Source organism: Bufo gargarizans, chromosome 3, assembly GCF_014858855.1.
Source record: "Bufo gargarizans isolate SCDJY-AF-19 chromosome 3, ASM1485885v1, whole genome shotgun sequence".
NCBI lineage: Eukaryota > Metazoa > Chordata > Amphibia > Anura > Bufonidae > Bufo > Bufo gargarizans.
The window spans coordinates 262853602-262925690 of record NC_058082.1 but is presented as its reverse complement, the minus strand read 5'-3'; the positions used below and the strand labels follow the sequence as shown (position 1 = coordinate 262925690).

General features: G+C 42.7%; 1 protein-coding gene across 1 annotated transcript; it reads right to left on the bottom strand.

The window, feature by feature from the left end:
• Positions 1-27403: 27403 nt before the first annotated feature.
• Positions 27404-59523, bottom strand: NCF1 (neutrophil cytosolic factor 1). The gene is made up of 11 exons (XM_044287583.1): positions 59382-59523; positions 47500-47580; positions 45142-45217; positions 42149-42314; positions 40370-40428; positions 34085-34207; positions 33798-33905; positions 31510-31627; positions 30892-30993; positions 28393-28529; positions 27404-27682 (listed from the first exon to the last, which is right to left on the bottom strand). The coding sequence occupies exons 1-11, from the start codon at positions 59451-59453 to the stop codon at positions 27558-27560; spliced, it is 1167 nt and encodes a 388-aa protein (XP_044143518.1). The 5' UTR covers positions 59454-59523; the 3' UTR covers positions 27404-27557.
• Positions 59524-72089: the final 12566 nt, after the last annotated feature.

The following is a 72089-nucleotide window of genomic DNA, read 5'->3' as shown; positions in this document are numbered from 1 at the left end:
AACACCATCTGGTGGTAAATAGATGCAATAACTCTTGTACTTACCAACAATATATGCTTATAGAAGAACAGCACCATCTGGCGGAGAACAGATGCAATTGCATGTACTACATGGAAAGTATTAGCGTTTGAAAGCTGGCTAATCTAGTGGTCAACAAAGAGACTGCATCATTTATTTTATATATTTCCTTTATATTTTAAATTTGCTCTTTTGCTCCCCGGTGCACGAATGATGCAAGTGCCTGACTAATATTTTATAGTAATCCGATTAAGTTCACAGAAATTCAGACATGGCCGAAGGCCTCCGTCTTTTTTTTTAACAAAAAAGACCCCTGCTGCCATTGGAGACTTGGAAGGTCTTTATGTCCTTTGGCCAAACTCTCGGTAATATACTCTCTCATGGCCTGTCTTTCAGGTTCAGAAAGAATATACAACCTAGATTTAGGCAACTTAGCTCTGGGTATAAGATTGATAGGACAATCATATTCCCGATGCGGAGGTAAATCCAGGCATCCACTCTCAGAATACACTTGGTGACAACCCTTGTGTACGGAAAAACATGGCATCAATCCGGTTCACCCCTGCCCCACTGTCGATAAACACCTCAATCCCCACATTCTTGGACTCTAGCACCACCTCGGCATTCAGGAGAAATCGGATACTACCAGTAAAAGACAAATGCACATTTTCTGACTCTCCTCCAAGAGTTAAATGAGAATTAAATGTCTTTTTTCTTCCTTTTTGCCGCTGCATCTCTGGAAATACATTGATAAAATGTCCCCTTTTTCCACAGAAAAAACACAATCCCTTCCTATTACCAGTGGATCTAGGGGTAGCTCCCCCTAACGGGTTCGCCTCCTGACCAAATCCCAGGAGTAGCTTCACCCAAAGTGTCAGATGAAGACGATACATTATGTAACAGAACTACTTGAGAGAGTGGGCCCTTCGATCTCTCTCTCAGGTGTCTATGAATACATACAGCAAGAGACATAGCAGCTTCCAAAGACTCAGGATTCTCATGAAAGGCCAAAGCGTCCTTCAGCCTTTCAGATAATCCCTGACAGAACTGACTATGGAGAGCCGGATCATTCCACTCAGTATCCTTAGCCCACCTCCTAAACTTAGAGCAATGTCACAACCAGACATCTGAGAAGCTCTGACAGATGCCTTTCAGAACCTCCTCCTTGAGCTTTCTTTGTGTTTGTTTTCAGTTCCTCATCTTGTTAGCCTCTCTCAGCTGTCTTGTAGTTGGACTGATTGCATCCCTTTAAATTCCTCCCCATAATGCATTAGTGTGCGGCTTATACAACTTCCTGGAGTGTGTGTGCATGCTGATCCTATTTCCCAGTCTTCTACAAGATAAGTGTTACATTCATTTGTGATTTTATGTTTGCTGGATCCCAGGTGACCCTGACTCCCTCCGTGTCTAGTGTAGGGAGCCGGTGGTCGTGTCCCCTCACTATTTTAGGGTGTTTAGGTGTTATACAGTCGAGGTACGAGGATATGCGATCATCTACCATTGGGATCTTCGCATAGGCTGAGCAGTCAGGGAGAGTGCCAGGTCTTATGCAGGGGTCTCCCTTTTGTTCCTTAGTTTTAGATCCAGTGAGTCATATATTCATTTTGTATTGTCTTGTTTCCTGTACACCTTCTGTGACAAGCAATAGATCTCCGCAGAACTCTCTCCCTGACGCAGGTCATGTAACTTGGTCTCGGCTAGGGAGGTCCGATCTGGGTCATCATAGATGAGACCTAAAGCTCTGAAAAATGTATCCACCGATCAGAGGGACTGTGATCCGGTCGGCAAAGGAAAAGCCCAAGACTGGGTGTCCCCTTTTAGCAATGAAATAATCACACCCGCTCTCTGACTCTCATCCCCAGATGAGTGTGGACAATACAATTGCACGCTTCCCTGACTCTCATCCCCAGATGAGTGTGGACAAATACAATTTGCACGCTTCCCTTAACCAAATGAAATTATCACTTCCCTCCGAGAATCTATCCGGGAGGGCAACTTTAGGTTCAGGACAGGCCTGGTAACCACCACTAGGATCAGCCGCCTGTGGTCTCTGAATCCGTGAGATGGTAGTGCAAAGATCAACAACCTCCAGAGACAGCCCCTGCAGCTGTCCGGCCAGTGCAGCGATAACATCCATAGCTGAACTGATACACACAAACAAAATAACGGGTATTCGGCGGTTTATAATGTCACGGATGCGGGGTGGGTGGGAAACTCCACACCGAGCACATTGAGGAATGGGGATAGGATCTAGGCCTGGAAACTAGGGTAAAGGAGAAGGTGACCACCTAGAACAATCCTAATCCAAGTCCTAACCTCGATGGTAGGAAAGTTCATACACAGGAACCTAGAGCCCTAACACACCCTGTAAGGCCCTGGTGCAGTGACAGGACTTGAGACAACCTATTCCTCCACCAGAAGTATGAACAGGATTCTCCCTCAGGCCTAGATACAAAAAACAGGGAAATGCAACAAACAAAATACAAATAGGGAAGACGACACTTAACTTCACATGGAGCAAAGGCAGCGCCAGGAGCGCAACCGAAATCCAACAATCAGCTAGCCCAGAGTCCAGAAACTGAAGTTTAAGGGGTAAGCAGTAATAAATAGGGGAAGTTAAATTACCAAACCAACTACACCTGCAAGAGGTGTGGTCATTACCAAAACAACACAGACATAAATGATCCACAAGGAACCAGTCAGATTAACCCACGTGTTGCCATTCTCGCACCTGTCACGGGAGATCTCCGGGCACCCAGGACTGACCTTATCATGGTGAGACTTGTGAAAGGCTTTCACCAAGCGACTGGCATTCACGTCAGATGCCGGTACCCACATCCTCTCTTCTGGTCCATAACCCTTCCAGTGGACAAGATACTGAAGATATCAGAGAACGCGAGAGTCGATTATCTTAGTGATCTGAAATTCCAAACTACCGTCCACCATGACAGGAGCGGGTGGCAAGGAAGACGGCTCCAAAGGTTCAACATATCTCTTAAACAAAGATTTGTGAAACACATTATGAATTTTGAGGGCCTGAGGAAGTTTAAGACGAAAGGCTACAGGATTAATGATGGCAGTGATCTTATATGGACCAATAAATCTTGGACCCAACTTCCAAGCTAAAGGGGTAAGCAGTAATAAATAGGGGAAGTTAAATGACCAAACCAACTACACCTGCAAGAGGTGTGGTCATTACCAAAACAACACAGACACAAATTATCCACAAGGAACCAGTCAGATTTACCATCTCTTGTGCAATATTCATGCTGTCTAATCAGCACCTTGATATGCCACACCTGTGAGGTGGGATGGATCATCTTGGCAAAGGAGAAGTGCTCACTAACACAGATTTAGATAGATTTGTGAACAATATTTGAAAGTAATGGGTCTTTTGTGTATGTAGAAAATGTTTCAGATTGTTTCAGCTCGTGCAAAATGGGAGCAAAACCGAAAGTGTTGCGTTTATATTTCTGTTCAGTGTATTTGTCCACTTTTCTTGCAACACTAGGGAATAAATGTTTTCATGAGGACTCTATCAGCAGTCCATGTTCACCATCCAGGATATGGGCAAGTTTCCTATCATCTATCTAAAACTGGTCTTCTGGAGATGGAGAATACAACTCTGCATACAGAGTCTGATGGAGCAGGCAACATTTCCTTTTCTTTCAGACTCTTGGAATCAACAAAGATATGCCTATATACAGTTATCCATTCTTGAGGCGAGAGGACCCCTTTATTATGGCTCTATAAGCATCCAGAAGGAAAGAAAGACAGCAGATGGGTGAGTGGACGTGTGGTTCACGTAAGACTATGAGGATATTTAAACGGTTACTGTAGAAGAGAGGCGCCTATGTAAGTCTGGTAAATTAAGGCCCCTTGCACACCAACGATACGGATTAGGTCCGGATGCGTTCAGGAAAACTTGCACCATATCGCAAGCAAGTGCAGTCAGTTTTGTTTGCGATTGCGTTAAGTTGTTCAGTTTTTATCATGCAGGTGAAATGCACATTGATGCGTTTTTCACAAGCGTGAAAGAAAACGGAATGTTTACAAACAACATCTCTTAGTAACCATCAGTGAAAAACGCATCACATCTGCACTTGCTTGCAGATGCGATACGTTTTTTACGCAAACCCAATCACTTCTATGGGGCCAGCGTTGCGTGAAAAACACAGAATATAGAACATGCTGCTATTTTCACACACAAGTGATGTTTGAAAAACAATGCTCATGTACACAGACCCATTGAAATGAATGGGTCCGGATTCAGTGCGGGCACAATGCGTTCACATCACGCATTGCACCCACGCGGAAAACTCGTTCGTCTGAAAGGGGCCTAAGAGTAGCGAATGATCAACATAAAGTTGGAGCTGTAGTTTGTCAAACATCCACTAGGTGTCACACATAGTCTGTCTGGTGAAGCCTTCTTACTTTACAAGTCATGCCTGGTTCACATCACTGTTTATTTTTCCATTCTTCTGATCCATCAGAAGAACAGAAAAATAAAGAAGAAAACAGATCCTGTATTTTAAAGGGGTTGTTCAAGTTATGTAAAAAAATTAATAAAGCACTATAAATCTGATGGTCAACAATATATACACTCACCTAAATAGTTATTAGGAACACCATACTAATACAGTGTTGGACCCCCTTTTGCCTTCAGAACTGCCTTAATTCTACATGGCATTGATTCTACAAGGTGCTGATAGCATTCTTTAGAAATGTCGGCCCATATTGATAGGATAGCATCTTGCAGTTGATGGAGATTTGAGGGATGCACATCCAGGACACAAAGCTCCCGTTTCACCACATCCCAAAGATGCTCTATTGGGTTGAGATCTGGTGACTGTGGGGGCCATTTTAGTACAGTGAACTCATTGTCATGTTCAAGAAACCAATTTGAAATGATTCGAGCTTTGTGACATGGTGCATTATCCTGCTGGAAGTATCCATCAGAGGATGGGTACATGGTGGTCATGAAGGGATGGACATGGTCAGAAACAATGCTTAGGTAGCCCGTGGCATTTAAACGATGGCCAATTGGCACTAAGGGGCCTAAAGTGTGCCCAGAAAACATCCCCTACACCATTACACCACCACCAGCCTGCACAGTGGTAACAAGGCATGATGGATACATGTTCTTATTCTGTTTACGCCAAATTCGGACTTATCAGACCAGGCAACAATTTTCCAGTCTTCAACAGTCCAATTTTGGCGAGCTTGTGCAAATTGTAGCCTCTTTTTCCGATTTGTAGTGGAGATGAGTGGTACCCGGTGGGGTCTTCTGCTGTTGTAGCCCACCTTTCTTTCCCATTCTGACATTCAGTTTGGAGTTCAGGAGATTGTCTTGACCAGGACCACAACCCTACATGCATTGAAGCAACTGCCATGTGATTGGTTGACTAGATAATCGCATTAATGAGATATAGAACAGGTGTTCCTAATTATTCTTTAGTTGAGTGTACATAAGCTAAGCAAGTTTTAGGCAAAACTGGTGTGAAGTAGAACTGGCTTAGGCCTCTTTCACACTTGCGTTGTCCGGATCCGGCGTGTACTCCACTTGCCGGAATTACACGCCGGATCCGGAAAAACGCAAGTGTACTGAAAGCATTTAAATGCGTTCAGTGTTACTATGGCACCCAGGACGCTATTAAAGTCCTGGTTGCCATAGTAGTAGTGGGAAGCGGGGGAGCGTTATACTTACAGTCCGCGCGGCTCCCGGGGCGCTCCAGAATGACGTCAGAGCGCCCCATGCGCATGGATGACGTGCCATGCGATCACGTGATTCATGCACTTGGGGCGCCCTGACGTCACTCTGGAGCGCCCCGGGAGCCGCACGGACGGAAAGTATGCTGCTCCCCCGCTCCCCACTACACTTTACCATGGCTGCCAGGACTTTAGCGTCCCGGCAGCCATGGTAACCATTGAGAAAAAGCTAAACGTCGGATCCGGCAATGCGCCAAAACGACGTTTAGCTTAAGGCCGGATCAATGCCTTTCAATGGGCATTCATTCCGGATCCGGCCTTGCGGCAAGTCTTCAGGATTTTTGGCCAGAGCAAAAATCGCAGCATGCTGCGGTATTTTCTCCGACCAAAAAACGTTCCGTTCCGGAACGGAAGACATCCTGATGCATCCTGAACGGATTTCACTCCGATCAGAATGCATTAGGATAAAACTGATCAGGATTCTTCCGGCATAGAGCCCCGACGACGGAACTCTATGCCGGAAGAAAAGAACGCAAGTGTGAAAGAGCCCTTAGTTTCCCATAACAACCAATCAGATTCCACCTTTCATTTTCCAAAGGAGCTGTGAAGAATGAAAGGTGGAATCTGATTGGATGCTATGGGCAACTAAGCCAGTTCTGCTTTACACCAGTTTGATAAATGACCCCATATATTTCCTCATTTACCTAGTTCTATTTTGGCCCTTTGTTGACATGCAGTTGCAGAGCCAAGGGGGCGTGTAACAACAATCTTTGAGGTTTTCCTCATGAATATTTGTGGGTGTCAACAATGACTGCCTTCCCCCTGAATAAAGTTGCTGCCCTGTCTTGACTTGCTGGGATACTCATGTTTGTATGTGTGGGACTACAAGTCCCATCTGTACAGTAAAATGACATTGCTGATACACACAGGATATAACCCCCACCTGTTCTTGTGCAGTGCTCTGTAGACACTTCCTCACAGCCAGCAGAAGAGTACAGAAGGGAGGACTCCACCAGTCTTTGTCAGCTCTGTGTTTGCAGGGTGAGGAGGGTGAGAATATCTTGTGCACAGCATTTATCTCTTCAGTGCTTGGAGAAGATGAAACCATGCAGCTGCTCAGTATCTGGGAAAGAGCCTCTAACCCCGAGTCGGTGCTTCTGATGGTAGAAGGGGTTAAACTTTGCTGAAGGATCCAGTGGAAGGGCAGACTGTCACGGCCATTGTCGTGACTCCTAACCGCTTGCTGTTGCCTGCGGTTTTGGTTGCTCCTTCAATCATAGGTGAGGGCCGCTAGTTTGTTGCCTTACTTGTGGTTGCCGCAGGCAACATTTGGTATGTGGCAGTAGAGCAGCTGGAGCTGGTTGCTAGGCTGCTCGCTGTCATAGCAGGCGGTTGTCTCTGGCAACTTGTGTGATTGGTGTGCACTTCCCATGTTTGGTGTGCACGGGGTTGTTTGAGTGTTCACTTCCCCTTTAAGTTGCTGTCTTCCCTTGTCTGGTGTGTGAAGGGTTAATTCCCTTCCTAGGCTGTGAGCACTGGGTGTGTCCGCGTGGGTGTGGCCACTTTGGGCTATATAGCCTTGTTGGAGATCAGAAGCTGAGGGGTGCTTCAGCCATGCTTTGCTGGAGACACCCTCCTGGTATTTCCATCTGCCAGTGGGGGCCACCCTTGTGGTCATAAACAAATTGTAATTCTTAGGTTTATGTTGATGTCCACTTGATGTTTTCCTTGTTATGTTATGCACCTATGGATCTGGGTTCCTGTGTGTTTGTGTGTGTGCTGTGTACATTGGTGTTTGGGTGTGGACACTAGCTTGTATTGCACGGGATCCAGTCTGTGTGTCTGTGGCAGGTAGGTGTGGAAGTGCTTTTCATCCTCCTGCCATATCCATAGGCTGTTTATGTTCTCTTCCCTTTGCAGCTTGGCTAGTGAGACTCCTGTTCCTCCGTGCCTAGGAAGAACAGGTCGTCTTACCCTGCTCCTTGTTCCAGGGCAATCCTGAGGGCTAGCAGGGACCCCAAGGCATCCGGTGTATGAGCCCTCCCACCTTCAGGGTTGGCTCATATGGTTAGGAGTCAGGGTCAGATTAGGGACGCGATAGGAGGTGACCTGCTCCCTAATTCTGTCGTCCTGGCCAAGCAGCGCTTAACATCTTTGGGCATCACACGGCTGAAGGTTATCCCCATCCTCAGCCGTGACAGAGACACAGAGTAGATAGATCAGCCAGCAGAACGGCAATGCAGGGGGCATGGCCAGAGCGGCAGTGCAGGGCGTGTGGCTTGTCCCTCCATCCAGCACAGCTCACAGTGACGTTCCATGCACAGAGGCAAACTGGCTCCTCCTGTTCCCTCAGGCTTGTGCACAGAATGTCATCAGAGAAGGGAGAGAAGCTGACATCACAGGTCATGTGACGCTCAGCTAACAAGGAGAACAGGGCCACTGTAGATGAAGTAAATTAACTAAAAACCCCTTACTTTTGCTTAGTTAGAAACATAGAAGCCATTTCCATCTGAGATGTCATTTTAGATGGGAAAAAAATGTCCTGCATTTATAATGCATGCTTAAAATACAGGATCGTTTTTTTTTCTTTATTTTTCAGTTATGATGGATCAGAGGAACGGAAAAATAAGCAGTGATGTGAACAAGGCTTAAAGGGGTATTCTGGTAACTATAAATATAACTTATGTTTTAGACTAATTCATCCTCAATAATTACCTTATATAATATAAATGTCACATATTTACCGTTCAGTAGTTATAAAAGTAGTTTTCTTCCTCTGCTACACACTGTGTTTCCTCATAAATTACCATCGCATCGACCTGTAGTTCTCAGCCTTTGTTAGGTCGAGCATGCTCAGTGTTTTGCTATCAGTTCTCTAGCTAAATGTCTTGTGAGACAAAGGGCGTTAGTGTGCTGGTAATTACTGAGTAGAGGGGGCGTGGCCGGACCGTATATCAGGCAGCCAATCAACAGCTGATGGCCAGATCGCCGTGTTCGCTCGCGAACACATGCGGGCAGCTATCTTTTATCACAAGTCCAGCGAGGCGCAGGTAAGCCCTTACCTGTGCCTGTGCGCAAGCCTCTCTGAAACAAATGCAGTCACCGGGAGCAGGCAGTTCCGGGAACAGCCGCCGGGGGCCTTCATCGGGCTGTTCTCGGAACTGCCTGCTCCCGGTGCCTGCATTTGTTTCAGACTGGCTCCCGGCACAGGTAAGGACTTACCTGTGCATCGCCGGACTTGTGAGTTAAGATGGCAGCCCGCATGTGTTCGCGGGCAAACACGGCGAACTGGACATCACTGCCGATCAATAAACATCAACACTCACAGCAGGAAAGCTAGGGATTGTGGGGATTGTAGTTTTGTTAAGGGAAGATCAGGCGCCATGATGCTCTCAGTGTGTTGCAGGCTCACACAGGAGCTAGACAAATGGATTGCAAGGTAGAGTGAAGCTCTGGTTATATGTACAGGTATGGGTCCTGGTTGGGTCACAGCTTGCAGCCTTAATGCAGTTTTTCAAAAACTGCATAAAGGGTCCTTTAAGGGTCCTTTAACTTTGTGTTAGCAGTGTAAAGCCTCATGCACTCGACCATTGTTTTGGTCCGCATCCGAGCCGCAGTTTTTGCGGCTTGGATGCGGACTTATTCACTTCAATGGGGCTGCAAAAGATGCGGACAGCACTCCGTGTGCTGTCCGCATCCGTTACTCCATTCCGTGGTCCGCAAAAAAAATATAACCTGTCCTATTCTTGTCTGTTTTGAATACAAAAATAGGCAGTTATATCAATAACTGTCAGTGCCGTTCTGCAAATTGCGGACCGCTCACGGACGCCATCCGTGTTTTGCGGATCCGCAATTTGCGGACCGCAAAACACACAACGGTCGTGTGCATGAGACCTAAGGCTAAGTGAGTTTTTTGTCTGGACCGGATGTTTTGCAAGCCTGCAGCTTTAAGAGTGAACCCTGACCCATTAATTTCAGTGGGTTTATGTACATGAGCGTTGTTTTTCACTGATCATCTTTCTATTCAGGGAAATATTGCAGTAAGGCCTCTTTCAATGTTTGGTGAGTATTCAATCTGTGATTTTATCAGTAATTGTGAGCCAAAACCAAGTGCGGGTCAAAAGCACAGAACAGCTGCAAATCGTTCCATTATACCTTATCTCTGTGTAGCATCCACTCCTGGCTTTGGCTCACAATCATTAATGGAAATCATTGATAAAACACTGACATGTGAAGGAGGCCTATGCGTGAGACAGGCACGTATCTATCTCCATAGCAACCATAGCGGCTTCTACAGGGCCTGCACTAGTATGGGGTCCGGGCCTGGCATATCCTACATCTCTGTCCATCGCTGCACTACTGTAGGAGTCTTAGTACTTGTAAGTGTTGTGGTCAGAAGCAACTTCTGCTGTCTTTGCCGGCATCTGAATCCTCAGAAAGCCACATGAGGAAATGGCTAAATGGCTGCCACAGAGAAACCTTGGCTCTTCTGCTAAAGGATTGCAGGACCCAGAGGAAGAGGCAGAGCTAAGGAGAAGGTGGACTGAAGAGAGAGGGGAACGGAGACAAAAAACTGTAATGGGGAAGGGGAGACTTGGTGACAGTGAATAGGGGAGCATAGTGGGCTGTAACTGGAGGCATAATATAATAACAGTGTCTGTCACGTAGTAGCCCCTCCACACACACACACACACACACACAGTATTATGATTGCCTCCATTAGTGGCCACTAGTATTGCAAATGTCTCCATTAGTGGCCCCCAGTATTTGGAATGGCCTCCTTTGGCCCACATTCTGCTTGTCTTCTGTAAAGAAAAAACTCATCCATTTAAACACACAGGGAGCACCCACTTCGCACCGGATGTGCAGGACAGGACATGTGCTGCCAGCATGATGACATATCGCAGGTCCTGCTGACTCCACTTCACTGTACTTAATTGGAGTGGAGGCAGCAGGACCTGCAATATGACATCACACTGGGGGTGCAGGTCCTGTGCTGCATATCCAGTGAGGTGCAAGTGTTCCCTGCGCATTCAAATGGCCTGATATTTTTTTTTTACACCAGCAGAAAGGATTTCAAATGCTGCATCAATGAGCACCCCACAATGGAAGTGCTCATTAGTAATAGTGCCCACCAGGCAGAGCAAGAACCCAGACATTTTAAGAGGCCAAAAGAGGACATATGATTACCCTATCACTATTATCTATGGTGTAACATAGGACTGCAGGTGACATCTACAAAATTATATGTACTCAGATAGTTATCGCTGTGTTATCTGTGGTGTTACATAGGACTGCTAGAAACATCTACTACATTATATGTATTCAGACAGTTATCACTGTGTTTTCTGTGTTGTTACCTAGGACTGCTAGTGACATCTACTACATTATCTGTACTCAGAGAGTAATCACTGAGTTTTCTGTGTTGTTACATAGGACTGCAGCTAACATCTTCGACTTCCTCTACATTCTTGTGTCCCTCAATTTAGCCATAGAAATGAATGTGTTTACAGCGCGACTCACAGGTTGCCGTAACCGTGACCCAGGATTGCAAAAAATCCAACCCTTTTGGCTATTTTGCATTCATATTTGTTATATGACCGAGTGGGTCAGAGGTTGTATGGCGAGCGTGGGCAATCTTGACTAGCCGCAGGAGTGGGCTTTGCATGGGAGGAGGGAGTTGGGGAGATAAGTAGTTTGGGAGGGAGGGGCGTTCAGAAATTTGCAATGGGGCCCAGTCATTTCTATATACACCCCTGGCACGGGGAAAGCATCCGACTCAAACACTTTACAGACCCATTGGTCTCCATTACCGGTGTGGTTTCCACAGAAATGTTTCATGCAATATTAAAATAATTTCAAAATTCCTGCCTTCCTTACGTATGTGCATTATTTGAAATGTTGTAAGACTTCATGACAGTTTGCAATAAAATATATCAACAAGGAAGTAGAAAAAAAGGTCTGGTTTCTTTTTATCGCTTTAGTCATGCTTCATTTTAGTAGAATGCAAAACCATTCTAGGACCGCCCGGTGTGGATTGCAGATATACACGCAGCATTGTTAATTGACGATTGTAGTGGTGTCCTGGAGAAGCAAGATATAGATGACCTGTTCATTTTTCAGAATACATTATATAAAGCAATAAACCTCACTGTGGTGGACCATACAAGAGGAACATTTTGTTGATTTTCTGGAGAAGTGCACGCAGACGGTCAGCCACCACTACATCACAGGACATAGGATGAGGGAATTTGGAGTCTGCCAGAGAAGCAGATGTAGAGGGCATGAGAGGGGCACTATCAGAGCTGCCAGATGGTAAAACCTTTACAAGCTATTTACTATTACATAATTCCTAAAACAAAAATATGGTTCTGGCTCCGGGGATTACATAGAAGTCAGACATCAAGGGGGGCATTATGCTGGGGGCACTGTGCTACTCCACTGGTGTCGTGTAATAAATCAGTACCAATTTTTTCCTCAGTTAAATACCAAGCAGAACTAAATTATATGCAGCTCAAGCAACGATTCTATCAATGCCCTCGCAACATGCAATGGAGCTAGGATCTTATTGCAACTGCAGGATCCAGTCATTGCTACCACTCTATTTGTGATAGTGTCCAAGTGATAATGGTGTCTCTGATGTTGTGATGGAGAACAAACCTGAATTGCAGTATGTATGGATGAAAATGCTGGTGTGAGGTTGTGACATCTCAAGGGTGAGCACTGAGGAGCAAGGAAAAATTGGAGTGGTGATCCTTATTAAAATTTAACTTTGAATTAGTTCAGTAGAAAAAGGGTCCTTAAATATAGCAAATATTAACAATCTAGTGCACAATAACACATATAATTCTTGGTGCGTGGCGGCACTTGAAACATAACCGGTTGTCCTACCATAGCCCAGTAGTCCTCCGGTCTTTACAGATGTTCAGTGGACGTAGTCTTGCTCAAAATACAAAACAGCAGCAACCTGACGGGAATGATGTTGGGCTCTAAGTCCCTATATAACCCTAGGATAGGGGTGCTAACGTGACCCTGACGTCCTAGCCACGGAGCACCCGCCCTGAGACCCCATCCGGAAACTTGCCCTCACGCTACTTGCCCTGTTGTGCCATACTGCAGCTGATCCCTACATGCATGTTTCATGTAACAATCATCAGGGGAATATTGTGCAATCGAGCAGGGCATAAATCACATAAAGTGTTGATATAAATGATTCAATTATCAACACTAAAGGATATTCAATGTGAAAGCAAAAAACACTTTAAATCAATACAGATGGTAGCCCGTGGTATAGGCTTCACTGGGTATCAGGGCTAAACACATGCCTAAAGATATAAGGCAGTATAAGGTGCAGGGAGGTCTCTTGATATACGACTCCCCCGGACCGGCGCGCCGCTATACTTCCTGAGACTGTTTATGGCAACCATACAACATATCAGCGCTGTCATAGACATAGGACAGCGCTCCTAATGTAAGGCATTTTGTGGCAATCAAATAAGAAAAGAAGCACTGATCTAAGAGGCCCACACACAGGGTCATGGTTCGACATAGGTATATATAATACATCCCACCTGAAGATTCAGGTGAGCAGGCATATCAGGTATTACAGATAGAAATTTAGCCTAGGAAGTTTGGAACATGATAAAAATATCATGGTTAGTAAGGTCCGGTATATAAAGTTGGGCCTGGTTATTTATAATCCTAGAACATTGTCAAATAAAACAACTGTAACACTGCTGTTCATTTAGGCCTAAAGGGGCTACGGTACGCAGAGTATGTATCCATCGGGCTTCATGTTGTAAAAGTACACAGTCCCAGTCTCCCCCCCCCCCCCCACGCAGGAGGGGGGATGACCTCAATGCCCATGGCCTTAATGCTTTGGGGGTCCCCATGGTGATGATCCTGTATATGACGAGATACCGCTGTATCTCTCTTATTGGAGATATCCCCCAGGTGTTCCCCAATACGTCTGCGTAATTCTCTCTTTGTTTTCCCTATGTATTCTATAGGCCACTCACATGTGATTTTATAGATGACGCCGCAAGTCCTGCAGTTCACAAAGTCCTTAAAGGGTTATTCACATCTTATTGATCCTATTTTATTAAATTATATACCCCCCAGTGAGCTTTTTTTCAAAATATATTTCATTAAAAATAACCTACTGTTCTCTTAAAATTTTCTTATTCTAATTCATTGTTGATCTGCGCTGCCCATGGATACGGCCACTGCTCGCCGGCCGCATCCATGGGCCGCGCTTGCATAGATCTTTCCCTGGTGATCCAGTGGCTAGCCTCTAATTCTATCCGCGAGCGCGCATGTCGCCAGCTGCGCATGCGCTGATCCATTTTCCTTCGCACCGTGTCTAAAATAGAGCCGCGCATGCGCGGCTCTGACACAGCACAAAGGAACTAAGGAAGATAGTTTTGCGCATGTGCGGCCGCCCGAACAGTTCGTGGGAGGAAGAGGCGAGTCCGGACAGTGTTGGAGAGCCAGCGGAGGGCCGGGACACTACTTCAGAAGGGGTGAGTATTTTTTTACATGCACCACCAAATCCACCAACGATTGGGGGCTGATGGAGGCGCTTGGGGGGCTGTTGGAGGCACTTGGGGGGCTGATGGAGGCACTTGGGGGAGCTGTTTGAGGCACTTGGGGGGCTGTTTGAGACACTTGGGGGGTGATGGAGGCACTTGGGGGGCTGATGAGGCACTTGAGGGGCTGTTTGAGGCACTTGGGGTGGCTGTTTGAGGCACTTAGGGGGCTTATGGAGGCACTTGGGGAGCTGTTTGAGGCACTTGGGGGACTGTTTGAGGTACTTGGGCTGTTTGAGGCACTTGGGGGGCTGTTTGAGGCACTTGGGGGGGCTGTTTGAGGCACTTTGGTGGGGGCTCTTTGAGGCACTTGGGGGGGCGGATGGAGACACTTGGGGGCTGATGGAGGCACTTGGGGGGCTGTTTGAGGTACTTGGAGGGGCTGTTTGAGGCACTTGGGGGGCTGCTGGAGGCACTTGGGGGGCTGTTTGAATCACTTGGGGGGCTGTTTGAGGCACTTGGGGCTGTTTGAGGCACTTGGGGGCTGTTGGAGGCACTTGGGGGGCTGTTTAAGGCACTTGGGGGCTGTTTGAGGCACTTGGGGGCTGATGGAGGCACCTGGGGGGGCTGTTGAAGGCACATGGGGGCTTATGGAGGCATATGGGGGGCTGATGGATGTAGCAGAGCTGTACTGCAGGCAACACAGCCACTACATCTAAAGTAGCCCAAGGGCCTTCGATATAACCAAGAACCACCCCTGGGAGATGAATTGTAGTGGCTGTGTACCCACAGGTCCCTGAAGCTGTTTCCCTTCTTGAATGTTATCTGTGGGTAATTGTGAATCCTGTCTTTGATATCTGGATCCATTAGTAAGACTGACCAGTGTTTCTGTAAGATATTTCTAACTTGGTTAGCTGCCTCATCAAAGGTACCAATTAGTCGAATTTTCTGCTCTGTGTTAGGCTTAATTCTGGGTACCAATAATTCAGTGCGTGTTGATGAGAGCGCTGCTTGATAAGCTGGTCTTAATACTGAGTCGGGATACCCCCTGGAGAGAAACCTACTCCTGAGGATTGCGGCCTGTTCTACAAACTCTGGTTTATCAGAACAGTTATGTCTCAGGCGCAAATATTGGCCACGCGGTATTCCCCTCTTCAGAGGTAGGGGGTGGCTACGGTTCCAGTGTAAAACCGAGTTTGTAGATGTAGGTTTTCAATAAATACTGGTAGTCAGTTCATCTGAGCCCTTTCTCGAGATCAAGATATCCAGGAAAGGAAGAGTATTCTTGTTTGTCTCATACGTGAAACGTCATCCCAGGTCGTTGCAGTTGAGCTTCTCAACAAGAGTTGAAAAAGCCAGTATGGTCGCATTCCATATGATGAAGATGTCATCGATGTATCGGGCCCACAATGCCACGGGCCCGGTACAGGACGACACCGCATCACTGAATACAGTAGTCACCTCCCACCAGCCCAGGAGCAGATTAGCATATGATGGTGCATGCGAACATCCCATTGCAGTGCCACTGACTGGTGGTACCACTTGCCATCAAAAAGAAAAAAGTTCTGGGTAAGAATGTATCTCAGAAGTTTCAGGACAAAATGATTGTGTTCGCTAAATTGCTGTCCCCTCATGCTCAAATAGTAGCTGACCTCTTGGAGACCCACCTCATGAGGGATGGATGAGTAGAGCGCCTCTACGTCTATACTTGCGAGGATCGACTGTTGGTCCAGTGTAATACCATCTATCCTTTTTAGAAGATCCATGCTATCGCGTGTATATGAGGGCAGGGATGTCACGAATGGTAGAAGTATACAGTCAATGTATTTGCCCAGCTTTTGACAAATACTCCCTACTCCTGAAACTATCAGTCGTCCTTTTAGGGGATTTATACCCTTATGAATTTTAGGGAGCCCGTAAAAGGTTGCGACCACTGGGTATTTTGGATATAGGAAGTCAAATTCCATTTCTGAGATAATCTTATTGCATTTTGCCTCTATCAGAATATCGCGCAGTTCTGCCAAGTAAGGAATCGTTGGATTGGTAGTAAGCATACCGTAGTTCTTTTTATCATTTAGGAGCTGTCGGCACATTTTGCAATAGTCCTCTGTATTCATGATAACAGTATTCCTCCCCTTATCTGAGGGTTTAATTGTAACTGAATGATCGTTTTTAAGAGAGGAGATTGCTTCACGTTCCTTACTGGAGAGATTGCGCGACATTCCGGAGGATGCTAGTTCACACAACTCAGAGGTAACCAGTTGGAGAAACACATCCAAACATGAGATATCCTCAGGTGGTGGCATTTTTTTAACTTCTTTCTTTCAAGGAGGTGAAGGGTCCTTTTCCTTCATTCCGCTTATCCATTTCGGACAAACTGTTTAGTAATCTCACATCATCTAGCATATCGAGGGGAATTCCAAGGTCCCGACACTGGCGCTTCTGAGTTTACGAACAAATAAATTCAAATCTTTTACCCAGGAAAAATCCTTAAAGCGCTGCATCGGGACAAAGGAAAGTCCCTTACTGAGCACTGAGGAGCCACCAAATAATTGACCACCAATCACTAACAGGTTTTAGGCTAGGCCACCACCTTTCTCCGTTCAGTGGAGAGCAGGAACCCAGCTTTCACATGACAGTACTGACAGTATAATACACTGTACTGCATTTTTCCATTTAATAAATGGTTTTCATTGGAAAAAAATGAAAAAATAAAATACTCTCCATATATTTGGTATCTTCCTGTATGTAACATCCCGCACTACACAATTAGGGTTCATGCACACAACCATATGTATTTTGCAGTCCGCAAAAAACAGATCCGCGTACATTACGTATTTTGTGGAAGGCTTAGAAATTTAGAAGCAAATCTTAAAAATTTTCAGAAATGTTCAAAAACCCACTTTTTAAGGACCAGTTCAGGTCTGAAGTCACTTTGTGAGGCTTACATAATAGAAACTACCCAAAAATGACCCCATTCTAGAAACTACACCCCTCAAGGTATTCAAAACTGATTTTTACAAACTTTGTTAACCCTTTAGGTGTTCCACAAGAATTAATGGAAAATAGATATACAATTTAAAAATTTCACTTTTTTGGCAGATTTTCCATTTTAATAATTTTTTTCCAGTTACAAAGCAAGGGTTAACAGCAAAAAAAAACTCTATATTTATGGCCCTGATTCTGTAGTTTACAGAAACACCCCATATGTGGTCGTAAACGCTGTAAGGGCACACAGCAGGTTGCCGAAGGAAAGGAATGACATACGGTTTTTGGAAGGCAGATTTTGCTGAACAGTTTTTTTGACACCATGTCCCATTTGAAGCCACCCTGATGCAACCCTAGAATAGAAACTCCAAAAAAGTTACCCAATTTTAAAAACTACGGGATAGGGTGGCAGTTTTGTTGGTACTAGTTTAGGGTACATATGATTTTTGGTTGCTCTATATTGCACTTTTTGTGAGGCAAGGTAACAAGAAATAGCTGTTTTGGCACTGTTTTTTATTTTTTATTTACAACATTCATCTGACAGGTTAGATCATGTGGTATTTTTATAGAGCAGGTTGTCACGGACGCGGTTATACCTAATATGTATGCCTTTTTATATATATGTAAGTTTTGCACAATGATTTCACAAAAAATAAAGTGAAAAAAAAGGTAGAAAAAATAAAGTTTTCCGCCCAAAAAATTAAGTTTCAAGTTAAAAAAATTACAAAAACATCATTTCCCCCGCCTGATGCGGCGATACCTAATATGTCAACTTTTTTTTTTTTCTATCTTTTACCAATTTTCTTTTTACTTTATTTGGAGGGGAAATGATGTTTTTGTAAATTTTTTTACTTGAAACTTAATTTTTGGGGGGGAAAACTTTATTTTTTCAACTTTTTTTCACTTTATTTTTTGTCCCACTTTGGCACTTTAACTTTTAGGGATCTAATCCCCTTTACAATGCATTCCAATACGTCTGTATTGGAATGCATTGGCTGTATGAATAATACAGTGTGTATTACTCATACAGCTTCCTGCCTGTGAGATCCCGGGGGCTGGATCTCACAGGCTCTTCACCAGAAGGCAGCGCTGATGCCTAAGAAAGGCATTGCGCTGCCTTCCATGCCATCGGGTCCCCATTACAGCCGCACAGGGACCCGATGGCACCTCCGATCACCACCGCAACCTTTCTGTAAATGCCACAAACTGCAGGCAACTTGTTCCGAACACCGCGCGCTGCGCGGCGGTGATCAGAACTGTACATGACGTACCGGTACGTCATATGTCCTTAAGTACCAGGACATCATGATGTGCCGGTACGTCATATGTCCCCAAGAGGTTAAAGGCAGAGAAATTGAAATTTTGAAAAATGCACATTTTTCAAAATTTTGGGTAAATTTGGGATTTTTCATAAATAAAGGTGAAATATATTGACTCAAATTTATGACTATCATGAAGAGCAATGTGTCATGAGAAAACAATCTCAGAATGGCTTGGATAAATAAAACTGTTCCAAAGTTATTACCACATAAAGTGACACATGTCATATTTGCAGCTAGTATCCTAGTTTCCAGGGAGTCATCTTCTCAAATTCACTGTGGGGACCCCCATAATCAATCATCTGGTAGCATCTTGCTGCTGTGTGAGTAGGGAACATTTGAATGTATCCATACAGTGGGCCCTCAAAATAAATTTAACTGGTGGGCCCTAGACACCAGAGTCCAACACTGACTTTATACAGGGTCGGATTGGCCATATACCCTACAGGAAATTTCTGATGGCCACAGGCCAGGTACATAATAATCTGATGCTCAACGCCACAGGTGCCCTTCTGAACTCAACTGTATTACCATCCTCAGTATGATGATACAGTTGAATACTGTTAAGAGGATGGCAGTTTTTTGTTCTGCACTGTGATATTTGATTCTGCTTCGGCGGTACTTTGTGCTGTACTATGGTATTGCAGGCCCTGTCTACTTATGTTGCCCTGTCTTCTATCAATTTAGTCACGACTACAACATATGGCCACTTTTAGGTTTTTTTCCAGGGCCACTTTAAGTTCCCAATCCGCCCCTGACTGTATAACATGGTGTATGGGTTATAATGTATTTTGTATAGCATGGTGTATGAACTATACTTATATTGCACGGCATGATGTATGAACTATACTTTATATTGCACGGCATGGTGTAGGGATTATAATGTATACTATACAGCAAATGTATGGAGGCTACACCATCCTGGACAATATAACCCCTGCGCCATGCTGTACAATATATAGTATAACCTCTACACAGAGTAGGGGTACACTGTATATTGTGCGCCACAGTGTATGCTATATATTTATAACATAAACATACTCGGACATGAAACATACTCCACATGAAAATTTACAATCACGTGTCTTGGCATTTGGGTATCTCGGACTCCAACACTTTCTTGATGATTATATTCCTAGAGGGCAGGAACTGTGGTTGGAGGGGGACTGGGGGGTAGGGTTTAGGTCTAAGAAGATGCTGTCCCCTCTTTCTTCTTTTGCCACACTGCACTTGTGTCCTCTTCTTCCAGTAGTAGCAGTGCAGCAAGAGGAAGGAGGCAGGGCCAGCTTTGAGCTCTGCACAGGAACGTCCTGACACTAGCTAACATCAGGACGTTAAGAGCTTTGAGGGCATTAAGGTGTGTGCCTGTTCTGAGTTCTAGGGCCGCCCACCACAGCAATGCACACAGGGAAAATTGTGTGTATTGCCAGGAAGGGCATCCCTAGAATTTGAAACAGGTGCACACACTGTTACATAAAGTCCAAGCTGCGGTGGTAAGCGGGCCTGCAGAGGCCCTGAGCAGGGACATTAAAGGGGTTGTCCAATGAAAAATATTCTACAGTTTTCAAACCAGCACATGGATCTGAATACTTTTGTATTTGCATGTAATTACAATTTTTGCATAGCCAGGGAGCTATTCAACAAAATGTACAGTATCTGTACAGCACCACCTGCTGTTTTTTTTTTCTTATTTCTTTGTCCTGCTCACTGAGATGGCCGCACATGCTCAGTTTCATTATTCAGTTGCCTCCTGAGTTGTGATAGGTAGAGCACAGACACACCCCTTAGCTGCAGCATAACAGACACTCCACTATAGCTGCCAGCTTGATATAAATCTAGCAGAGCAATGAATGAGGATATCTCTGGATCCATGTGAGGTACAGGGCTGGCTCTAGCTTTGTTACAAAAAGAGGGTTTCATGTTCTATATGATCTCTGATGGAATAACCAACCCCTTTAAGGAAGCTGCTCGGCAGCTTAGAGGGAACTCTGCTTCTGGACACTTTTAGTTTTTTTCCAGGGCCACTTTAAGTTCCCAGTCAACACCTGGGTTAAATGCATATAAAGGAGGAGGAGGGTTCAAGAGTGGCTGGCAAATTGGATAGAGTAGTACAAATCTTTCCACTTTTAATCCCTCTCCCAGGGCCCACTTTCTATGCAGTGAACCCTCTTTGAGACGTGCACCCAGAATGGTATAGTAAAGTGGTTTTCTCAAAGAAGATGATGTTCCGTATACATAATATACAGGGAGTGCAGAATTATTAGGCAAATGAGTATTTTGACCACATCATCCTCTTTATGCATGTTGTCTTACTCCAAGCTGTATAGGCTCGAAAGCCTACTACCAATTAAGCATATTAGGTGATGTGCATCTCTGTAATGAGAAGGGGTGTGGTCTAATGACATCAACACCCTATATCAGGTGTGCATAATTATTAGGCAACTTCCTTTCCTTTGGCAAAATGGGTCAAAAGAAGGACTTGACAGGCTCAGAAAAGTCAAAAATAGTGAGATATCTTGCAGAGGGATGCAGCACTCTTAGAATTGAAAAGCTTCTGAAGCGTGATCATCGAACAATCAAGCTTTTCATTCAAAATAGTCAACAGGGTCGCAAGAAGCGTGTGGAAAAACCAAGGCGCAAAATAACTGCCCATGAACTGAGAAAAGTCAAGCGTGCAGCTGCCAAGATGCCACTTGCCACCAGTTTGGCCATATTTCAGAGCTGCAACATCACTGGAGTGCCCAAAAGCACAAGGTGTGCAATACTCAGAGACATGGCCAAGGTAAGAAAGGCTGAAAGACGACCACCACTGAACAAGACACACAAGCTGAAACGTCAAGACTGGGCCAAGAAATATCTCAAGACTGATTTTTCTAAGGTTTTATGGACTAATGAAATGAGAGTGAGTCTTGATGGGCCAGATGGATGGGCCCGTGGCTGGATTGGTAAAGGGCAGAGAGCTCCAGTCCGACGCCAGCAAGGTGGAGGTGGAGTACTGGTTTGGGCTGGTATCATCAAAGATGAGCTTGTGGGGCCTTTTCGGGTTGAGGATGGAGTCAAGCTCAACTCCCAGTCCTACTGCCAGTTTCTGGAAGACACCTTCTTCAAGCAGTGGTACAGGAAGAAGTCTGCATCCTTCAAGAAAAACATCACACGCGTCCAAGTACTCCACAGCGTGGCTGGCAAGAAAGGGTATAAAAGAAGAAAATCTAATGGCATGGCCTCCTTGTTCACCTGATCTGAACCCCATTGAGAACCTGTGGTCCATCATCAAATGTGAGATTTACAAGGAGGGAAAACAGTACACCTCTCTGAACAGTGTCTGGGAGGCTGTGGTTGCTGCTGCACGCAATGTTGATGGTGAACAGATCAAAACACTGACAGAATCCATGGATGGCAGGCTTTTGAGTGTCCTTGCAAAGAAAGGTGGCTATATTGGTCACTGATTTGTTTTTGTTTTGTTTTTGAATGTCAGAATTGTATATTTGTGAATGTTGAGACGTTATATTGGTTTCACTGGTAAAAATAAATAATTGAAATGGGTATATATTTGTTTTTTGTTAAGTTGCCTAATAATTATGCACAGTAATAGTCACCTGCACACAGATATCCCCCTAAAATAGCTAAAACTAAAAACAAACTAAAAACTACTTCCAAAAATATTCAGCTTTGATATTAATGAGTTTTTTGGGTTCATTGAGAACATGGTTGTTGTTCAATAATAAAATTAATCCTCAAAAATACAACTTGCCTAATAATTCTGCACTCCCTGTATGATGTAAACTAAATGAAAATCTGTCACAACAACTCTGGGCTGGATAAGGTGTGGTCTTTTCAAAGAGGTGGTCATTTGGAGAAGGTTCACTGTATTACGAAGTTCTGTAATAAAATGCAAAGATACAAAGCATTACTTCCTGCTCTGTATCCATTCTAGCCTTTATGCTTGACTAGAACTTGCAGTTACAAGAAGGTTACTGGAACGCTTCAACATTCTCGTTTATGCAAATATTATGGCATTGTGCTTTGTGCATTCTTCTTACATAAAGCCGACCACTATCTGTGCCTCTGGCATAACTAATTTCATCAGCATTTGTTCCTATGCAGTCATCTGGCTGAAATGAATTTACTGATGTTAGCAACATCCTCAGTTGACCAATTGTTCCAAGGTAATAACAGAAGGAAACAACTTACACAATTTTAAGAATTGTGTGGAAAGGGCAAAGAGTATGATCTCCACTGTGCAACTGAAAGAAATAATTGTAGGATTCGAATTTCAGGCCTCCTGTATGGATTCAGTATGGACAAATAGAATTGTGTGTGTGCGCCGTATTACAGTTCTGCATCTCAGTGATCCATAAAACAGCAGCGCGCAGTTCAGCAAGACAGAGGAGAAAGATGCTATACATCTTCAGTATGGCACCAGATTGCAAACAGGGGATGCATGGTGCTCAGTCAAATAGATGGATGTGTCTTTTGGCATACATTACCAAAGACATTCTACAGGGCACTGAATTACAGACGTGCCCCCAGCATGATAGGCAGCCTGTGATATTAAAGCCACCAAATATTGAAAACAAGCTCCTTTCTACCTATGACAGAATCATTTCTTGAAAGCAGAAATTATATATATATATATATATATATATATATATACACATACACACACACACAGTATATTGCATATACATTTTCTGAGTTTTACAGAGTTGGAAACAAAGTTCTATGGAAATGGAACCCTATAATATAGCTACGGTATATTATATTTATTATTATACATACCATCTGATGAATATTAATTGTTATAAATGGTAGCACATTTTCAGTGTTGTCTTGCTACTTAAGGGGCTTCTGTCACCCCACTAACTAGCAGCCGCATCCTCCGATCCTAAAGACGCCCCCTCCTCATGTTGATTGACAGGGCCAGGGAATGGGATCGTTCTCTGCTGGCCCTGTTTGCATTCAAAATCTCGCGCCTGCGCAGTACCTGTCTTCAATCGGCGCAGGCGCACTGAGAGGCGGACACTCACTCGGCCGCTTCGTCCTCAATGCGCCTGCGCCGGGTGTAGTTGTGACGTCATCGGCGCAGGCGCATTGAGGATGGAGCGGCTGATCGAGCAGCCGCCTCTCAGTGCACCTGCGCCGACTGAATACCGTTACGGTGCAGGCGCGAGATCTTGATAGCAGACAGGGCCAGCAGAGGATGATCCTGTTCACTGGCCCTGTCAATCAACATGCGGAGGGGGCGTCTTTAGGATCGGAGGATGCGGCTGCTACTAGCAAGTAACCGCCCTACTTGCTGGTAGAAAGGTAATTTGCATATTTTAAAAGCATGTTTTTAACACAATCTACTGAACGAAAATGATTAATTAGATTATGTAGGCATAAATCGCAGTATAGGGATTATAAGTAAGCAAAAAAAAAAAAAAACTTTAGTGGGGTGACAGAAGCCCTTTAATAGAAATAGTTACAATTATATCTAAACAAGTTGTCTATATTTTTAAGTAAATAATGAAGACTGATAGGGATTTCTATAAAATAAAAATGTTTATTGCATCATGATGTACAGATAGTTATCATTAATATTTCTGGACACTATACATCCTTAGATTGATTTTGACAGATTGCATATCTTCGTAATCCGTGTTGGACATTTTTAAAGGAAACCTGTCAGCAGGTTCATGCTACCCTAACTACAATCAGCATGAAATACTGACAGGGTCCATGATAACAATGAACTATGTTCTTCTCTGAGGAGGCGATTAAGAGAAGCCAGTTTTACCTCTTCCTACCCAGCGCCACAATAGTATTTCTCGCTAGGAAGGTACTTAGCATAAGTCATCATTTGCAATATTCAGCTGCCACCCAATTGCCAGGACTCCAATCCCACTTTCTAACCTCTGTCAGCATTGGCTGTGGCATTTAAATGGTTAGAAAAACAGAGAGAGTTCCCCCTCTGATCCTATCACCTCCCACAACAAAAACATAGGGTCCCAACTAGATGCTATGGTAGCCTGGGACCTAACTGGCTTCCAGTGCCGTCAAGGCTGCTGTTTTTATTTAAAAAGTGATCAAAAGGTCGTATAAAAAAATACACAATAAAAAGTGTTCAAAAGGTCGTATGTACCCTCAAAATGGCACAAATGAAAGTACAATTTGTCCCACATAGGGTGCCAACCAAATGTTATGGTAGCCTGAGACCCAACTGGCTTCCAGTGCTGCCAAGGCTGCTGTTTTTGTTTATTCTACCTCTAAAAATACACAATAAAAAGTGATCAAAAGGTTGTATAAAAAATACACAGTAAAAAGTGATTAAAAGGTCTTATGTACCCCTAAAATGGCACAAATGAAAGTACAAATTGTTCAACATAGGGTGCCAACCAGATGTTATGGAAGCCCGGGACCTAACTGTCTTCCAGTGCTGCCAAGGCTGCTGTTTTTGTTCACCTCTCAAAATACACAATAAAAAGTGATCAAAAGGTGGTATATACTCCCAAAATGGCACAAATTAAAGTATTATTTGTCGCACACAAAAAAGCAATGATGCAGTGTTGTCAATAGAAAAATAAAAATATTATGGGGTAGATTTATCAAAACTGGTGTAATAGAAAACTGGTTCTGCTGCCCATAGCAACCATTCAGATTCCATTTTTCATAGCTCCTTTTGAAAATGAAATTATCAATGTAGTTGCTATGGGCAACTAACCCAGTTTTCCTTTACACCAGTTTTGATAAATCTATGCCTTTGAGCCTTTGATTGCCGAAACACAAAAACAAATTGTTTTCAAAAACATAGTATTTTTATTGTGAAAAAATTGAAAAGGAGACAAAATGGATACATTGTGTATAGTCATAATCGTAACAACCCGAAGACTCATCCCACAAAAAACAAGCCCTTATATGGCTACGTTCACAGAAAAGTAAAAGGTTAAAGGGAACCTGTCACCTGGATTTTGGGTATAGAGCTGAGGACATGGGTTGCTACATGGCCGCTAGCACATCTGCAATACCCAGTCCCCATAGCTCTGTGTGCTTTTATTGTGTAAAAAAAAAAACGATTTTATGCATATGCAAATTAACCTGAGATGAGTCAGAGCTTGAAAATATGACTCTTCTCTGGTCACACAAGTAAGATATGACTCTTTTATATTAATTTGCATATAAGGCGGGAAGAATAAAAATGCATAATACTTATTGAATTAGTCTGCAAATGAAATTAAAAGTGTAATTTATATGTTTAGGGTAACACAATGAATATTTAGAAACGCTCAGTGAGGGTAGCATAGTAGAGGGGACAGGTTCCCTTTAAGTGTGTAAGATGTGGAGATGAATCTTTAAAGGGCTTGTCTCACCTAATAGCTGATAACCCTTGGGGTCCTAACCTTGCACCTGAACATAAAAACCCCTCTCACCTGTCCGCAGTCAAGCTACTGCTCCATTCCTGGCTGCTTCTCGTCCCCACAAGACAGGAAGCAGCTTTGTCCCATAAAGGTTGCAGCCCATCACAGGCCTCTGGGGTCACAGGTTTGTGGGATTGAACAGTATTAATGGATTTCATTTTGTTCTATTATGTGGGACTATTACAAATGGATGGACTATATATCAAATGTTTAAACTGACTGTGATTCTCCTTATCATGGGGCCAATTTTGTAACCCTGTCTGGTAGCATATATATTGCTACATTTGTGTCATTTATTTATTTACATATTTGTAAGTGATGTGTGTTGTTTGAATCACAAGTGCACTTTTCTATGGATACTACTTGTTTTTATATATATATATATATATATATCTATATCTATATATATATATATATATATATATATATCTATCTATATATATATATATATAATATATGAATAAATAAGGTATTTTTATAATGGTGAAATAGGTCTTAAGTGCCTAAACACTTGTTCCACAATTCTTTTGCATGTTTTGTACTAGTCATTATTAAATTCTGCCCATGGTCAAGGCAGCATGAACCTGCTAAAAAGTTCAATTTAAGGTGCCTATAATTTAGAAACAAAATTAAAAATCTTAAAGGGAACCTGTCACCTCCAAAAGTGATATAAAACTGTCAGCATTACCCTATAGCAGCCCCAGTCTGTTATTGATCATGTATGTGAGACAGAAATTCCATAATCCATACTTGAGAAAAACGCTTTTTTAATCTCCATGAGCGCTCTGTTTCCTGTGAGCTTGAAGTCAAAGGGCAGCGGCCTCCTTGCTTCAAATCAAGCAAAGCCCGCGTCTTTCTCGTCGTCTCTTGACTGTGATTTAAATATTTTCTATTCCTTGGGATCGCGCATGTCCGGCGCCTGCGCGGTGCGCCCCTTGTGACTGCACAATCCCGTCTCGGGCTCCTGCAGTCAGCCTGGCATATTTTTCTCACTGTGCATGCGCCGGCTACATTCGGCGCGCGCACACCGGCAAGAATCAGCGTGCGTGCTTGCACGAGCGTGAATATACCTCACCGGTGCGAGCTCGCACGCTGATTCTAGCCGGCGCATGCGCAGTGAGAAAATTATGTCAGGCTGACTGCGGAAGCCCGAGACGGGATCGTGTAGTCGCAAGGGGTGCACCGTGCAGGCGCCAGTCTTGCGCAATCCCAAGGAATAGAAAATATGTAAATGACAGTCAAGAGGGGATGGGTAAGAGGCGGGCTTTGCTTGATCTGAAGCAAGGAGGCCGCTGCCCCTTGACTTCAAGCTAACAGGAAACAGAGCGCTCATGGAGATTAAAAAAGCATTTTTCTCAAGTATGGATTATGGAATTTCTGGCTCACACACATAATCAATAACAGACTGGGGCTGCTATAAGGTAATGCTGACAGTTTTATATCACTTTTGGAGGTGACAGGTTCCCTTTAAATAAAGAAAACAGAAATGAAACAAAGTTCACATGAGATTTCTAATCAATCTCTCTTTATCTGTAGCGACTGTTCTTTCTATCACTGCTGAGTGTCAATCCCAACTAGCTCTGCTAGCATAAATGTTATTAATTGACTGTTTTGATCTTGTTCTTTGTATGATCTGAACATTTGTCGAGGATGAGTTCTTTACTTGGTCTTGGTGGGATTGCTGGTTCAGCTTTAGCTGTCGTTTCCATCTCCTTTTGTTCCTCTGTAAATAGAAAACGACAGTACATATAGTTACTGTACATGGCCATCAACAACATCAAGAATCCAGAAGAACACTTTTCTAGAACATGACTCCCAAGACGAGGCTGACTTAGAAGATTTTTGTAAGAGACAAAAATGTCCTTTGGATTCTATAATGTGGCCTCTTGCCGTGCATTGTATAGGTTTAGCTCTCCTGTTCTGTGCTTACACTCACTGTAGCTCAGCCATTCTGGAGACTGCTGAACAAATTGCCTTATCTACAATTTGTGGTTATATTCAATTGTAGTCTCTGTTAAAATGGTTGAAGTGTTTCTCAATGTTCAAGGGGCTTTCTAGGTGTCTAATATTGATGGCCCAACCTCAGTATAGGTCATCAACATCTGATCGGTGGAGGTCTGACTCCTAATACCTCTGCCCATCAGCTGTTTGAAGAGACTGTAGCACTCATGGAGGCCGTTCTAGGCTTGTGATGTCACGTTCATCCATTACATGGCCTAGGCGGAGCTCAGTCCCATTCAAGTGAATGGGCCTGAGTCGCAATACCAAGCAATGGATGGCACTATGCCTGGTAAGCTGTAAAAAGAGTTGATCGGCGGGTGGCCGTATGTCAGACCCCCACTGATCAGTATTGATGACCTATACCATGTAAAACCGAAAGAACTTTATATGTATATACTGCAGGGCAAAATGCAGTGAAATGTAAGTGCCTACCAATGGTCATAGATATCATAGCTTCAGTAATAGATTGACGCTGTTTTAGATACTTCGTGCTGTTCCTTCTGTACGAGTCTTGGCTAATTTCTTTACGTTTTTTCTTGTGGATACTATTAGCATTGGAAATTGTTCTCCTGAAATAGAAATTAATTTTTTTGAATATTATTTACAAAAAACATTTAAAATAAGCATACATGCACATATATGTCATATACACATACACAACAGACATTCATTTACACCGAAATGTGAAATTATTTGTGTAAAGTAGTATCTGGTTGTGATAAAAGTTGAATCTTATGATAAAAGAGACCAAACTATTAGAATTTTTACAATAAAAAAAAGTTGGAATTTTTCCCTAGGGGTGTAATAAGTAATTAGACAGCTCCATAGGAAAACTTGGAAATGAAAACATAAATATTATTTTGGTACCCAGTGATGCCACACTACAGGGTTAATGCACACAGTGATTTGACAATAAAGGGAAAATGCACACCGTGATGTCACAGTACAAGGATAATCCACATAGTGATGTCATTGCACAGGCATAATGCTTGCCGTGCCATCACAGTACAGGGATAACTATTACAGACAGTGATAGAACAAAAACATACAATGCAACAGCACTTTGCAAACCAAATAAAGTACAAAAATGAATTATATTGCTTATGCTATGCTTGTACATTAGAGATGCTTGGCAAATCATTTTGTACAAAATTATTTGAGCCCGTCTGCCACACGTCAAGGCGATCTCTGTAAGACGGGAACCTAACACTAAGTTCAACCTGTTATGTGCCATGACAGTGACCATGAAGTTCAGGGGGTGTAAGTTCCGCATACATGCTGGGCCCTCTATGGTTTTTATCATTTTCGGTGCCAAAATGGCCTCCATTACATCCAGGGACTACAAGTACCAACATGCATGCTGAGCAAACTAAGCTTTATACTCATGCCAATTTAAAATCAGCCTATGAGGCAAACAGGCTGATCAGGAGTGCACGACCAAACAGAGTCAACCACCCCTCTAGCAAAAACTGCAAAGAAAAAAAGGGGGTCAGTCAGCACATCCCAGTGCGCAGGTGCACGTTACCATGGCTGAAAACACAACATAGAACAAAAACAGACAATGATGTCACAGTAAAAAGATAATACAGTAATATAACAACACAATGATAATACAGTGAGGTCACCATACAGGGATAATACAGACACTGATGTTTCAGTAAAGGTATAATACAGACAGTGATGTCACAGTATAGGGATAATGCACACAGTAATCGCACAGTAAAGCGATAATTCTTGCAGCGCTGTCATAGCACAGTGATAATACATTAATGCCACACTATAGAGATAATGCACATAGTGATGTCACAGTAAAGGGATAATTCTTGCAGACCGTCACAGTATAATACAGACCATGATGTCACAGTACAGAAATACGTGTAATATATAGACACCGATGTCATAGTACAGGGATAATACAAACAGTGATGTCTTAGCATATGCTTTGTTTTCACCCGGAATTTTTATAAAAGTGTTTTCAACTTTGAAACTCAGACTCATAGGAGTCAGACTGGCGGAGAGATAGTAAGGTTTATATGACCAGCCTATGATAGATGGTCTAAAGAAATGTCCTGTAATACATTTTCTAAGGCATCATGCACACAACCGTATTTTGTATTTGTGTACAATCCGCATTTTTGCGGATTTCACGTGACATGGATCAACTCATTTCTATAGGTCTATAGGTCAACAAAAAAAACTGATGTCATCCATGTTCTCTCTGAATTCCGTATTGTGGACAAGAATAGTCCTTTGTGGTAATGGGAGAGAAGAATGTGGATTGCACATGGAATGTATCCATATTTTGCAGATCCGTGGTTTGTGGAGCGCAATACAGACACAGTCATGTGCTTGGGGTCTAAATGACAGGTAAGATGGTAAATGCACTGGACACCATGAGCTGTACAATTACATTATTGCATACCATAGTCTGGGCACTAAATCAGTGGACATCCTGTACTGTGGCAATAGGTAATTGGATACTATGAGATGATCCAGTAAACTGCTAGAAACCTAAGAATCCAGTATCCATTTTGGTGCCCTTTTGGTTCCCATTCTCCTTACTTGGCTTCTCATGGGATAGATACAGTTGGACCATAGACTAAAGTGGTCAGACAGGTGGCTATGGCTAAAGGGGTGTAACTACCATAGTGGCAGACCATGCGACTGCTATGGGGCCCAGGGCAAGAGGGGGTGAAAACTTGGTCAAGACTCTATCCTCTAAAAGAACAACTTTTATCAAATGAAGCAGTGGAAAAAATGACCCAAAGGTCTTTAAAAGGTATTTAGGCGGAAACCCTTCTGTCCTGTGTGGGGGGCCTGGTTTGATCCTTGCTATGGGGCCCTTACTTCTCTATGTACACCACTGTATGGCTAATGTTTTTAACGACAATTTTAGTTTTATCTCTCTTGTTTTATCTCTCTTGTTCTTACCTCCGGGGTGGCAGGCCCTTTGTCTGACTCCCTCCTGCAGAAATGGCATCTCCAGACTTTTGGAGGTATATTGCAGGGAAGTAACCAGTTTTGCTGCCTTTCCTGGACCAAAAAAAAAGAAGAACATTAGTTGTACTATTAACAAACTGTGGTGATCAAAATCATAAAGCACATTTACTTGCATTTAAAGGGGTTTCCAATCTTTAAAATGTATGGAATATCACTAGGATATGCATCACACTAGGATTGGTGGGGGTACAACTTCTGGGACACCCACTGATTTTGAAAATGAAGGTGGCAGCCCACTGGTTTACTTCTGCATCCTCTTCTACGTTTTCTCTGCACAGTGACACTTCTGCAACCAGCACCTGTAACTTAAATGGGCACATCTAAACCAGCACTGCACCCCCTTCATTTTCAGCATCAATGGGGAGGTCTATTAGTCTGCCCTCATGATAATAGTTGGCATATTCTAATAATAGTACATCAATTTATAAGATGGGAAGCCCTTTAAAATAAGTTGGAATTATAGACACATGATTAATTATTTTGCTGCATAATAATAATTTTTTTCTAGAACAATTTTATTTACTTGAATATATTTCTTTTTCCACATACCTCACAACCCACCAACCATCAAGAAGCTTGTGGATGACTTCCACACTTTCCCCTTCTTGTATGGACAGTTCATCCTCTAACTCTCCTATGTACTCTTTTATGGTGACATGCAGTTCACCTATATGCACACAAGATACGAGAAACATGAAAGTTTTGACTAGGAACAATACATACAGTTCAAAATAACAGTGAAAAACAATCAGCATTATTTCCTGATTAAAAAAAAAAAAAAAAAGTATTTTAGTTGCACAGTGTACTATTAAAAAAAATCTGGAAAAAAACAAACTACTGTATTTTTTCGACTATAGGACGCATCTAGGAGGAAAATAAGAAAATAATCAGACCTCAGATCAGGCCCTCATCAGACCCCCAATCCTCAAGACCCTGAAATCATACACCTATTCTTCATTAGTGTAACAGCGGCTGCTGTATGCCGCTTTTTCCCAGCTTATCGCCGCGATCCCGGGCGCTGCGCTCAGCGCTGACCTGTGGTCGGTGCTTCCCATTTCTCTGCTGTGGCCCTGGGCTCTGTTTCTGTAGGTGTTAGTGCTTTTGGAGGATTATGCTCCACAGCTTCCACTCAGCCCTGGACACAGCATGAGTTCGGCTGGTTTCGTGTTACACTGCTCTAAGGGCGGAGCGCATCACTCTCTAGGCTGTGTGGGTTAGTTCAGGTGACTTTAGTGACCAACTCTGGCTCTCATGTATTTAAGTGGCTCATCCCCTTTCCTAGATGTCTCAGTGTCAAGGTCCTTGAGTTGGCTGGTTCCTGATACTCTCAGGTGCTCATGATCTATACTTCGTCCCTGGACTCTGCTTATCATCTGATCCCTATCTGCTTGCTTTGTATCTCCTGTTGCCGACCCGGATTGCCTGACCTGTACCTGTGCCGCCTGCCCTGACCTATTGCCTGTCTGATCACATGTCTGACTTATCCTTCAGTCCTGCACCGTTGCTCCTGGTAACATCTCTGCCCACCTGACTACACTTGTACTTCTCGTACCTACTCGGTTATCTCCTGGTCCGCCTGGACCAGCTGCCACTGACTGGGATTGCTCTGGCGTAGCCCCTGGCAACTACCCTAACGGCTCAAGTCTATCCTCACCATCTGAGGCTCTAGTGAAAACCAGGTAGTTGCTTAGACACGCCCATCCATAGTATAGCCAGTCAGTGGCACAGTGGGTTCACACCTGCTAATCCGTGAAAATTTGACTTCAGATCACACCCCAAAATCAGACCCCCCAACCTCCTTCAGCCTCCCATAAGACCCCCCACAGCCTCCACCAGCCTTAGATCAGACCCCCCAGCCTCCATCAGCCTCATATCAGACCACCCCAGTGTCCATTAACCTCAGATCAGACCCCCATCAGACACCCCCAGCATCCATTAGCCTGAGATCAGCCCCCATCAGACCCCCCAATCCCATCAGACTCAGATCAGACCCCCAATAAGCCTCAGATTGGACCCCTCAGCCCCCATCAGACTCCTCCCCCAGCCCCCATCAGGCTCTCAATCAGACCCTCTGGAAGATACTCTGGCACTCAATATAAATGTAAAATAAATATTTATTTACATCCAGTTACAAGATTAAGATGAGGCCAACGTTTCGATCCACCAATACCTTGTTCACAGCCTACGAGCCAAAGAGAAGATGTAGGATTGCTGGATGTCGGCTTTCCTCTCTCACAATCAGACTCTATCAGCCTCAGATTGCACCCTCAATCCTTACTCAGCCTCAGATTGGACCCCCATGAGACCTCAGATCCGACGTTACAAAAAATAAATGAATAAACTTACCTTGCTTGCTTCAGACAGCGCCGCAGATCCAGGACCCACTACTCCATTGCTTCTTCCGGGTCCTGCTGTGTACTGTGACTTGACGGCAGACAGCGTCAGGTCATAGTCAACGTAGGAGCGCATTATGTCCTGCTGCTGTTTGCGGTCAAGAAACCACAGCAGGACCCAGAAGAAGACTAGGGAAGGTGAGTGAAGCCAACACATCGCTTCCCTCACTCCCCGTGCCTCCTGCATGCTAATGACTACTTCCATAAAAGAATTCTAAACTAAAAGTGTCACAAAGATAAAGCCCCAGCTATCACCAAAAAAGGTGCAAAACTAATTTCATAAGAACATGTAATCAAATTATGGCATTCAAAGATACATGTGCTAAAAACATAAAATGCACCTGGTCAGGAAGGGGTAAATGGCCCAGTCTTGAACTGATTAAAGTAAAAATGTATACAGATTTTTTTTGTAGTTAAGTCATTGTTTATAATGTGCTGTATCACCTTCATAATTTGGTTCTTGATCTTCAGGCTCATCGGGGCTATCTAGTGGTTCAAGATAAGCAGCTGGAAACCATCCCCTCTTGTTTTTCATCTGACAAAACCACCAACCTATATAAGAGAGAAAACATAGCATGGAAGCTTCTTCACCAGTTCTGGCTTGCACCTAAATTTGCAATATCCGTAAAAAATGGGCAAGGCCAGTAACTGTCACTTACTGACACTTATTCAAACACTAGAATTGATTTCTATAGTTTGTTTATAATTCATTTCTGCTATTATAAGGTTACCATTTTCCTTTTTTTCCACCACATCGACAACATCATCAGTCTTTACAGACAGCTCATTTTTGGAATTCTTCTCATAGTCTGCAATGGCGCGATATGATTGCAGAATAATAGGACCTGTTATGTCTGTCAAAAGAATTCAGATTGTGTTAGAATTATTAATCTTTAATACAAATGTATTCATGTTTATGTTTCCTGTGAAATACTGTGACAGGGAATTATATATAGTGTTTTATAAAATACTGTAGCTTTTTAGGTATTAGTGTATTGAGCTATTTTATTTTTCTTAAGAAGATAATTTAAAGGGGGTCTCCAGTATTGTTGTTTTTGTCTTCTGACAGAAGTAGAAGACACAACCAGCAGATTATTGACCAGGGAACCATACAATGCCCTTTACAGTAGCTCATGATGCCATACGGTTATTGTATGAGAGACTTTGGACTTTGTATAGTTGTGTCGTCAAATGTACATCTGATCTGCCAGCTCCATCTCCCCCATATTCTGGCAGGAGATGTCAACTCTAGCAACATTGGAGGTACACTTTAAAGAGATCACTGGCCACAGTGTTGGTCCCAGTGTTGTCGATGATCAAATGTTGAGACACCTTGTCATCAACGGCTGGAGACTGGTCGATAGATGCCGGTGGAAGACCAGCATGAAAACGGTAAACATTACTTCTTTTGTTATTTTATAGCATTTTAAGCTGTTTGTAGAACATTTCATGGGACTGCATAACCCACTTAGGGAATGGCCACACAGGTTTCCTGATGAAGTTTTGGAAGCCAAAATCAGAAGTGGATCATAAAAGGAGAGAAAGAACAGATATGACTTGGCCATACCTTTAGGATATATGCACACAGCAGTGAAATTTATGTGGAATTTCCATGTGAGTTTTCATGCAGATTTTACAACGTTTCTGCAACAAATCCACACTAAAATCTGCATGTTCTTGTAGATTTAGCGAGATATTATGATGTGGATTGACCCCAGATCTTATCCTTTGCATTGTGCAGTGCAGGGCTGGCGCTTCCATAGAGGCAAGGGGGGCAATTGCCCCCGGTCCCTCGAGTCCTTAGGGGCCCCCCCGCGCCGGCCTGCAACTAACTATAGGCAGGCAGGACAGTTACATGGAGATGAGCGCTTTCATTGTGGAAGCGCTCATCTCCAGTCATCTGTATCGCCGTCCTCAGGACAGCAATACAGATGGCTGTGCAGCAGGGCAGGGGAGGGAGAGGTGTGTCCTTTCCCCTTCCTCTGATAGGCTGCAGGCACTAGGCCTATGGCTACTGGTACATGTTGATGGCGGGCTCAGGCTACTGGCACATAATAGGGGAGGCTCTGGCTACTGGCACATGATATGGGGGGGCTCTGGCTACTGGCACATGATATGGGGGGGCTCTGGCTACTGGCACATGATATAGGGGGGCTATGGCTACTGGCACATTATATAGGGGGGGCTCTGGCTACTGGCACATGATGGGGGGGTCTTCTGGTTACTGGTACATGAAATGGGGGGCTCTTATTACTGGCACATGATGGGGGCTCAGGCTACTGGCACATGATAGGGGGCCCTATGGATACTGGCACATGATGGGGGGGCTATGGCTACTGGCACATGTTGATGGGGGGTTCAGGCTACTAGCACATGATATAGGGGGCTCTGGCTACTGGCACTTGATATAGGGGGGGCTCTGGCTACTGGCACATGATATAGGGGGTCTCTGGCTACTGGCACATGATGGGTGGTCCTCTGGCTACTGGCACATGATATGGGGGGGCTCTTATTACTGGCACATGATTGGGGATCATCTATGAGGGCACATTTTACTGGCACATTATTGGGGGACATCTATGGGGGCACTTATTACTGGCACATTATTGGTGGCACTTATTACTGGCTTATTATTGGTGGCACTATAGGGGCATCTACTGAGGCCACAAAGAATGGTTATTTTATATGGGGGCTCTGTATAGGGGCATTTTATACTGGGACACATTATGGTGGGTACTATGGGGAAGGGGGGAGAGGACTACTATGGGGTCATCTATGAGGGCACTGAGAAGGGGTATTTTATACTTACAAATTATGGGGGACACTGAGGGCATCTACTGGGGCACTATATATGGGGCATTTTATACTGGTACATTATGGGGGCACTAGGAGAGAGGGGGGAGAGGAGCACTATGGGGGCATTTACTGGGGTCACTATATAGGGGTATTTTATACTGGCACATTATGGGGGCACTATGGGGACATTAGCTCAACTGGGGGCATTACAAGGGGGTATTTTTTGCACTATCACATTATAAGGACAATTATTTCGACTGGGTGGGGGGGGCATTATGGTGGGCATTATTACTCCCCCATGGTATGACCCCCAAATAGCAGCACCAGCCTCTCCCAGCTCTGCTATCCCTCTGCCCCTTCTCCAAATCCTTATTATGAAATCTTTCTCATTAGGATAAAACACAGGGCCCCATTTCACCTAGAACCGACCCTGGTACAGTGTGAAATGTGCACTGAAAATGCACACAAACAATTGATACGCAGTGTTGAGCGCGGATATTCGCATTCCGAATATTTATCGCTAATATCGCAACTTTGAGAATTCGCAAATATTTTGAATATAGTGCTATATATTCGTTATATAGAATATTCATCATTTATTTCCATCTGAAAACATGATTCCTCCCTGCTTCTTGCTTGTGGGCCAATGAACCATTGGCCCACAAGCAACTTAAGTAGGGAGGAATCAAGACTTCAATGGAAAAAAAATGAAGAATATTCTAAAAAACTAATATATAGCACTATATCGAATATAGTGCTATATATTTGTTTTTTAGAATATTCGTCATTTTTTTCCATCTGAAGTGAGGCTTTCTCCCTGCTTAAGTTGCTTGTGGGCCAATGACTGTTCACTTCAGATGGAAAAAATTACGAATATTCTAAAAAACGAATATATAGCACTATGTTCTATAGTGCTAGATATTTGTTTTTGACCCACTTAGCATTATGCGATTTTTACATTGCATATTTTTCAGAATCACGAAAATAATCTTAAGTGATTTTTACATTGCAGATTTAATCTTGAATGCGAACATTCGTGAATATATGATGAATATTCTACCACATATTTGCGAAATATCGCGAATTCGAATACTACCCCTGCCGCTCATCACTATTGATACGTTGAGGATTTCAAAATCCACACCATAAGTCAATTTCTGCAGGGAAATTTCCACACTGTGTAGATGATATTTTGAAAATCTCAACTACTTACTGTATTAACGTGCAGATTTTCTGCATCCCTATATAAGGCCCCATTCACATGACCGTATGTTTGATCCGCATTCGATCCACATTTTTTGTGGATAGGATGTGGACCCATTCATTTCGATGGGGCCACAAAAATGTCGAATGTCCATTCCACAGTCCCGCAAAAAAAAAAAAAAGAAGTAGAATATGCCCTATTCTTGTCAAGTTTGCAGACAAGGAATGGGCATTAGAGCAAGGATATATTGTTTTTTAAAATAATAAAGAATTAATTTATATTATATGTGTGGAGTAATATTTTGGGTGTACTAAGGAATAGGCATTGTTACAATGGGTTTGCAATAAACAGATGCAACACAGACATCACATGGACATGATCAGTAGTTTTTGCAGATCCAAGTTTTGCAGACTGCAAAATACATACGGCCGTGTGACTGCACCCGAAAACGCATCTCGTGCATGTGGCCTAAGGGTGCTGGCCAGAGGCGTACATAGGAATCACTGGGCCCCATAGCAAAAATCTGAATTGGGCCCCTTAACCCCGCCCACTACCCACCATGGCCCCTCCCACTTCCTGACTTTGCTCCTCCCATGCCACACCCCCATTAAATAAATTTATACATGACCTACAGAAACTGTTAGGGGTTTCCTGGGGGTGACCTGTCACATGGGATATCTGCTGCAGCCTGCAGGTCTCCTTATTTGGGGTGCCATGTTAGGCTACTTTCACACTAGTGTTCGGGTCTCCGCTTGTGAGTTCCGTTTGAAGGCTCTCACAAGCGGCACCGAACGGATCCGTCCAGCCCTAATGCATTCTGAGTGGATGCGGATCCGCTCAGAATGCATCAGTATGGCTCCGTCTGTCCTCCGCTCAGCAGGCGGACACTTGAACGCTGCTTGCAGCGTTCGGGTGTCCGCCTGGCCGTGCGGAGGCAAACGGATCCGTCCAGACTTACAATGTAAGTCAATGGGGACGGATCAGTTTGAAGTTGACACAGTAAGGCTCAATTTTCAAACGGATCCGTCCCCCATTGACTTTCAATGTAAAGTCAAAACGGATCCGTTTGCACTATCAACTATTTGTTAATGCAAACGGATCCGTTCTGAACGGATCTAAGCGTTTGCATTATAGGTGCGGATCCGTCTGTGCAGACACCAGACGGATCCGCTCTGAACGCAAGTGTGAAAGTAGCCTTAAAGGGAATCTGTCACTAGCAATTTACCCCCAATTTTTTTTTCATGAATCCATGTTTAACAGAGTACCTGCTTTCCATCTGTCTTGTTCTTTTGATTGTGAGTCTTGTCATTTCTTCAAAAAATCGATTCTTATGATATGTAAATGAAGCTGTAAGGAGCCCAGAGGGGCGTTATTCTTTCTCCACGGTGCCCAGGAACGCCCCTCTGAAGTGCCGTGCCCGGCTAAGTTTGAAAACTAATAACGCCTCCAAGTTCATCTAAATCGCCTCCCAGAGGCACGGCTAAGTGCTCAACACCCCCCCTCCTCAGTGCCGCGCTCTGCGGCAAACACCCCGATCCTCCTCTCGCCGGCATCCCAAATCCCACGCAGGCGCAGTGCCGTCAGTCATCTTATCATAGCGCAGGCAATCGCCGGCACTGCGCCTGCGCGGGATTTGGGATGCCAGCGAGAGGAGGATCGGATTTGGGAGGCGATTTAGATGAACTTGGAGGCGTTATTAGTTTTCAAATTTAGCCGGGCACGGCACTTCAGAGGGGCGTTCCTGGGCACAGTGGAGAAAGAATAACGCCCCTCTGGGCTCCTTACAGCGTCATTTACATATCATAAGAATCGATTTTTTGAAGAAATGACAAGACTCACAATCAAAAGAACAAGACAGATGGAAAAAAGGTACTCATGGATCCATGTTTAATAAAGTACCTTTTTTCCATCTGTGTTCTTCTTTTCCATGTCAGTCTTGTCCTTTCTTCTAAAAATCGATTCTTAGGATATGCAAATGCAGGAACGGTGCCCCTCTGAAGTGCCGTGCCCGCCTAAATATGAAAACTCTAACATCTCCATGTTTAGCTGAATCGCCTCCCAGAGGCGCGGCTAAGTCCTCAACACCCGCCCCCCTCCTCAGCGCTGCGCTCTGCAAACACCCGATCCTCCTCTCGTCGGCGTCCCAAATCCCGCGCAGGCGCAGTGCCGGCGATTGCCTGCGCCTGCGCTCTGATAATACGGCTGAGGGCAACAGCTTCAACATCGTCACTGGGCTCGGCGCATGCCCAGTGACGATGTTGAAGCTGTTGCCCTCAGCCGTATTATCAGAGCGCAGGCGCAGGCAATCGCCGGCACTGCGCCTGCGCGGGATTTGGGACGCCGACGAGAGGAAGATCTGGTATTTGCAGAGCGCGGCGCTGAAGAGGGGGGCGGGTGTCTAGGGCCTTAGCCGCGCCTCTGGGAGGCGATTCAGCTAAACATGGGGGGGGCCCTGGGGAGAAAAGCAGCCGCATAGCCGGCTGCAGGTCATGAGTGGGCGGGGCCTTATCTGCGCTACGGGCCCCCCAGTGCCGCGGGCCCCATAGCAGTGGCGTGGTCTGCCTCTATGGGCGGTACGCCACTGGTGCTGGCACACAGTGCAGTTCTGACATGCATTCAGGATGCAGGTTTCAATTTAGCCAGTTTAGCAGCCTTATTAAACCCTGGTGTTCTTGTGTTGCATTGTGGGAAAGATTTAATTAATTTCAGTTAGTTCCAATAAAAAACTGCATCCTAACTGCATGTCAGAACTGCAGTGTGCCAGCACCCTTAATGTGCACAACTATACCAAAGTCCATTGTAAGTAATTAGGTTTTTACTTCCCCATTCAAACTGGTAGAAAAATGTCAGCCAAGTTTTTATAATCACAGCCCACAGAATGTATGTAACACTAGACATAAAAAGAAGTCTATATGTAAAAGATACAGAATCATGCAGTGAAAAAATGATATGTTATGTGCCTTGACTTTACTGAAGAATATATTTTATAATGTTTAAGAAATAGAATTTTCCCTACCAGACACATTTTTCTTGCTGCTATCTGTCTTCAACAAGAAAGTTTCAGGCTTGCGACCACTGACAATAAAGCAAAAATATACATATACTGAAAATATAATAATGTAAATATACTGCAAAAGTTTGGGCACCCCTGGTCAAAATTACTATTACTGTGAACAGTTGAGGAAGTTGAAGATTACGGTAAATGATATTGGAAGCAAATTATTTATATATTTTTTTTCATCTTTTACATTTTCAAAATAACAAAAAAGGAAAAGGACCTGAAGCAAAACTTTGGGCACCCTGCATGTTAGTACTTAGTAGCACTCCCTTTGGCCAGTATCACCTCTAGTAAACAATTTTGTACCCAGTCAAGAGTCTTGTTTGAGGGATTTTCATCCATTCTTCTTTGCAAAAGTCTTTAATTTCTGTGAGATTCCTGGGCTGCCTTGCATGCACACCACAGATTTTCAATGAATTTCTGATCAGGGGACGGCGAGGGCCATGGTAAAACCTTCAGCTTGCACATTATGAGGTAGTCTATTGTGGTTTTTGAGGTATGTTAAGGATTAAGCATTTGTAGAAGCCATCCTCTTTTCATCTTCTGCTTTTTTACAGTTGGTGTTATTTTTTCTTTCAGAATTTGCTGGAAATTCATTGAATCTATTATTTTCATGAAATGCTTTGCCCTTTTTACTCCATACACACCTTTGCTCATTGAGGACAAAGAGTTCTGTTTTAATCTCAATCAGTCCACAGGACTTGTTTCCAAAAGGCTGAATTTTGTTGCTGAACAGTAGAACAATGTACCACAACTCCAGAGTCTGCTAAGTTTTCTGAAGGTCTTTTGCAGTCAAGCAGGGGTTCTGATTTGCCTTTCTAGAAATCCGATGAGAAGCCATCTCTTTCTTGGTCTTCCAGACATTCTCTTGACATCCACTATTCCTGTTAACTGCTATTTCTTAATTATATTTTGAACTGAGGAAATGGCAATATGAAAACACTTTGCTATCTTCTTATAGTCTTCTATTGCTTTGTGAGCCTCAAATATTTTCATTTTCAGAGTGTGAGCTGCTTAGAAGAACCCATGGCTGCTGTTTTTTGGGACAAGGGTAGAGGAGTCTGTGTATTTATTAAAGCTTTGGAATTTGTATCACCTGGCCTTTCCCAATGATGATTGTGAACAAACCTTAACCCTAACTGGCTATTTAAGGTCAGAGACCTTTGTCAAAGTTATCTGAGCGCTCAAATCTCCTTGTGTTCCCATACTTCTGCAAGGTACTCCTTTCCCCTTTTCACTGTAAAATTGTACAAAACCAAAATAATACACTGATATTTCTTAAAATGTTGAAGTGTGTTTCATCTTTATGTTTCAACTTGCTTAACTGTTCACAGTAAGAGTAATTTTGACCAGGGGTGTCCAAACTTTTGCATGCCACTTTGTGTGTGTATACATATATATATATATATATATAAAAATATATATATATATATATATATATATATATATATACTGTTATATACAATTTATATATGGTATATATATTATTGGGCTGTACATTATATATAAAATAAAAAACCAGACAAGTCAAGCATAATCTATAGCTTTAATAAGTTCTGAATATGCAGATGAAACAATTGTTGACAGAATACCTGGTATTTGTTGTCAACAGAAAATAAGTAGTAGTTCAAGTAGAATTGAATAAATCACTCATTTTCTAATAGCTGGTACACAGCAACAAATAAAGATGTGAGTTTTGTTGCTTGCATAGTGTTATAAATGATAGATTATACTTACTTGCTGCTTGCTGTGGGGTTTTCATCATCAGGTCTGACCTTGAAAAAGTTGAGAACATGGGGGCAACGAGATATCTTAGGTGGAAGGCTGAGTAGGGATGAGCAATAATCCGCCAGGGTGACTTGTCGGTTCTCTGTGGACTTCAGGCCATCAAACCATTTTGGTGCTAACAATCAACATTGTTATTTATTGTTAGATTTTATTGTCGTTGCATTTGTTGTTACAGTCAAGTTAAAACTCCCCACCATAAGCGACGCGTGGTAGCATTGATGTAACTACCAGGGTAACAGGCATAGCAGCTGTTATAGGGCTCAACAATTTAGGGGGCTAATATCCACTCAGATCTAAGGTGCAGCTAGTGGTAAATGTATATAAAGTGCCATGGAAAATTTAATACAACCACATTCTAAGTTTTACTATGGGGTCTCTTGCTTATTTAGTTTTTTGTGCATTAGCCCTTCTGTGCTACATTACATTTTGCTTGTACTTTGACACCCCTACAATATTCCTGTATTGTAACACCATATGTGCATTATGCTTGCATGTGGCCACTATTTGTATAGTTCCAGTGTTGTAATATCACTGAATAGATTATGCCTGCACTTTGACATCATATGTATATTATACTTCATGTGACATCACTGTTTGTATAATTCCAGTGTTGTAATATCACTGAGTAGATTATCCTTGTGTGTAACATCATAGTCTTTACTATATCTGTGCTGTGACATCACTGTTTGTATTATGTCAATACTGTGCGCACTATCCCTTTACTGTGACTTCAGTATACATTATCCCTGTACTGTGACATCACTATGTTTATTATCCCTATACTGTGACATCACTATGTTCATTATCCCTGTACTGTGACATCACTATGTTCATTATCCCTGTACTGTGACATCACTATGTTCATTATCCCTATACTGTGACATCACTATTTCATTATCCCTGTACTGTAACATCACTATGTGCATTATCCCTGTATTGTGACATCCATCACTATGTGCATTATCCCTGTATTGTGACATCCATCACTATGTGCATTATCCCTGTATTGTGACATCCATCACTATGTGCTTTAGCCGTGTGCATTAGAGAGACCAATCATAGGCGTTTCTGAACATGTTGCTGAAAGTGGTCCCATTTCAAGTTTTGCTATTGAGCCCCACGATTACTTGTTACCCCCTGCGATAGTAGCATAGAAGGGATAACAGATTTGCGGTCACTTTTTGTCATTAACACTTTGGAAACTCAATTTATCATACAGACAAGAATTTGAAAGATGAAAATATGACAGATGGTTCAGTTACATTTTCACTTCTCCTTTTTGGGCTTATTATGTAAATGTATAGGGTTATCATAAATTTAGGATTCGGAATGCGTAAAATAGAAAGTGTTGTATAGGTTAAATGGGGTTTTCCCATCATGTCGGCAAATGATGGCCACTCAGCTGTGCCAGCAACTGCAGTTGGTCTCATTCACTTGAGGCCACAGTGCATTTCACTTTATAGGATGAGACTATGGGAGTGCAGCTGTCGGCCAGCCACTGATCTGTTATTGATGACCTATCCGCGGAATAGGATATCATTATCTAAAGGATGAAAAACCCCTTTAAGTAAAGCAATCATGTCAGGAGAGCTCACTGTGAGGAGGCTGGCCTCGCCACTGGGTTTTGGAGGGGCCTGTTTGCCAGCCTCTTGCCTCAGAATTATGGCCCATACTAACTTTTAAGGAGAGGATAGACCGGCCGCACAGCCTAGATCTGTGGAACTGTTTTGGGCAGGGGGGCTGTGCTTGCGGTCGGCCAAATGTGACTTCCATGGAATTTGGGAGCCCCTGCTCGGATCTGGGTGATTTTTGGATATGTTGTTCGCCCAGATCAGAGCTATCCATGGATGTATAAATTATGGGGATATTGTGAGGTTTTGGAGGTGTTCTCTGTGTTTTGGGAAAAATGTCTGTTTTCTGCTGTGAGTGATTAAGTTAGCCCATTATGTCTGGTAATTGTATCACAGGCAGAGCCTATTGTGTTTTGTTAATTGTGTTTGGTAATTGTATCACAGACAGAGCCCATTGTATTTGGTAATTATATCTCGGGCAGAGGGGGGAGGGGTTGTGTACAATTGCTGGGAGTGTTTCTATACTGTAAATGCATGTGATTGGCTAATGTATAAATTGTCTCAGTATTCCACAAGGTCCCCAGGTGGAGTGTCCCTTGCTGGGACCTGCATAAAAGGCTGACATTTAGCCCCATTAAAGAGTTCCTGTTTTACCCTCAACATAGAGCCTCGTCTCATGTGTGGGGGGAAAAGGCTGTATCTACACTGGGGAATGCTATACGCTGTATACTCCCCTGGCTATAATCACTGAGCTCTTTTAAGAGCTTGTTCCTGCATTGCTCTCTGAAGGAAGAGGTTCACTCACTGGAATCTGGAGCCTTGTTGTAGGTCCAGGGTGGGTAGGAGACGGCGAGACCCCAATCAAGCTGCGGCGGTTCGTGGGGTCTGCAGTGCTTACGGTGTCAAGTGGAGTGCTTGGAGCCCTCGGGAAGCACTAGGAGCATCCATCAACGGAGGTACCCAGTCGGGGTGCCAGGAGATCCGTTACATTCACAGGTCCTCTTTACATCAAATAATGTCATCTAAAAATGACATTGTCATCCTAATTCTGTGAAGGGTATCTGAGTGATATATTCTTTTTTTTAATGTTTAGTAATGTTGATCTGTGTCGTAACATACTCCTGGTTTCAAATGTATGAATTTCCATGTGACATTATATCTGTCTGCATTCGAGGAGTGTTTGTGATCTTGTAGTTGCTGTAAAATGTCACGAGATGAAACATAATCCCACACTTTTTTCATTTTGTTTTTTTCATTTGTTAATAGGAAAAACACTTTTTTTTACCCCCACACAGTGTCAGGGCGGTTACACCAATAAACAATGATAAATACCCTTCCATTCAATGGAATCATTGTCTTACAAAGACTTACCTGGCAAATGAGGGATTGTTCTGTGTTCTTTGTTTATTTGTCCGGACTCAATAGGGAACATTTCTTTCAGTGCTTTCTAGTAGTTACAAAAATAACAACCTGTTATATATATTCAATACACATATATACCTACACATGAACTGGCAGCAAGGAAGTGGTATCCCTATAAGACTTAAAGGTGTTATCTGGGAACTTGATATTGATGACCTATACACAGGATAGGTCAATAATATCAGATCAGGGGTCCTGAGAAATGGATCAGCAGGTAGAAGAGGCTGCAGCGCCCCGTGACTGCTAAGGCCTCATCTTAGGCCAGTAATGTCATCGATCATGTGGCCTGGGTGCAGCTCAGTCCTTTTCAAGTGAATGGGGCTGAGCTGCATTACCAGTCACAGCCACTATACAATGTATGGCACTGTGCTTGGTAAGCTGTGAAGAGACCGCAGCACTCAGCGCCCTACCGATCTGATATTGATGACCTATCCTAAGGGTAGGTCATTAATCAGTATCAAATTCCTGCATTTGTGAGCACTTCTGGCCTCTGTGTGTTTTCAGATCAGTAATATAGTATGAACCATCTTCAATAGAACTAAATGTAAGCAGGCTTGTCCATGCAGTGGCTCATAAGGACAAACTTGCAGCTTTTCTAACACCTCCCTGTACATCTTGTAGTCACCGTTGTAGAAGAATCTTAACACTTTGAGGAGAATTTATCAAAGCTAACTTAGGAGGACTTAGTATAACAAATTTTACATGGTTCTAAAAGGTCAGGGGTTTGCCTTACCACCAATCAAACGTAAGAAAACATATGATGCATGAATATATCAATGACATGTTCAAACCAGATATCATACTAAACATGGATAGATAGATACAGAACCTCAGTGACTTTACAGGGATACTAGAGTTTATGCATTAGTGCACATGCCTACTGATAACAAGCTAGGCTTTAAGCCAGGTACAGTGATCAGACTACAGAATTATTTTTAACTCTAAAAACATATAATTGTGAGCTGCTTATACAATCTGAGTCATGCTGTGACTGTGACATCATAGCTGCACAAATAAATCTGAATTGCATGGATTTTTTGCGACTGTCAAGTTACATTATATTTTTTACAGAACCCTTTTTAATGTGAGATCATAAGCTTATAAACTATCATATAATCTTTTTTCATTTTTAATGCTGCCATAATAAAACCATAACATTATGACAAAAACTAATTGGAAAAATTGTTTAAGTAAATTTATGTCAAATCTATCCTGAAAATTAGAAGTGTTAAGATGGCATGGCAAGCATTTACCAAATGCCCTTCAATACACAGAAGGCATGGCGTGCCAAGACGACATGATGACATCTCTCATCTGTGCCAAATTAGGTGTGATAAAGCCTTGCAGAGCCCTGCCTGTTGCACTTCATGTTTTATGAGGCTGAAGTTAGCGCACTGTACAGACCAATAAAGCAAATGTCACAGCTTATAACCTACTTGTACATGTATGTACAAGAGAAACATGGGGGCAGATGTCATACAGCAATCTAATAAAAAACTAGAGATTGATGAAGTGAATTACGTTCAGTGTATTAAGATGTGTTTGCGTCTTGATAAATTTGGCATCTTTTGCACCGCCCTAATGTCAGAGAATTAATACAGATATGCCTGCTAGGAGAAGGCTTAGATTTGTGCCAAAAGTTGTACATTTGCTGGGTTTAGCATTAATAAATCTGTTGAAAATGTTTAGGTCATGCAACCTCCTGGAAAACCATGCCGACTGTCAACTTTTGGCAAGTTCACTGAAATGTTTTTTAAATTTTAATGCAAATTGCTACTTTTTGGTGTTTATTTTATATCACAGAAATAAACTGAATTTCAGTTACCTAGTCTCTCGTCATGTGTACTTTTACACAGTACTACTACCACATACTGTATTGCATTATGAACGATTATTAAAGGGGTTTTCCGAGATTTAATTTTTTTACTGATGACCTATTCTCAGGAGAGGTCATCAGTCTCTGATCAGTGGGGGTCTTTCACCCGGCACTCCCACTGATCAGCTGTTCGAGAAGGCACCGGCGTTTATGTGAGAGACACGGCCTTCTCTCTGCGTTTCCTAGGCCTGTGACATCACGTTCATCGTTCTCAGAAAACCCTTTTAACTCATAAGTAGAACATAATTTTCATAATGGATTTTTGTTGTTGTGCATTCAGCCTCCAGCTTTTCAGGTTTCTGAGGGTAGCTAATAATTACAGTGTTATGAAGTTAACTTTTGGTAGTGCTGGAGAATATATTTCGGCTACCTTCTCAGTGTAACCATTAAGTCTACCATCCCCACCATTTAGTAAAATCAAATAAACTTACATGGAATTCATAAATTTCTGTATATTTCCTGGACACAAGCTTCTCTGTCAGATCCTGCCATTTGACCATGAACATGTATACCTAGTAAAAGAGAACAGACCATAGTAGTGACTAGTAAGCAGTGCCACAGGAGAAAATGTATAAAGTTGTACAATATTAGAACTAAAGATGAGCAAAGTTCTCAAAACTTTGATTGTCACGAAGCACATTTTTTTGTAAGTAACGAGCGCAATGACAGGGAACGGCCACCCCGTCATTGAACCCCTCAGATGCTGCATTCATTGCTGATGGCGACATCTGAGATGATCATTGAGGGCTGCCAGGGGTTAATACTCACCTTATCCATTTGATTGCGAAGAGGCCACTGCAGCCATCTTGTGTGTATATCCAGCACGAAATCTCGCACTGGTGTGTGATGTCATCACACTGGGTGGCATGGTGACATCATACATGACTGCGCATGAGATTTTGCACCGGATATTCAATAAAGATGGCCGTGGAGGACTCTTCATGCCCAAATGGCCATGGTGAGTATGATTTTTTTTTTTTTTTACCGCCATTTAAGGGAAAATTGATTCGTTACCATGAAGCACTAGAAAATTTGGCTTTGCCAATTTTCCCTTTGTCAACTTTGTTTTGCTGAACACTAATTATAACCACTATATTACTTCATAGTAGTTTGTTAAGGAATCTATTTGTATTGCGTAGATTATTACAGAAGACATAATTGATCAGGTATGACATTTTCTGCTGAGGGGGAATTTATCATTTTCTGTGGTTTTGGTGTCAGTTTTAAAGCGTACCTGAATTTTCTAAAAAGTTTGTGTAATGGCTGTACTTCATTCTAAACTTATAACTGTGAAGGACCAGGTCTTTTTGGGCTTCCCTAATGTCTTCCCCAGCCATATTATTCACTGCTTCACGTGCACAGCTAGATGCATTTCTCTAACAAGCAGGGGATGTCTCCCTTCTGTGGAATCTGTTAGTACTGTAATGCAGTGACCTCACTTTCCTTACTTCCCACTAAGTTTGTTTTCTTCTGTGGAACTCAGAAAGCTCATAAGGGAGAGATCACACTTACAGACACCCAGGAGCTCCCCTGTTTTTCAGAAGCAGTGTAGAAGCAGTTCTTCTATCAGGCTCAAGAGCACAGCTAGCACTGACACACATCTATTTCCTGTGAACCGTCTTCTGTGTCTCTGTGAGATGGATTTAGTCTAACAACAGGCAATGGACTGCAAGTTAGGTTGAAGTGAGACCCCTAGTGGCCATGAATTTATAGCTTCTAGTCACGTGTATGCAAGCAGATGTTTTAAATGAAGTGATTAAAAATTTGCCAATTACACCATTCTCTATTAAATTAAATTGTGTGAAAGTACAGTGACTCTTTAAGTCTGTCTTTGCTTTGTAAGGTTGCCCAAAATGTATGAAATGGTGCACAGTAATAGCAGACCAGGGGGTTGCCTGGCATGGAGATGGAACTTTTTGCAACTTTTTAAAAAGTCAATGAGACTTCAAGTTGTTCTAATCTGAAATCCTAAGATACTTTTCACTCCTAAGATACATAACTTGCAAAATTTTTATGCCATAAAACTGACATAACCGACTTGATAAATGTCCCTCAATTTTTTTTTACTTTTTGCATTTTTATTTATTTATTATGCAATTTACAAAAGTCAGGTTTCAGCTGAATGCTGCCTATCAAAGCAGCTTGTTGATGTTTAATGTGTTTAATGTCCAGTATTTGGCTAAAAAACTATAGAGCAACAGGGGTGTAGCTCCTATACAGAGGTAGCAGCTAGTGTTGTGCTAATCAGGTGCGGACTGCTGTATCCGAACCGATTAGTTTGAAAACAGCATTAGCAATATAGCCTCCGTACTACTGTAAAATATATGGGCTCTTTGAGATCTTGCATAAATTACAGTCTCAAAATCTGAAGCTGAACTTTGCTTTGTATCTCATTAACGAAGCTGAGTTCAGCTTCAGATTTTGACACTGTAATTTATGCACATAACCGAAGTGTCACATCATAGACGCAGGACAAAGCAAGTCTTGTGATAGTTGCAGCAAGATCGCAAAGGCCTCCGAGGAGCCAATACATTTTACAGTAGTATGGAGGCCATATTGTTAGTGAAGCTTTCATATTAATCAGGTTTGGATACAGCAGTCCAAACCCGATTCGCTCAACACTAGTAGCAGCAAAGGTACTGTATGTGTATCACATAGGAATGTCACAAGGTAGGTGGGCCCTTTTATAGATTTTGTATTGGGCCACAGGAGCTTCAAGTTAGCTAGTTATAGATGAGTGTTGGTTGCATAGCAAGATCATGTAATGACCATAACCTCAACAGAATTAGACTATGCTCACATCATGTTTAAAGAGCATACATTGCAGCATAGGCATATCTAAAGCCATATCAGCCATAGCACTTGCTAGGGTGCCCAGAGGTTAGGGGGTCCAATCAGGTTCAAGAACATTGTTCTTTTTGTGGTGAAAACCAATATGGTGGCTTTTTGCTTTAATGTGGGTTTTCTGATATACGGTGCTATTATACATGCCTTTAATTATTGATACATATGCTGCTGTTTTAATTCTTTCACACTAGGTGGTGGGGGCCCCATCTTCTTTTTCTAGGTGGCCCAATGAATTATCATTACGCCCATGCATTGAAGGTAGGATCTCCCAACATATACCTTCGACAGATGGCTGTGATTTATTTCACTGGGTAGACATACAGTGGGATGTCACCAATAGGTTTCCATTAAAAAAAAAAATGTAATACGTTTTTTTAATTGCACACCTTGAGATGGAATACACTACACTATTCCATACTGCAAAACAAGGTATACTGACAAAGAGCTCAGTACTATAGTCAATGTATATACTGTATATTTGTCAGTGCACATTAGGGACCAATGTGAATTTGAAGACCTAGAGGGATTTGTGTTCAAAAGGCCTACAATAAGTATTAATAGAATACTTAATGACATAAAATATAGGCAACATCCTGAAAGACTGGAAACCAAGATCAAATAGGGGCTATAAACTGAAGGGATTTTAGGAAATATATGTTATTCTTTTGTATAATGAATTGATGAACTAATGTAAAGTTGCCTTAGGGTAGCCGATTGAGTACACATTTTAGAGTAGTATTTTTACAATAGCATGTTATGTCTGGAAAAAAAAATGATTTTAATAGCAAATTAGTTGTGTAATAATATTACATAGACATTAGTAAGTAATTTTTCAGATGAAGATGATCGTAAATGAAGTAATGTGTTGTATATATGAATTCTACACATCTTTTACCTATTGTTTTTACTTTGCATGTTATGTGTAAACCTTAGCCTTGATGTGAATTTTAACCAAGTTTTTTGAAAGTGGTCACTTCTGAAAATATCTGAGGAGAATATAAATTGTATTTGGAAGTATTTAGACTTTTTGGGGTATTTAACCACTCATAACCCCTTAATGACTGCGAAGTTTCAATAGCAACTGTGGCATTTAAGCGGTTGCAGAGGGAGCAGACTCCCTCTGTCTCCCATTGGCATCCCGCAAATGAGATTGTGGGGTGCCAATGTATGTGCATGGCAGGCTGGACTTAATGATGGCCCTAGCCCTCCTGCAGTGTATCCTAGCAGTGGGCACCTTTCTGGCACAGCCTGCTTTTGACTGTCAGTATAGCACTGACAGTATCATTCTCTGCAGTGCATAAGTAATACAAAGAATTTTTAGAAGTGATCAAAGCATTTCCTAATTAGGTCTTGTGGGACTATTAAATAGTTAAAAAAGTTTCAAAAAGTTTTATTGGATAAAAGATTTCCAAGTTAAAAATGCACCTTTTTTCCTTTGAAAAACCACTTTTCAATGAACGAAATTGCAAAAATAAAATCCCCTCCACATATTTGGTATTAACGCATCCATAACAAACCGCACTACACAATTATCATGTCATTTATCCAATATTGTAAATGCCATAAAAAAACTATGCCAGAATTGCTGTTTTTGCAAAATGGAAACTACATGTCATCCCACAAAAATCCTCATGCATCTCCATAGAAATAAAAAATAAAACCTTATGGGTCTTGGGATAGAATTTTATTTTTTAAATAAAGGGTTTTTATTGTGTAAAAGTAGCAAACTGTAAAAAAAACTATACAGACGTGGACAAAATTGTTGGTACCCTTTGGTCAATGAAAGAAAAAGTCACAATGGTCACAGAAATAACTTTAATCTGACAAAAGTAATAATAAATTAAAATTCTATAAATGTTAACCAATGAAAGTCAGACATTGTTTTTCAACCATGCTTCAACAGAATTATGTAAAAAAATAAACTCATGAAACAGGCATGGACAAAAATGATGGTACCCCTAACTTAATATTTTGTTGCGCAACCTTTTGAGGCAATCACTGCAATCAAACGCTTCCTGTAACTGTCAATGAGACATCTGCACCTCTCAGCAGGTATTTTGGCCCACTCCTCATGAGCAAACTGCTCCAGTTGTGTCCGGTTTGAAGGGTGCCTTTTCCAGACTGCATGTTTCAGCTCCTTCCAAAGATGCTCAATAGGATTGAGGTCAGGGCTCATAGAAGGCCACTTTAGAATAGTCCAATTTTTTCCTCTTAGCCATTCTTGGGTGTTTTTAGCGGTGTGTTTTGGGTCATTGTCCTGTTGCAAGACCCATGACCTGCGACTGAGACCAAGCTTTCTGACACTGGCTAGTACATTTCTCTCTAGAATTCCTTGATAGTCTTGAGATTTCATTGTACCCTGCACAGATTCAAGACACCCTGTGCCAGACGCAGCAAAGCAGCCCCAGAACATAACAGAGCCTCCTCCATGTTTCACAGTAGGGACAGTGTTCTTTTCTTGATATGCTTCATTTTTTCGTCTGTGAACATACAGCTGATGTGCCTTGGCAAAAACTTCGATTTTTGTCTCATCTGTCCACAGGACATTCTCCCAGAAGCTTTGTGGCTTGTCAACATGTAGTTTGGCATATTCCAGTCTTGCTTTTTTATGATTCGTTTTCAACAATGGTGTCCTCCTTGGTCGTCTCCCATGTAGTCCACTTTGGCTCAAACAACGACGGATGGTGCGATCTGACACTGATGTTCCTTGAGCATGAAGTTCACCTTGAATCTCTTTAGAAGTCTTTCTAGGCTCTTTTGTTACCATTCGGATTATCCGTCTCTTAGATTTGTCATCAATTTTCCTCCTGCGGCCACGTCCAGGGAGGTTGGCTACAGTCCCATGGATCTTAAACTTATGAATAATATGTGCAACTGTACTCACAGGAACATCTAGTTGCTTGGAGATGGTCTTATAGCCTTTACCTTTAACATGCTTGTCTATAATTTTCTTTCTGATCTCTTGAGACAGCTCTTTCCTTTGCTTCCTCTGGTCCATGTCGAGTGTGGTACACACCATATCACCAAACAACACAGTGATTACCTGGAGCCATATATATAGGCCCAATGGCTGATTACAAGGTTGTAGACACCTGTGATGCTAATTAGTGGACACACCTTGAATTAACATGTCCCTTTGGTCACATTATGTTCTGTGTTTTCTAGGGGTACCATCATTTTTGTCCATGCCTGTTTCATGAGTTTATTTTTTTACATAATTCTGTTGAAGCATGGTTGAAAAACAATGTCTGACTTTCATTGGTTAACATTTATAGAATTTTAATTTATTATTACTTTTGTCAGATTAAAGTTATTTCTGTGACCATTGTGACTTTTTCTTTCATTGACCAAAGGGTACCAACAATTTTGTCCACGTCTGTATGTATTTGGTATCACTGTAATCATTCTGACCCAGAGAAAAATGAATCTTATTTATGCTGAAAAAAACACCACAAAGTTTATAACCTGCCCGCTAAGAAATAAATAATAAAAATGAATGAGTAAATTATGTGTACCCCAAAATGGTGCCATTAAAAATCACAAAAAAAAAGCCCTCATATGACTGTATCGACAGAAAAGTTGTAGCTCTTGGAAGGCGACGATCAAAAAAATTAAAAACTTTGCTTGGTGCGCTAATAGTGAAGAGCGAGCATGCTCGGCCGAATACCTGTTTGGCTCGAGCATCACTATGCTCTGCACATGGCGGTACTCTTCTCCCCGCACGTTTGGCGCCTGCTAAGCAGCCTATAAACGTACAGGTAAGTATTGCCATCATGTTTTCTACTGGCATTACAGTGATTGGCTAACTGGAACGCGTCATCGGGTGCTATGTCGCACCCGGTCACGCTGGTTCGGCTCATTGCGAGTCAGGGAGAGCTGCTGTTAGGGAGGGACAGAGAGTGTAAGGAGAATTTGATCGCAAATTACTCATTTTAAAGACGTTTCAAAGACCCAAAAGTCCTTTTAGGGACTATTGTGTGTGTTGGGAGCAATTTGAAAGTGAAAAGTTTCACTTTTTATTTTATTTTATACACTGTCTGTGGTTTTCAGGGCCATGTATTGGGAAAAAGTGAAAAAAATAATATATACATATTTCCCAGAATCTGACCACATTTTTGCTGTCTGCGGTTTAATCTGTTAATCTCAGTGCTCTGCATTTGAACACTGTCAGTGGTTGTTAGGGCCATATATTGGGAAAAAGTGAAAAAAAAAAAAAGCATTTTTCCCAGAATCTGAACACATTTTTGCTGTCTGCGGTTAAATCTGTTAATCTCAGTGCTCTGCATTTGAACACCGTCAATGGTTGTTAGGGCCATACATTGGGAAAAAGTGAAAAAACGATATACATATTTCCCAGAATCTGAACACATTTTTGCTGTTTGCGGTTTAATCCGTTAATCTCAGTGCTCTGCATTTGAACACGTCTGTGGTTTTCAGGGCCATATATAGGGAAAAAGTGAAAAATATATATATATACATATTTCCCAGAATATGACCACATCTTTTGCTGTCTGCGGTTTACCCCTTAATCTCATGCTCTGCATTTGAACACCGTCAGTGGTTGTCAGGTCCATATATTGGGAAAAAGTGAAAAAAATAATAATATTATACATAGTTCCCAGAATCTGACCACATTTTTAATGTCTGCGGTTTAATCCGTTAATCTCAGTACTCTGCATTTGAACACCGTCAGTGGTTGTTAGGGCCATATATTGGGAAAAAGTGAAAAAAAATATACATATTTCCCAGAATCTGACCACATTTTTTGCTCTCTGCAGTTTAATCCGTTAATCTCAGTGCTCTGCATTTGAGCACCGTCTGTGGTTTTCAGGGCCATATATTGTGAAAAAGTGATATATATATATATACACATATTTCCCAGAATCTGAACACATTTTTGCTGTCTGCGGTTTAATCCGTTAATCTCAGTGCTCTGCATTTGAGCACCGTCTGTGGTTTTCAGGGCCATATATTGGGAAAAAGTGAAAAAAAATATATATACATATTTCCCAGAATCTGACCACATTTTTGCTGTCTGCGGTTTAATCCGTTAATCTCAGTGCTCTGCATTTGAACACTGTCAGTGGTTGTTAGGGCCATATATTGTGAAAAAGTGATATATATATATATATATATATATATACACATATTTCCCAGAATCTGAACACATTTTTGCTGTCTGCGGTTTAATCCGTTAATCTCAGTGCTCTGCATTTGAGCACCGTCTGTGGTTTTCAGGGCCAAATATGTGGAAAAAGTGAAAAAAAAAATATATACATACTTCCCAGAATCTGAACACATTTTTGCTGTCCGCGGTTAAATCTGTTAATCTCAGTGCTCTGCATTTGAACACCGTCAATGGTTGTTAGGGCCATATATTAGGAAAAAGTGAAAAAATATATACATATTTCCCAGAATCTGAACACATTTTTGCTGTCTGCGGTTTAATCCGTTAATCTCAGTGCTCTGCATTTGAACACATCTGTGGTTTTCAGGGCCATATATAGGGAAAAAGTGAAAAAAAAATATATACATATTTCCCAGAATATGACCACATCTTTTGCTGTCTGCGGTTTAATCTGTTAATCTCAGTGCTCTGCATTTGAACACCGTCAGTGGTTGTTAGGGCCATATATTGGGAATAATATAGTTATAAATATAAACAACATTATAAAACAGTCTCTGTACTGCAGATTCCAATAATCTGTGGCTAAAATAGTGTCCAAAATCTGTGCTGTTCTGAAAACAGTGGCACAACCAGTAACAAATCCATAAAAATGAAAAAGGCGAGCACTAAGGGAAGGGGAAGTAGGTGTGATGCTGATGGTTCACGCAGAGGCCATGGCACTGGGCGCAAGGAAACTGTGCCTGCTGCTAGTGCACCACAATAAAAATTAAGAAAACCGTACCCAGCTTCATGTCCAACTTAGCTGGGCGGCGCACGACAACACTGTCCAAGTCGGACCAGTGCGAACAGTTGGTCAGTTGGATCGCTGAAGATAATGCTTCCAGTCGGTTAGGCACCACCCTCTCTTCCACCAAGTCCAGTCTCTGTAGCCAAGAGTTTGGTCAACCGAATCCTCACTCAGATCATCCTTCCTCCTACCATGTAGAGTCTTGCCAAACGAGTGATCCCAAACTCGGATATTTTTGAGGAGCTCTTTCCAGCACCACTATTACATTTGGCCTTGCACCCAGCACGCTTGAAGAGGGACCTGAGATATTGTGCCCTGATTCCCAACCTCTTGAGCCTTTGCAGTCTCAAGAAGATGACGGTGGTGAACGGCAATCATTCGTTCACAAGGTGGATGATGATGAGACACAGTCGTCAATTACTGAGGTTGTGGTTAGGTCAAGACAGGAGGATGAGCAGAGTGAGGAAGTGGAAGAGGAGGTGGTGGACAATGAGGTCACTGACCCAACATGGAAAGGTGAAAAGCCGAGCGAGGACAGCAGTACAGAGGGGGAGGGATCCGCAGCACTGCAACAGGCTGAAAGAGGCAATGGGGTTGCAAAAGGGAGAAGTCGGCCTACACAAAACAGACCCTTCAACCGTTACACCGAGCACCCCCATGCGTAAATCAATCTTGCCATGGGGTAGGTGTTCCGCAGTATGGCGCTTTTGTGAGGAAAGTGCAGAGGACAAAAGAGCGGTAGTTTGCAACCTGTGCCGTACCAAAATGAGCCGGGGCGTGAACACTAGCAACCTCACCACCAGCATGATCCGCCACATGGCATCCAAGTACCCTAATAAGTGGGCCGAACACCTGGTTCCACAATCTGGGTCTGCGGGTCACACCACTGACTCCTCTTCCCCTGTGTTACGTGCTGTCCAATACGCAGGCCCGGATGCCTCTCGCCCTGCACCTGGACCGTCGCATGAACCACCAGCAACAACATCCACTTCCCTGTCTTAGCGCAGCGTCCAAATGTCCTTAACACAGTCATTTCAACGCAAGCGCAAATACCCACCCACCCACAGGCCATAGCACTAAACTGCCAACTTTCAAAGTTACTGGCCCTTGAAATGTTGCCATTTAGGCTTGTGGACACTAAGGCCTTCCGCAGCCTGATGTCGGCGGCCGTCCATCGGTACGCAGTCCCCAGCCGCCGCTATTTTTCACAGTGTGCCGTGCCCGCCTTACACCTGCATGTGTCCCAGAACATCACCCGTGCCCTGACCAACGCAGTTACTGGGAAGGTCCACTTAACCAACTTGCCTGTTGGTACTCTGGCACACATGGCTGAATTCATGTTAGGCTGCCTTTCCCGCGACCCTCACGTTATACGCATTTTAGATAACACGGATTACTGGGTGTTCATCCTTCTCGACCCCCGCTACAAAGAGAACTTCTCATCTCTCATTCCTGTGGTGGAGAGGAACAGTAAAATGGTGCAATACCAGAAGGTACTTGTTAAGAGATTTCTCCGGAATTTTCCATCTGACAATGCTGGTGGCAGAGTCCGTACTTTTTTATGTAACCGGGGAAGGGAGACAATGGAAACACACAGCAGTTCCAACAAAGCCAGGGCAACACTCTCCAAGGCATGGGACACTTTCATGACACCCCACCAGCAACCTTTGGAAGATGGTAAAGCAAAACATGTCAGAAAGTGTCAGCATCCTAAAGGATCCCTCAGTGCCTTACAACTACTGGGTGTCCAAGCTGGACACGTTGCATCTTGTTTTCTGCTCCTCCTCCTCATCCAGATTGTATATATTCCCTCCAATCGAATTTTTTTACTGGGTCTGCTCAACTGCAGGCCCTCAACTAAAAATTTTTTTTTAGAGTGTCTGCTCATCTGCAGGCACTTGCATATAATGTTTTAGAACATCTTGCTCATCTCCAGGCACTCGCAAATAATGATTTAGAGCGTCTGCTCATTTGCAGGCACCCGCATATAATGTTTTACAGCATCTGCTCATCTGCAGGCACTCGCATATAATGTTTTAGAGCATCTGCTCATCTGCAGGCACTCGCATATAATGATTTACAGCATCTGCTCATCTGCAGGCACTCGCATATAATGTTTGAGAGTTTCTGCTCATCTGCAGGCACTCGCATATAATGTTTTAGAGCATCAGCTCACCAGCAGGCCCTCCCCCCTGATATTTTCGATGGTCAGATCAGCAGGCTCTTGCGCCTAATGTTTTTGAGGGTCACCAGCAGGCCATCAATGATATAGGGTGTGTATGATGCCCTTCTTTATGTGTAACAAAGTGTGTATTGGAGCGCCCTTTCACTTAGTGCATAGGCTTTATGAGTGTAGGAGTCCCACTACCTGAACTATTGTACCACAATGTGAATGAGGCCCTCCTTTATGTGGTATACAGGTTGCCGAATATCGCAATGTGTTCGGGCCGAACACCCGAATACTTTGGTGCTCACAGTCGCTAACACCCAAATTGCATGCAGGGGATGGGGTTATTTGTGTGTATACAGAAACATAAATGTCATATAGACAGCGCACATTTTCACACACAATGGACTGCACATCATGTGTCTGAGGCTCTGCCGACGTCAGACTTTTAGCCACAAAGTTATGGGAATTGGGATATAACATGATTTTGTCATTTTATAATTCTGGCTTTATTTGTGAAGTTCAATATTGTGCAGATTGCAACGGCTACCAGTGCACAAAATCTTTAGAAATTAAAGTGTTAATTGCAACTTTCTTATCCTAGTTTAGGCATTTTCATTTATACTAAATCATACATGGACAGAGAATTGCAAGGAAGATACTGCAGTCTAAAGCCTATAATAAAACTCTATCACACTATAATTTGTATTGATGTTCCTTGCCAGAAATGTACAGTGGTCTTTTCTCCAACACTTTCAGTCAACAGAATAAAGCTACTTTCACACTAGCGTTCGGGGCTCCGATTGTGAGTTCCGTTCAAAGGCTCTCACAAGCGGCCCCGAACGCTTCCGTCCAGCCCTAATGCATTCTGAGTAGATGCGGATCCGCTCAGAATGCATCAGTCTGGCAGCGTTTGGCCTTCGCTCCGCTCAGCAGGCGGACACCTGAACGCCTGGCCGTGCGGAGGCAAACGGATCCGTCCAGACTTACAATGTAAGTCAATGGGGACGGATCCGTTTGAATATGACAAACTATGGCTCAATTTTCAAACGGATCCGTCCCCCATTGACTTTCAATGTAAAGTCTGGACGGATCCGTCTGAGGCTACTTTGACACTTAGAATTTTTTTTACAATATAATGCAGACGGATCCGTTCTGAACGGAGCCACCGTCTGCATTATATGAGCGGATCCGTCTCAGACGGATCCGCTCTGAACACAAGTGTGAAAGTAGCCTAACACGATTTTTTCATGTGATTTATTAAAATATACTGTATGTAACTTCGAAAGAAATGCATGAAATATAAATATACTGTATTATGATCTAAAATTGATGGATAATAGGGGTCAGGTTGAGAATTTAGTCAAAAAATATCTGTACTTACATAATGCTGGCTGGGAGAGAATCTTTTCTCAAATCCAAGAAGCTGGACGTGCCTAAGGAAAGGCTCTGCCATGGTACAACCCGTTCAGTAGAGTTATGCTGAGTGTTAAGTTCCTTCAAACTGTGAGAGTCACAGGCTTCACTACAACTTTATGAACACTGGAGAAGTTCCTCTATATACAGGAAGGTGGAGATAATGCCCAGCTAGCATCACATCTGATTGGTTGGCAAGAAGTTGCACTAAACCATTACATAATAAAATTCTTGGTACTAAAATTCTGAGAAGTTGTTTATCTTCATGGAAAAATTATGAAATAGATGCAAACTGGCACATCTACGATCATTTTTTGGTGATTATAGCGTAAGGTAAAGGACTGGAACAAGACTTGTTTGCTAAGTTTAACCAATTGTATTTCTGTATACATCCCTCTCTTTATGTTCAATTGTGGCATATGGATGTTCTCCTCCTTGGTGTCCCCCTCAGTGCAGTGCCACTCTTTTAGCAATGGCCATGTATTAGGCTACATGCACGCGAAAGTTAGGGCTCCATGCCCGTGCTGCGGACTGCAAATGGCGGTCCGCAATGCACAGGCACAGACCGTGGGGCAGCCACATGCGGATTGCGGACCCATTCACTTGAATGGGGTCCGCGATCCGCATCCAACGGTCCGCACCGCAAAAAAAGTTGTGCATGCGCTACTTTCTTGCGGTGCAGAGGCACGGCCAGAAACCACGGAAGCGCTCCTATCCGTGCCTCCGTTCCGCATCTCCGTAATTGCGGACCCATTCAAGTGAATAGGTCCGCGATCCGTGATGCGGAATGCACACGGCTGGGGCCTGTGTATTGCCGACCCGATGTATGCGGGCCACAGTGTTGTGAATGTAGCCTTAGGCCTCATGCACACGACCGTTGTGTGCATCCGTGGCCGTTGTGCCGTTTTCCGTTTTTTTTCGCGGACCCATTGACTTTCAATGGGTCCGTGGAAAAATCGGAAAATGCATCGTTTTGCAGCCGAGGCCGTGATCCGTGTATCCTGTCCGTCCAAAAAATATGACCTGTCCTATTTTTTTGACGGACAACGGTTCACGGACCCATTCAAGTCAATGGGTCCGTGAAAGAACACGGATGCACACAAGATTGGCATCCGTGTCCGTGATCCGTGGCCGTAGGTTGCTTTCATACAGACGGATCCGAAGATCCGTCTGCATAAAAGCTTTTTCTGATCTAAGTTTTCACTTCGTGAAAACTCATTTCCGACAGTATATTCTAACACAGAAGCGTTCCCATGGTGATGGGGACGCTTCTAGTTAGAATACACTGCAAACTTTATACAAGACTGCCCCCTGCTGCCTGGCAGCACCCGATCTCTTACAGGGGGATATGATAGCACAATTAACCCCTTCAGGTGCGGCACCTAAAGGGGTTAATTGTACTATCATATTCCCCTGTAAGAGATCAGGGCTGCCAGGCAGCAGGGGGCAGACCCCCCCCCTCCCCAGTTTGAATATCGTCGGTGGCACAGTGTGCGCCCACCATCGCCCCCCCTCCCTCCCTCTATTGTAATAAATCGTTGGTGGCACAGTGTGCCCCCACCATCGCCCCCCCTCCCTCCCTCTATTGTATTAAATCGTTGGTGGCACAGTGTGCCAACCACCATCGCCCCCCCCCCCCTCCCTCTATAGCAGTAACATTGGTGGCAGTGTGCGGTCTCCCATTCCCCCCCCCCCATCATTGGTGGCAGCGGAGTTCCGATCGGAGTCCCAGTTTAATCGCTGGGGCTCCGATCGGTAACCATGGCAACCAGGAAGCTTCTGCAGCCCTGGTTGCCATGGTTACTTAGCAATAGTACAACAGTAGAAGATTCATACTTACCTGCTTGCTGCTGCGATGTCTGTGAACGGCCGGGAGCTCCTCCTACTGGTAAGTGACAGTTCTTTAGCAATGCGCCGCACAGACCTTTCACTTACCAGTAGGAGGAGCTCCCGGCCGGACACAGACATCGCAGCAGCAAGCAGGTAAGTATGAATCTTCTACTGTTGTACTATTGCTAAGTAACCATGGCAACCAGGGCTGCAGTAGCGTCCTGGTTGCCATGGTTACCGATCGGAGCCCCAGCGATTAAACTGGGACTCCGATCGGAACTCCGCTGCCACCAATGATGGGGGGGGGAATGGGAGACCGCACACTGCCACCAATGTTACTGCTATAGAGGGAGGGGGGGTCGATGGTGGTTGGCACACTGTGCCACCAACGATTTAATACAATAGAGGGAGGGAGGGGGCCGATGGTGGTTGGCACACTGTGCCACCAACGATTTAATACAATAGAGGGAGGGAGGGGGGGCGATGGTGGGGGCACACTGTGCCACCAATGATTTAATACAATAGAGGGAGGGAGGGGGAGGGGCGATGGTGGGGGCACACTGTGCCACCAACGATTTATTACAATAGAGGGAGGGAGGGGGGGCGATGGTGGGTGCACACTGTGCCACCAACGATATTCAAACTGGGGAGGGGGGGGCTGCCCCCTGCTGCCTGGCAGCCCTGATCTCTTACAGGGGAATATGATAGTACAATTAACCCCTTTAGGTGCCGCACCTGAAGGGGTTAATTGTGCTATCATATCCCCCTGTAAGAGATCGGGTAGTCTTGTACAAAGTTTGTAGTGTATTCTAACCTGAAGCGTCCCCATCACCATGGGAACGCCTCTGTGTTAGAATATACTGTCGGATCTGAGGTTCACGAAGTAGCTCATATCCGACAGTATATTCTAACATAGAGGCGTTCCCATGGTGATGGGGACGCTTCAAGTTAAAATATACCATCGGATTGGAGAAAACTCCAATCCGATGGTATAAAAGAACTCCAGACTTTACATTGAAAGTCAATGGGGACGTATCCGTTTGAAATGGCACCATATTGTGTCAACATCAAACGGATCCGTCCCCATTGACTTGCATTGTAATTCAGGACGGATCCGTTTAGCTCCGCACGGCCAGGCGGACACCAAAACTACTTTTTTTTCATGTCCGTGGATCCTCCAAAAATCAAGGAAGACCCACGGACGAAAAAACGGTCACGGATCACGTACCCACGGACCCCGTTTTTGCGGACCGTGAAAAAAAACTGTCGTGTGCATGAGGCCTTACACTGAGAACCATTCATTTGAAATCTTTAAAGATCTGAGTAGATTGAAAGAAAGTTATGGAAATAACTACTCAAATACTTTATGTAAAGTCAGTTACCTATAACTTTATTAAATAACCTTAAAAGACTGGTCACGGAGAATAAGGGTCTTTGTAGTAAAGATATATTGCTAACAAAATATCTGTATTGTTATCTTCGGGGCATACTACATCGTGAACAGATTTCATACTGAGATCAGACTTTACTATACATTTTATAAATTACCTAAATGTTTAAAATCATTATTAGAATTTTTTAGGAAATCCAGTGTTTACTTTATACTGGACAAAATGTGTAATTAGACTGGATCTGTCACTTGAGTCACAATCACTGTTACCTTATAATCTTTAGGGAGTATTTAGTTAAGCAAAGTCCCTTAGGCCTCATTCACATTTCCGTGTCTGTTTGATGTCCATGAAAAAAACCTGAGTGCACGGAACAACACTGATAGGACCGCCTCCTTGACTTCAAAGCCCAGAATGTGCAGGTATTTAAATGCATGAAATACAAGTTATACTGAATCTTTTCTCACAAAATTATATATCACTCTACTCAGCTCCTCCTGCTCCATAACATGGTGCTGGCAGGTTACACTGCATTTTCAAGGTGACAGGTTGCCTATAACACATGTACAAGGGCTGCCCTTTACGCTTCTTACTATTTTGGGGTATAATCATTTATTTTACATTTCTTGCATCATGAGAATTATAATGGGGAACAATGATGATGACCTTACACAGTGTACACAACGTTCACCAGCAAGGCTGATGTGGGTGACTTGCCCACTTTCCTCACATTCATATGAGACAGGTGAAAAAGATCTTCATAGAGTCAGCAATTGGTCCAAACATTTATGCTAAATAAAAAACTGTGTAAGCATGCAGTGGGAGACATCATAGATGGTAGGTATGTGTCACTGAGGCTGCTACACTCAGTGATGTAAATCCCGGAGGTAAGTAGTGACCAGTGATGGTAGATCACTGAGTTGGTGGTAGCTGGAATTTGGGTCCGGGATTTAGGAGTGACTGAAGAGCTTGGGTGGGAAGGTCACTCCCATACTCCATCTCGGGTGTTACCGCCACACACACAGGTGTGATGGTGATTTTAAAAAGGACACTCTGCCAGAGAGCAGTGTGTGTGGATGGTGGTCTGAGAGGAAGACTACTGAACCCAAACCTCTTGGCAGTGAGGATTTGCTGGGAGAAAAACTGCAGCTGGTGAGAAGCCTGTATCGCTGTGTGTTGTTATTTCATTTGGACTGTTCTGTTATTTGAAGAAAGCAAGCCTGTACTGTGCTGTGTGCCTAATAAACCCTGAAAAGAGACTGTTTGAGTGGTCCCGTCTCACAACTGCCATAGACTTTTGATAAATCTGCTTTGGCATGATATCATCCTGGTGAGATGTCACCACGGCCATGCCGCTTACATACATTTGTTATGAGGCTATGTAGCACATCATTTATTAATTAATATGCAGAATACAGGATAACAGGACGCCAGTTCTAAAATAATTGACCTATGCGGTAGCAGTCTTGTCAGATTGTAAAATCTTTGTTTCTAAAGAAGCCCTCCAGGATAATTCTTTTTACATATAATGCTAACTCAACAGCAGTAAGATCCTGCAGTGTGGGTTAGTTTCCATAAACTCTCTCTTCCATGTCAGAGGCACAATGGAAAATGTAGGCTGAATCAGGAGAAACATATAAGGGTAAAATTATTCAAGATGGCAGACAACCCAAAAATGACACACTAGCTAAAACAGGTAAAGGCATAGACAAGCGCCTCTACATTACTTTTCATAGTCTATGCTGCACTAGATAGGAGTGCTTCTTTATTAAAGGTGCTCTTATTAGTAACAATATTAGAGAACATAAAAACAGAAATGATCCCTTAAAGCAATATTTTTAGCATAATGTTAGTGAAAGCTGTGCATTGGGGTGGGTGATATATAAATGCTTTCCAGTTCTATATTTTATGGTTAAATTATGTAATCTGGGAAAGTTACACCATCTCAGAATTACAGTTCAGACAAGGAAATTCCCTATGAACTTTAGCACTGTCGATTTTTACACTTCCTTTGCTGATATCCTTCTCACAAGTAACCAGCTGCATGCCAGTCAGCAGAGCCACATAACATTGGTACAATAACATCCTGGGAAATACACAAAGATATATACATACCATAAAAACTCAACGCAAATGTTGCTCTTATCAGATTTCAACCAATAAGCCAACCCTGTTAGGTGGTAGTTCTCAGCATTGTATATATCCAGATTTTTAGTGGATATCAAATCACGACAGAAAAGCCCCCCCCCCCCACACACATGCCAAATTCTTGACCTAACTCCTTCCCTCCAGCCAGAAGTGTAACTGCCTCTGCACCCCCTATAGCTACACCCCTTATAAGAAATAGTTACTTAGTCTTTCTTTTAAAGGGATTGCTGGCTCACACAGTCAATGTTCCGATACTTTATTTGAACATTCTGTGTTAATAGAGGGCAGTTTCTCTCCCCAGTGGCGTACAGTACCTACTATAGAGGCAGACCCCATGACTGTTGTTGGGCCCTGAAGGAGGGGACTCAAACAGGGGGGCAGTGTTTGAGGGAATCTTTTAGCACAGAAGTGACGCCTATATATTAGGGTGAAAATGACAAATTTTATGTGGTAGAAGGAAATTGACATGAGAATAAGACCCTGGAGCCAGCGCACGGCCACCAGACTCTGACCACATTTCTACAGTGCTAAAGACAATAGTACTGAGATATAATACGAACAATAACGAGGCGACACAACTCATAATTTTAAAAGGGAATAATTTAATGGTCAAGGAAGGGATTTGAAAATCAGTTTATTAAAAGTTAAGTTTTATAAGAATGAACATAGGCACATGTTAAAAGAAGGCAATTAGTAGTCAAAAAGACTAAATATAAAATAATGTTAATGTCTTTACATGAGTCTGGGTCTAAATTATGTAGAAAAGATATCCATATGGACAACACGTTAGAATTCCCCATAGGGGTCTCTAGAAGGGATGAACAAACTTCTGTTTTCAAGTTCGGATTAGAAGGTTCGGGTTATCTAAGAATTCTGTTATGGATTTCATTAAAATGGACCATATGTTATGGTCCATGGTAGCAGAATACATAAAGGAATTCTTAGATAACCCAAACCTGGTATGCCAAACTTGAAAACAGAAGTTCGCTCAACACTAGTCTCTAGTCAATTTTTTTCTATCCTGAGGGAGTTTGTAAGTCATATTTTAAGAAGGAATATCAAAACTAATTTAATCTGTTCTAATTGCCATATTTATTGTCAGGAAGGAGGGCAAACGGACATCTAGTTGATGTGGGTTTGTGCTTTTTTTCTGTATGAATACATGAAAATAATAGTACTTTTATTGGTGTTTGCTTTTTTATGATTACTTTGTAACTTTATGAAGATCCTTTTACTAAAAAGCACCAGCAGTGCAACCAACCATCAAACTGGACACAGACTGAGTGCGAGACTCAAGAACATATTTATTCCTGTTGTTATGAACCAGTTGCTAAAACTTCCTCTTTACGTGGTTGCAAAACGAGAAGTATGTGTATTTTTCATTCCATCATTGGCTCATGGCTCTTTCTTCATGTGCTTTGCTCAACTGACATATCTTAATCCTTAGTATGTAACCCTTACTCAGAGCTTGGAGGGGCAGCACGTAGATACAAAACTGTCAGACTTCACATAAACCTTTGAAATTGCTTCTTGTCATAAAAAATGCATTGTTTTCTTTTCTGTAACTGACTTAAAATCATTCTATACATTTGAATAGGATTGTTTTTGCGGCGTGTGCATCAGATATATGAAACAGTTGGACAAATTTCTGCAGCAAATTTGCCATGTGTGAACATACACCTAAGCTAGACTCACACATGCTGTTTTGATGCTGTATTTTTTTTTAAAAAAAGCCAAGAGTGGACTGTGAATAAGGGGAAATTATAAGGGCAGTTTCACACAGAGTTAAAAAAAAAATTAAATTTGCAAATTGTTTTCCCACAAAAACATTAGTACTGTGTGTGTATTGCCTCAATATAACACATACTTCCAGTATTAAACTGTGTCATGTTAACAAAGGAAAACACAAAATGTGGGCAGGCATCAGTACCAAACTAATAAAACTATGGGGTGCCACATACATGAAAAGAATTTAAATATAGCACCAAGAAAAAAAAATATAAAAATAAATTTTGTGCTCACCCAATACTTTACCACACAGAAAAAGGCAAAAAATGTTTTGTACACTTCATGAATACACAAAAAGTTTTCAATCTTTTTTTGTGTGTATTCATCGCCTATATGGCTGGTTGCAGCTTCCCTTGGCAAGAATAACAGCTGGTTGTTGAGGGTTTCTGAAGCCAGAACTATCTAGGCTTCATTTCAAAATGGGGTTGTTGGGAGGATGCCTAGCCCTGTCAATCTCACTGGGAGAATCAGAGGTGAAGAGGTGCTGCGAGGGGCTAGGCCAGCCCCTGTGTGCTCTGAGCACCTCATTTACATAAAACGAAATTTTGCTGCATTCATAATATCGATTGTGGAGAGAAAGGGCTAATTTTAGTCACCATGATCAACCCTACTAGGCAGTATGCCTAGTTTAATAGTGGTGATCATGGTGAAGGATGCTCTATAAAGCCCATTATATTCAAGAAATATCACAACACGTGATGTACAGCAAAACATAATGTGATACTGTGCTTTACACTGCTCAACTGAGCAGACAATTGCTGGAAAGGAAGTGTTTCTTCCCGATAATCGACTGCATTTTGTGGAACAGAATGTCCGGCCCATAAAAGAACAGTCCTATTCTTGTCCTTAGGGCTCAGTCACACAAACGTATTTTTTTGGCCGTGTCTATTCCGTTTTTTTTGTGGAATGACTCAGTGTGCGTTCTTTGTCTGCATATCCGTTCCGCAAAAAAATAAAACATGTCCTATTATTGTCCGCATTGCGGACAAAGATAGGACTGTTCTATTACGGGCCGGCCGTTCCATTCCTCAAAATACGGAATGCACATGGCCGGTATCTGTGTTTGGCAGATCCACAATTTATGGACCGCAAAACAATGTGTTCATGAGCGCTTAGCCAGTAAAATCTATGTTATTTTAAATACTTTTGTGTTAAAAAGACAAACAAATTAAAAGTGGTATTTTATGGCTAACTAGACAAATTATAAATGCAAGCTTTCAGAGGTAAGTGTGCTCTGAAACCTTTACGTTTAGGTATCATTTATAATCTATTATTTACTGAAAAGTATCACAGCACTGACAATAGAGATATACTGTACAATGAGCCCCGCAGCGCTTTTACAAATTGTGAAAAGGAAGTGTATATTAGAATAGACAAAAGCATAGTCATTTTCTCAGAAGAACACCACAAAATCAATATTTACCCTATATGTTATCATAAATGAACACGCTGCCATTCATTAACAATTGTTAGTTACTTCCTGTTAACAACAGACCTACCTATGCAATAAATCCTTCATTAAACACCACATTACAAAAAAAGTTTAGGGAACTTAGAGTTTTCTCACAATTAACAATTTATCAGCTATGCCCTTGTATATTCAGCTTTGCCGGTTAGGGCGCATTTAAACGAATGTGGTTTGGTTCCACATCCGAGCCGCATTTTTTGCGGCTCGGATGCTAACCCATTCACTTCAATGGGGACGCAAAAGATGCGGACAGTACTCCGTGTGCTGTCCAGTTCGGTTGCTCCATCCCGTGGCACCGCAAAAATGATAGGTCATGTCCTATTCTTGTCCGTTTTGCGGACAAGAATAGGCATTTCTATAATGGGCTGCCCATTCCGTTCCGCAAATTGCAGAAGGCATATGGGCAGCATCCGTGTTTTGCGGATCCGCAATTTGCGGGACGCAAAACACGGCACGTTCGTGTCCATGAGCCCATAGTCTCATAGGCTATAGACTTTAAGTCAAAAGGCAGCACACATACTTGACTACCGCTCCTTTCAAAATTCTCCTCACTACAATTTAGGCCCTATGTTCAATTTCTGGTATTTTGTGGCTTTTGGAAAGTTTTCCCTTTAACCCCTTCCCATTGCCCAAAGGTAAAATTACATGGGGGTGGGGGTTTAAAGATGGTGCCCACTTTCAAGCACCATAGCCGCCAGGTGCCTGCTGTTTTAAACAGCAGGCACCCAGGACTAATGTGTGCAATCAACGATAACGTCAATTGCACACATTTAACTCCTCAGATGCTGTGGTCAAATGTGACTGTGGTATCTGGGAGATCAAAAACCGGGAGCTTGTGCTCCCGACCGTCCACTGGCTCCCCCGGGCAAGGATCGGAGGAGTTGGATAATGAGTGTGGCAGCCTCAGTCCTCCTGAATGATCAAAGGCTGTCACTATTGCATTGGAGTCTAGGAGAGAAGCAATCTAATGATTGATTGTTCAAGTTCCCTAGGGGAAAAAAAATTCTATTTTTTTAATTCCACCCCATTTGGAATTTTTTTCCCAGTTCCCACTACATTGTCTGCAACCCTAAATGGTGTCGGCAAAAAACAAGCTCCCATAATGTATGTCTATGTGAATGGAAAAATAAAAAAGCTATGGCTTTAGGAAGGCAGGGAGTAAAAAACGAAAATGAAAACAGAAAATTGCCTATTCATGAAAGGGTTACAGGGTTTGTCTCATCTCTCAGTTACTAAGTGGAGTAACCCCCTTCTAGTTGGGAAACAGCAGAGTGCTCTGTTGCTCTGCTGTTTCAGTAGCTCCCATTGCCGTGCATGCTATGCTGTCTCTGAATTAATTATATTTTTGCATGGTATTTTTTCTGCAACAATGCAATGTACATTCGTGGCCAAAAGTTTTGAGAATTACATAAATATTGGAAATTGGAAAAGTTGATGCTTAAGTTTTTATAATAGCAATTTGCATATACTCCAGAATGTTATGAAGAGTGATAAGATGAATTGCATAGTCCTTCTTTGCCATGAAAATTAACTTAATCCCCAAAAAACCTTTCCACTACATTTCATTGCTGTCATTAAACGACCTGCTGAGATCATATCAGTAATCGTCTTGTTAACTAAGGTGAGAATGTTGACAAGCACAAGGCTGGAGATCATTATGTCAGGCTGATTGGGTTAAAATGGCAGACTTGACCTGTTAAAAGGAGGGTGATGCTTACAATCATTGTTCTTCCATTGTTAACCATGGTGACCTGCAAAGAAACGCGTGAAGCCATCATTGCGTTGCCTAAAAATGGCTTCACAGGCAAGGATAATGTGGCTACTAAGATTGCACCTCAATCAACAATTTATAGGATCATCAAGAACTTCAAGGAAAGAGGTTCAATTCTTGTTAAGAAGGCTTCAGGGCATCCAAGAAAGTCCAGCAGGCGCGGGATCGGCGTGCCACCAGTGCAGAGCTTGCTCAGGAATGGCAGCAGGCAGGTGTGAGCACATCTGCACGCACAGTGAGGCGAAGACTTTTGGAAGATGGCCTGGTGTCAAGAAGGGCAGCAAAGAAGCCACTTCTCACCCAAAAAAACATCAGGGACAGATTGATCTTCTGCAGAAAATATGGTGAATGGACTGCTGAGGACTGGGGCAAAGTCATATTCTCCTATGAAGCCTCTTTCCGATTGTTTGGGGCATCAGGAAAAAGGCTTGTCCGGAGAAGAAAAGGTGAGCGCTACCATCAGTCCTGTACAGTAAACAGTAAAGCATACTAAGACCATTCATGTGTGGGGTTGCTTCTCATCCAAGGGAGTGGGCTCACTCACAATTTTGCCCAAAAACACAGCCATGAATAAAGAATGGTACCAAAACACCCTCCAACAGCAACTTCTTCCAACAATCCAACAACAGTTTGGTGAAGAACAATGCATTTTTCAGCACGATGGAGCACCGTGCCATGAGGCAAAAGTGATAACTAAGTGTCTCGGGGACCAAAACGTTGACATTTTGGGTCCATGGCCTGGAAACTCCCCAGATCTTAATCCCATTGAGAACTTGTGGTCAATTCTTAAGAGGCGGGTGGACAAACAAAAACCCACTAATTCTGACAAACTCCAAGAAGTGATTATGAAAGAATGGGTTGCTATCAGTCAGGAATTGGCCCAGAAGTTGATTGAGAGCATGCCCAGTCGAATTGCAGAGGTCCTGAAAAAGAAGGGCCAACACTGCAAATACTAACTCTTTGCATAAATGTCATGTAATTGTCGATAAAAGCCTTTGAAACGTATGAAGTGCGTGTAATTATATTTCACTACATCACAGAAACAACTGAAACAAAGATCTAAAAGCAGTTTAGCAGCAAACTTTGTGAAAACTAATATTTGTGTCATTCTCAAAACTTTTGGCCAACTGTACAGTCACAGTGGCTTATGCAGGATGATCAATGTGGTGCAGGGACAGACACTTTTGTCTAACTCTATACCAATTATTAGTTGTCTTAGTTTGGAACACAATTTGTCGCAATTCTGGCATAAAATGGTGCATCGTATTACATGCTCCTTTCAAATCAAGCCCTACCCCCTAATAAACAAGTCTGAAAAAAGTGTGGAAAAAATTTGTGCTTAATTGTGCCAATTTGTTTCACAATTATGCCAACTTTCACTACATATTTTAGGCACATACACATTAGTAAATTTGAACCATTGTTTAGTTTTTATGTACATTACATTGTCCTCTCTAGTAGCGCCCTCTAGTGTTTATCCTTCTGGTTCACCTTCTCCTACATTCAGTGGTGTACTATCCATTCCCCTCCCCTCAGTGCTGCCATAGTGATCTTGTAGAAAAGGAGGCGAAGAAATGAAGACATTTTTTATACATTCAACCCTACAAAATTTATGGAAATATATATACTATATATCTCTCTAGACAGCAGAGAAGGGAGGCATTACATATCAGAGGTATCTCTGGGGCTATATGTGAGAGACTATTTTCTATGCAGGGGAAGAAGGGGTTAACAAGAACTAATTGCAGTGTGTGGGAGATGCAGGTGTCTCATAAGTTGCTGCCCATAGAAAGGAAAGTTCTCCATCTGAGTAAAAAAGTTTTAAAAAGTGTTTAGATCTATCAGATAACTCCTTTAAAGTAATTGTGCACTAAGCCTGACCATTGTTATACTATGGTCTCTTTCACACAAGCATATCGAAATCTGTTCATATTCTGGCTGCGGACTACACACAGATTCAGGATCAGGATTGTCATCAGTATTGCGTCAATATTTCATCCGGATTGACACGTGTATTTCTTCCTACCAGCATTTTTTATGCACTCCATAGACTATAATGTGCTTATTTGGAAGCAAATACGCACAAAACTAGGACATGCTACATATTTCAAATACTGATCATTCACCCGTTCGTGGTGTATTGCGGATCCGCAATACACCCGGCCGGAAACCCCCATAGAACTGCCTATTCTTGTCCGCAATTGCGGACAAGAATAGGACATGTTCTATTTTTTTGCGGCGCCGCGGCTCGGAATTTCGGGGCCAAAGCCCAGAAGTTCGGGG

Coding starts and splice junctions, on each gene's coding strand:
- NCF1 (XM_044287583.1), bottom strand. CDS start 59,453: ATGGCAGAGCCTTTCCTTAGGCACGTCCAGCTTCTTGGATTTGAGAAA. Junction 40,429..42,148: donor AACCCCACAGCAAGCAGCAA/GTAAGTATAATC, acceptor CTTTATTGTCAG/TGGTCGCAAGCCTGAAACTT. Junction 30,994..31,509: donor GATGGTTGGTGGGTTGTGAG/GTATGTGGAAAA, acceptor TTTTTGGTCCAG/GAAAGGCAGCAAAACTGGTT.